The sequence below is a fragment of the Vigna angularis genome, chromosome 1 (assembly GCF_016808095.1).
Source record: "Vigna angularis cultivar LongXiaoDou No.4 chromosome 1, ASM1680809v1, whole genome shotgun sequence".
NCBI lineage: Eukaryota > Viridiplantae > Streptophyta > Magnoliopsida > Fabales > Fabaceae > Vigna > Vigna angularis.
This window is the reverse complement of record NC_068970.1, coordinates 44,395,520-44,459,906: the sequence shown is the minus strand read 5'-3', so window position 1 is coordinate 44,459,906 and position 64,387 is coordinate 44,395,520. Positions and strand designations below refer to the sequence as shown.

Sequence of the window (64,387 nt, the reverse complement as noted above, 5' to 3'; positions counted from 1 at the left end):
TAAAATGGCTAGGTAAGTCTTATGATAATTTTAATCATATTAAAAAAATCTTGTGTAAATTCTTTAGATAGTGAAGATCGTACGTGACTGCCTTAAAAACTTTCAAGAATCTTGATGGCTTAAGTTTTAAAGAACTTGTTGGCATCCTTAAAGTTTACGAGCTAGAGTTACAACAAGACTTGATATTAAGACGAGATGCTGAAGAAAGAGAACATTATTACTCTTAAGGCTTAGAGGTCATTGAGAAGGACTCTTACTAAAGCCTTCACAGCGAAAGAACCATAAGAGGAGTTAAACCAAATGAAGAAGAAGATGAACCACCATTCATCTCAAGAAATATCCATTCAATATGGAACAAGAAGTAAAATACTTCGTTTAGAGGAAGACGTGTTTGGCCAACCTCCAAAAGTGATAAAAAAGACAAGCATAATGAAGGGCCAGTGGTGTGCTATGAATGCAAGAAGTCTGGACACTTTAGGTTGAATGTCCTGACTTAGAAAAGTCTAAATAGAAAATAGTATTTCCCAAAAAGGAGAAAAAGAAGGTACTCGTGATGACTTGGAAGACTTGAATTCTTTAAAGTTTAAAGAAAAGGAAGAAAAAGAAGCTAATATTTACCTTATGGTAGACAATATTGAATGTTCGTTTGATGACTGTATTGAAGAAGTAGATTTTACTGACTTACACTCTATAATTTAAGCTTATAAAATGAGTTATTGTCGAATTCTTCGAAGTTGTCATAAACTTACAAAAATTTAAGAAAACAATATAGAAACTAATTGAAATAATAGAATAGGACATCTAGTTTAGTCTAGAATTTAAGTTGAAAATCTATTTTTGAAAAATGAAAAGCTTAAGCAAAACTCAACCATTGCAAAAGATGCTAAACGCGTTGAATTCCTTCAACTAAAAATGACACTTTACTTAAGATATTGAATAGAACGTTCGAAGGAATTAATCAAAGGTTGTAGACATCCTTCTCAGAAGAGAGGACTAGGATTCAAAGGCAAAAATTTTCATTATATGTTTAAATCTAAATTGTTAAATTTGTTAAATCTAATGAGAAATCCTTTAGTTATGCATCTACTTTTGAAAAGAAAAAGATACAAAAGATTAATAAAATAGAACCCAATGCAAGATGGGTACCTAAGAATAAAATTATTTCTCTTGCAAATATGCTTAATCAAAGAAAAGAAACCCTTGTCATGGTATTCTTGTCATGGTATTTAGACAGTGGGTGCTCACGTCACATGACAAGACAAAGGTATATTCCAAAGCTTGAAGAAGAAGAAAGGAGGAATGAGAACGTTCTAAGGAAATAAAAAGACAAGATCATAGGCATTAGAAGGATAAGTATAAATGCTTCTCCTCTTATTGATAATGTTTTATTAGTAGATGACCTGAAACATAATTTGGTTAGCTTAAGTCAATTATGTGATAATAGATATAATGTTAATGCTATGATATTTATATTTTAATGCTCTGATAGTTATTCATTAATACTCTGATACATATTCACAAATTCTTTGATACATTTTCGAATATAATCTAATGTATCATACTTGATCTGATTAATTGTTTCAATATGCTAGTATGAATATTTCTATTAAAAAGATAGAGAAACGACTACTATGATAGAACTCAAGAAATACCTTAATCAATATATGTATGCTTTGATCAAACATCTATAATATCTCAACAAATTTCAATGATACCTATTTCGTATTAACATATGTATTTGTTAAACATAAAAGAGGGGCAGAATGTTAAGACAAGATCATATAAGCAAACCTTGCTTTGAAGTAAAACAAAAACATCTAACAAAATAACGTTTAATCAAATAAATCACCTAAGATAAGTTCATTAAATGTTGTATGCATAAACGATATCCTAAACGTTAAACGTTACTCAAACAGATTATGTCTAAACATAATGTAGTATACTTAAATGCTTATACACGTACATTTCCTAAACGCTTAAGAAATTTCTAATGCTTGTACAAACTAGTACTCCATTGTCTATGTTTAAGAAACATTTAATGCTTTTAATGTATGTACCAACTGGTACTCCATTGTATATTGTACTGTGATCTCCTTTTCTGTGCAAATCAAATAAGTACAAAACTTTATTCAAAAGTTCTGCATCAAATTAGAAGAATGTTAAGAGATATGAAGATATTCTTGGAATGTTTCGTTTATTTCTTTTGTCTATCTCTTTCGTATAAGCAACACAATTGCCTCTACAAGAAGCAACATAACATTTGACCTCGTACTACAAGGCTACATTCTTACGTGGAAGTCAATGCTCTAAGTAACATATCGTTTTCGAAGAAGTCTATATAAAGAAGACCACATGAAAAGAGAACAAGAATAAAAAGATTTATTATTGCTCTTACATTGTCAACATTCTCTTAAGCTTTCGTTGTTTAGACTTCATCTTTGAAAAAGAAAAGTTTTTTTACAAGTTTTCAGGTATTCTTTGTATTGATTTTATATCCTCTTGAATAGAGTAAACACATGTACTCATATTTCAAAAGTAATTTGTTGTTTTATCAGAATTGAATCAAAACACTTGTAAGTTTAACTTAGAAAAGTTAACCGATCTACTAAATTGAACTAATGTTATACTAGGAGTGGTGAAACTCGTCTAACAAATTAGGTTAGTTTGTTAAACTAGGTCAAACTTGCTTGTAATCTTTTGAAAGATTAGCGGAACCCTTTAAGAGTGAACTAGACGTAACTCAGTTTTGAGTGAAGCAGTATAAAAATAAGTTTGCCTTCTTGCTTTCCATTTAAAAGCTTTCCAAACGCTTCTGAAAATGTCTAATATAATATAATAATATAATAATATTTTGAAATGTCAAACTACAAAGCAAACCAAATTATTCTGTTGTAGAAAAATTTAAATTAAAATACAAAAAGAAAAATCAATTGATTATCCATTTTTAAGATAAATTTTTAATAATTTTATTTTTGAATTAGTTGAATATGAAAATTCCCTACAAAGAGGTAATCTAAAAGGGATTGTTTTCTTCTAAAAAGGAATTTAGGGTTCTTAAATTTCACAACAGGACAAGTGTGCTGGCTCCTCCGGTGCATGCCTATGCAAGACCCCTTATAATCGCTTAAGGCATCTTCTCTAATCCCATGACTATTATCTTCCAAGCAATATTGTTGTTAAAAGTAATATTCATTTCTCTCACACGTAATCCTTCTAATTCTATTCATTTAGTTTAAGCGTGTATTTGTGTGTTTAATTCATGCACATGTCATTGCCAATTGTTCTCTTATTGTTTGATTCCAACAGAGACATACTAGATTTAGATTTGGTTCTTTTTATTCATTTTGTTTTGTCCTTGTGAAGTAACGACTTTTATGCCACCCAATTTGATGATGTGGGTAATGGGAAGGAGAAAATATAGGAACATTTCTTTATTGTTTAACTTGCGGGCTTTGTCAGATATCATATCTTTATAATGCATGTTTTACTACTATCTTTAGTGGTGTATCATTCAACTTTCATAAGAAGGTTTCTTGGTACTTGTGAAGCTTCAAGACATGTTCATCATCTAAAGACTTTTATTAATTGAAACAAAGTTTTAATCAGAAGATAGAAGAATACTAAAGACTCCTCCAATACACCTAACTAGGATAGGAGATAGAAGAATACCAAAGACTCCTCTAACACATCTAACTATTCTAAATACGAAGTGTTTCAAAAATAATGCAAGTACAACAAAACAAGAAAGAGATATCCTCCCCAATGTGTTTCGCTCGTCTTCTCTCAAGTCTTTGATTGCTCATTCAAGTTTTGAGTTTCACTTTGGTTTCCACTCCATAAGATGCTACCTTAAGTTATGGTCTACTTCCAAAGAGAGTCTATGCCAAAGTTATACACAAAAACTGAAAGAAGGCCAAAGGAAGCAAAGAATAAAAGACTTTATTAAAATAGTTACAACTAATATTTTCCAACCAAGAGAGAGGAGTGAATTGGGTTTTGAATAATTTGAATTTTTTTTAATATGTAAAATTGGTCTTAAAATCTTTAATCAATTAACATGTATAAGATAGAATGTTTAGCTTTTGGAACCTTTACAATTATCAAGATACTAAAAGATGACGAAAGAAAGAACAAGAAACAAAGTTTTATACTTATTCTTTAAGAATCTACATTCATATTCTGACAACCTTAGTTAGAATTCTATTAACATATCAAGAGTTAGGATTATAAGATTCGTCAATGTAAAACCTACATTCTAGATATACAAGAACTTAAAGTATACTTAAGATTTTCAACCAAGGTATTGCTACACATAATTACCTTAACTTATCACTTACAAAGTGAAGGAGATATAGAATAACAACAAACAAAAAATATGAAATGAATACACCTCTATCATGTGTAAATTTTACATCTCAATCTTAGAACCAATCCAATCTTCTTTCAATCTAGATGGAAACTTGAAAAATTGCTCTCTCATATATTTCTTTCTCTTATTTTTTATTTCAAAAATCATAGTTAAGAATGAGAAAGAAACTGGTTTCTAAAGACAAACTTGTTTATTGATGATATTAATCGATTATGAAAATAACGTAATCAATTAATGTCTTTCAACTTTGAATCTTGTAAATGTGTTCTGTTTTAATAGATTAGATTAGTAAGTTAATCCATTAGTACAAATAAATGACAGATATATAATTTAAATTGAATCTTTTTCGTACAAAAACTAATCTTAATTGATTATCTTGTGATTAATTTAATTTTAAAAACATTCTAACTTGACTTATAACATTTCTAAACTTAATAAGCAATTAATATATTTAAGCAACTAATATACTCTAACAACTATTCTATCAACCAAACATGACTTAATACTATCATAGAGACTTGTACCTGTATTTGATTTGTACATCATAAAAATAACAACTTTATCTTTTTTGACATATTAACATTTCAAAATAAACAAAAAGCAAAAGTTAAAGAAAAAATTCAAATACAAAACCAAGGGAACGCGGAATAAAACCTAACAAGAAACAAAGCTTAGAAAAATTTTAATAAGACAAATAAGAAATACCTGAAGAAAGACATAAAATGGATTAAAAAAATAAAAAATCATTGTGAACTGCTACTTCAATTGGCAATTCTACATAGACTACTAAGAAAAACTACCATTTTAATAGTTTGACACCATTACAAAATTATGCTTTGTTTTTTGTTACTTGAATAATCTTCCAAATCACCATTTTACCCTGAGCTTTATCACACGTGTATCAAACTATGCAGTGATATTTCTGTAATTTGTGTCTTTCCTGCTTCTTCCCCGCTTTGGGTTAAGGCTGTACTTTCTTGGGTGGATTTCCTATTCATGAAGATTGTGAGACGCGAATTTTTGTTCATGTTCGTTTTCAATAATTTAAAAATGAGAGAAGAAATGGATTTGCGAGATGTACTGTTTTTCCAATCTCGTTTGAGATGAGACGATTTAAGGATAAGATATAAGGTTTTACAATATTACTATGTTGACTATAGGTGCAGGATTGAGCTTTGGAGTGATGGAATCGGTTTTGAATAAGATGGAACCGATTCCTAATTACTTAATCCAATAAAAATAAAATAAAACCGAGTAACCTTTTGAACATGAAAAAGCAAATAATATATAAATGTACTTATAACTAACTGCTAAAAGATTAATAGTTGAAATTGTGATAAAAGTATTGTTTCGGTATAATTGTTGGGATCGAGACGCGAACCTGATTAATGACGTCTTCCCCTTCTCGCAATGCAGTTATCCTTATATCTTCCACTTGCACAGGGCTCTTCGGGGAGAATGGAGTGGGTACCTGCGAAGGCACTCCGACGCTCAAGTCAGAAAAAGGAATGACAGAACCCTTTTTGGTTCAATAATCAAATTAATATTTTCTCTCTCTCTTCTCAAATATCAAAACGTACCTCTTTCCTTTAGGTTTTTCGTATTTAACCTAGAAGTAAGATGAACCGTTTACCTAAAAATCCGGTTAGTTGGACAATCCAGTCACTTGATCGTGATCCTCGTCTTTGATACTTGGTTGGTTAGTTCCGTAACTTGCGCTATCATGGTTAGACATTTGTAACCGCTTCTTCCTTAGTTTATCCGGGTTAATTGACCCAGAATAAAACTGACCGAGCGTCTGTTGACTCTTAGCTTGACTGGGTTAATTTTACCCATGCTGGTCGTTTGGTTTAAGTAACGGACGATCGCTATTAAGGTGATCGATATTAGGGGCGACATTGACGAGCGTATGGTATGACGATTGTCTCACTGGCATTATCTTCTATGATATCGCGATTGTTCTGTCTAGGAGGTTGACGATCGTACGGAAGTGATCGTTTGACTATTCGTTAATATCTGGCCTGTTTACTATTGCTACCCGTCCGGGTAAAAGCGATCGTTCAGTCGGTCGTTCGGTTTATTGTTGACAACCGCTCGACTCAGATATTCTACCATACAAGTTTAAAGAAATTTTACATTATAAAATCAAAAGTTGGTTAGTTTAGAAAACCCGCATTCGCTGTGTTTATAAAAATCAAAGGTGTGTTAGATCTTGTAATGGTCTTCCTATTCTCTCTAATCACTAGCCACCGCTTCAGTCCTTGCACCACCTACACTGCACTGTTTTCCCACTCTTCCGCCACACGGTTTTAGTTACCGCTCCACCGAACACTTGCTCACAGATTATTTCCGGAATTCAGGTACACGCCCTTCTCACACAGTCAACAATTGACAGTGTATTTGTTTCAAACGACTGAAAGTTAAAGTGTGAAAAAGAGTTAAAATTCCTAATTCCAACAAAAGGGGTATAACAGTTTTGGTGATGGAGATGAGTATGTTGGCTCCTTCTTTCGTTCTCATCCTCTTACCCTTCAGTTCCATTTAGTTGAAGCGTGTATTTGTGTGTTTGATTCATGCCCATCTCATTTCCAATTGTTAACGTGTTGTTTGAGCCTTATGGACACATACTCAATTTAGAATTAGCTCCTTTTGTACCTTTTTCCTTGCAAAGTAGCAATTTTTATGCCACCCAATTTGGTGATGTGGGTAGAGCGAAGGAGAAAATATAAGGACGTTTGTTTATTTGTTGCACTTGAAAGCCTTGTCACATATATCATCCCTTTAGGATGCTTATTTTACTTATGGTGTGGCACGGACGACATCTGGTTGTTGACGTTCGTGTTGAATGACCATGGAAAAAATCTGATTCACGGACGGTAAGGGTTCCATAAGGAGCACTTGAGACCGAACCACTAAAAAATGATCATCAAGACCTTTAAGGAACCTGATTATGAAGTCCTGTGTATGACACATTTTTGCAGAACAACCACAAACAGACTTATTCTTGAAGTTTTGCGATTCGGAGTAAAGCGTTTTGGGAAAAACGTTCACGAAGATCGGTCCAAATGTCGATAGTTCTGTCAAGGTAGATCACACTTTGAGCTATGGAAGGTGATAGAGAGTTCAATAACCAGGACATGATGAGTGTGTTGCATCGTTCCTATTGAGGGAATAATGAGTCTGTGGCGGCAAGGGCTGGAATGGAACCATTGAGGAACCCCATTTTGTTTTTGAAGACAAGGGCCATGCGAAATGACCAAGACCAGGAATGATAATTGTTGCCAACGAGGGCTAGATGACGAATGATGGACTTTCACTAGGGTGTATATGATATGGACTAGAAGGATTTTTTGTGGGGTCTGGTGGGGGATTTGAAGAATTTTCATTGGACCCTAGGTTGGACGTAGTAGAAGCTGAGCCTGATATGTCAAAGAATGGCTCTTGATACCATAAAAGGGAAAGACCGAAAGGCAAGAAAGAAAGGATATTGGAATGAATTCTATATATTATTGATGAAAGAAAAGTACAACATACATACTGCTACACACATGTGGATAAGAATGAATAAAGGAGAATAACCACTATACAACTCATCATATTTTAGAAGAATGCTAGTTATTTACAACTATTATTCAACTATTTCTGTAATGTAAAAATATGAGGTAGTAGAGTGTGCATTGTGGTCCATTTCTACTGTTGCACAATGTTGTTTTTGGAAAGGATTAGGCTCTTTATCTGTTAATATATCTAATTATAAAACTTTATAATATTTAATATAATATGTGATTAAATTTTTATGTTATAAACTATACTTCACGTAAATATTTAAACTATGAACAGTTGAAACATTAACATAAAACGTTATTCGATGTAAGAAATTTTGAATTCAATTAGGTTATAAGACGGTTATTTTTAAGTTAAAGACCAAATTATATCATCGAATAAATAACAAATTTCAATTTTTTGTTAAAATAATTAAAAATATATTTAATTATATTATAATATTATTTTTAAATTATTATTGAAACAGTGAAAATTAAATTTAATTTAGTCTTACCATATCAGTTAAATAAGCTGAGATATGTCATCCTTTATATATTGTATTTATAAGAGAATTTCATGAATTATTATGAATAATGTTACATTTATTAAAATAAAAGATAAAGTATACTCTAAAAGATAAAATAAAACATTGCGAAATTGTAACATTTTGACATAAATAAAATATACTCTAAAAACAATAGAAATAAAATAAAACCAAGTAACGTTGTGAAGGTTAAAAGAAAAAAAAAAATTAAAAGAGTAACATGTAATATACCCTAAAAGATAAAATATACTTAAAACTAACTGATAAAAGATTAATAATTGTGATAAAAAAATATACGAAATTTAAAATTATGAAATCAAATTAGTTTAGAACAACCTCGTTCGCTGTGCTCATAAGAATCAAAGGCCGTATTTGGTTTTGGTGATGGAGATGAGTATGTTGGCTCCTTCCTTCCCTGGCTTCGCTAAACCCTCTGCAACTGTAAAACCTTCTCTTCTTACGCTCAGGGCATCTTCTCTGCGCCATGACTACCCTCTTGCGAGCAAAATTGTTGTTAAGAGTAATATTCGTTCTCACCCTCTTACCCTTCAATTTCATTTAGTTGAAGCGTTTATTTGTGTGTTTGATTCATGCCCATCTCATTTCCAATTGTTCTTGTGTTGTTTGAGCCTTATGGATACACACTCAATTTAGAATTAGCTCCTTTTTATACCCTTTTCCTTACAAAGCAGCAATTTTTACGCCACCCAATTTGGTGATGTGGGTAGTTCTAAGGAGAAAATATAAGGACATTTGTTTATTTATTGCACTTGAAAGCCTTGTCATATATGATGCTTATTTTACTTATGGTGTGGCACCGAGATTAGATGTCATTTTAACTGTTATCTACCATTGCCAGCTCTAGGTAGTTTACAAAAAAGTGTAGGCAGGTGAATGTTAGTTCCTTGGTGGGATATGTAAGGTTAAGGGTATGAGAAAAATTAAGTGCTGAGTAAAACACCATTTTGGCCTCTGAAGATTTTGGGTTGGTTGGTTAGTCCAAAGAGATGAAAATTATTCTTTTCATTCGTGGAAAATGATATTTACAAGGCTTTTGATTTGGACTGATAGATTTGTTTTTATATGGTAACATTGAAAAATTATTGAGGCAAATAGATGAAGCAGGTTATGTAATTTTTGATGAATTCTTGTATTTGTTTTCTGTTTGTTATACAGTGTATATAGTATTGCGATTAATCTCTAGTGAATGATGCATTATAATACCAACTAAGTTGGAACAATGAGGAATATCAAATCAAGTTTGAAAGAAAACTTTACAAATGAAGCTCCCGTGCATCATGGTGAGGTTTGGATATGATAATATTAATCTATGACGTCTATGAACAAAGTCTGGAATGGGTCATGTGAATGTTGAGTCTGGCTCGCGTTTGCTTCACTATAATTGTTGTATTCTTGTTATTTTCCTCTTAACTACTCTGATAGACAACAATAATTATACTGTGAGTGCGGAATGAAATGAAAGTAGTTGTAGCAAAGCAGTGCTATAATGAATATCCATATATTGTTCCTAAGTCTGTATTTTTATTGCGGATGCTTTATGAAAATGGGAAAAATGCATTATTGTCTTGTGGGAAGGAGTATTGTGCTTGTTGCAAGACATCTTGGTTCTTCTCATTATTTAATTTTGGGATGGTCAGGGATTTTAATGATTTTCTTGTAATTGTTTTTCAGGATTATGGTGTGGCATATTTTGATGGTGCAAACTGTTTTATGTTTAAGCATAGATTTATGGTTTTCTTCATAGCCTCTTCCTGAGAATTAGTGGTGTCTCTTTGGTTGTTATGCCAAGGGAGTTTATATGTACATATTAGAGGATAGTGATTTTTTCAGGGTGATACTAGGTGTAGCATTTAGTTTAGATGTCATTGTCAACTGCTATCTTCCATTGCCAACTTTATGCAGTTTATGCTACAAAAGGGTGTGGCAGCGTACTGCTAGTTCCTTGGTGGGGATCTAGGGTTATAAGGGTACTAGAAAAATTAAGTGCTGAGTAAAACACCATTTTGGCCTCAAAAGATTTTAGGTTGTGGATTAGTCCATTAGTCCAAAAAGATGAAAATTATCCTTTTCATTCCTGGAAGATGGTTTTTACATGGGTTTTTTGTTGGGCCTGATATGTTTATGATTATTAGATAAATTTGGATCATTCTTGGGGCAAATAGATGAAGCATGCTATTTGAATTGTTTGACGAATGCTTGTACTTGTTTTCTGTTTGTTCTGCAGTGTACATAGTTTTGCAGTCAATCTCTAGTGATTGATGCTTTATAATGTGAACTAAATTGGAATAATGAGGGGTATCAAATCAAGTTTCAAAGATAACTTTGCAAGAAGTTCCCGTGCATCATAGAATTGAAGTTTCAACATGATAGCATGAATCTATGATATCTATTAGAAAGTGAGTTTATGCCTAACTCATCCCCACAAAACCGGCTTGTAAGGTGAGGTTTGCACCTCACTTATATATTATAAATTGGCCTTATCTCTAGTCGATGTGGGACTTCCAACACACCCCCTTCACGCCGAGGTATAGACATCTCGTGCGTGATAGTAGAAATTGGGTGGTCCAATAGCGGCCCGATAGCGGGTGGAATAGAAGAATAGAATGCCCACTTAGAACTCGCTAGGATAGGCTCTAACCATGGCTCTGATACCATATTAGAAAGTGAGTTTATGCCTAACTCATCCCCACAAAACCGGCTTGTAAGGTGAGGTTTGCACCTCACTTATATATTATAAATTGGCCTTATCTCTAGTCGATGTGGGACTTCCAACAATATCTATGAACATTGGATGAATTGGGTCACGTGAATATTGCCTGCTTTTGCTTCACTAAGTTCATTGTTTTTCTTGCATACCAGAATTGAAAGTGTTAGAAAATCAATATTCCCTATTATTTTTCTCTTAACCGCTATGATGGAAAAGAATAATTATACAATGAGTACGTAATGATATGAAAGTAGTCATATCAAAGCACTATTATGATGTTACTAGTACTTCTTCCTTAGTCTCTTACTGTTCATGTGGATGTTTCATCAAAATTGGAAGAATACATTATTGTCTTGCATAAAAGGGGTATAGTGGTGGTTCCAAGACATCTTGGCGCTTCTCCTCAGTAGTTAATTTTGGGATGGTAAGGGAAAGGTTTTTGGTGTAATTTTTTTTCGGGATTATGGTGTGGCATCTTTGATGGTGTGGCATCTTTGATGGTGCAAAATGTTACATGTTTCAACATAAATATATGGTTTTCTCCAAATCCTCTTCTTTTGAACCTATGATGATTTTTAGTTATGTCGTGTGAGTTGTGCCAAGTAAGTTGGTAATGAGACTGGTTGTTTGAGGGTGCTTTGTGCTCTTTTCAGAATAACTCATTTTCCTATTGAAGAGGGGATCTAATCCATGAAAAAAAGTGTCTTACAAAATAATTCTTTTATGTGATTCTCAATGCATTCCCCAATGATATCTCAATGAAGGGAGTTATTTAAAATTTGGATCACTATCCACTTGTCAGTTTAAGATTTATTACATAATAAAATTCAGGCTAAAAGGCCAATTTTGTATCCCCATTTCAAAATAGGGACATTTAGTCACCTAGTTTTTTAAAATTAGTGATTTTAAATATTTCTGTTTTTTAAATAAGAGTATCAGACTTGGGGATTGAAAACATTGGGGAACCAAAATTGTGTTTTAGCCTAAACAACTAAGAAAAGTGGAAGCCTACAGACTAAACATATTTTGCTTGAAAGTTCTTCATTTGATTTGGTTTTAGACTTTCAGTATGAGCATTATGGTGACTGGGGTTCCATGCAAAGTTTGGGACAAATGACAGGGGGTTAGACCAGTGTACTAGAGATTGTTTTCTTCTCGGATTATATTTCTTCCCTCTACTTTTTAGTCTTCCTCTACCCTTGTAGTGGAGGTTTCGTCCTCAAGTACCATTTTGCAGTTGTTATAATTATAGAAATAAGTAGTTGATTTTATATAATCAAGAATATCTAGATTATATGTGTTATTAGGATTTATTTATTTATTTATGTGTCATATCTTTGTTAATAGAAGATACCAAATCCCCTCTATTTATTGTACGATTCTTTTTTCTGATTTAAATAAATAAACCATCCATTGGAGAAAAACTTCCATTAGAGATGTCTTATAATTTAAAAAAGCCTTAAAACCTCAATTACTAATTTTATTCATGTTGGTATGCCATCTTGTATATGCATTTTTTTTACCAAAAATTTACAACATTGAAGATTGAATTTTAGTGAATTTATCTAACTAAAATGGTACAATATCTTCAGGCACTTAACACTTTTCCATAACTAAGTCAAATTCGCACATGGGAAATGAAGTTTAGTTGATATTTATTAAAAACAACAGGCGGGTTTTAAAATCTTGCACACCACACCAGTTCTGACGAGGAAAATGTGCAAATGGCACCTTGACTTCATACAATGTGCTCTCAATTTCAATCCACAACCTTGAACATTGTGTGAATGTGAAAAGAAACAAAAAGTTGTGTTTGAAAGTTGAAAGGGTTGGATTGAGAGACATGGGTGGGAGCAAGAAAAGGAAGAGAAACAAACAGCAACAAGAAAGCAATGACATTGTATATTCAGAAAGCCAACCAGACTTTGCTCATTTGGCAATTCTCTACCCTTCCTTCCAGTCATTCGTCCAACCCTCACCTTCTCATATGCGCCTCACCATTGATTGGACTGACTTCAACGCCACACGTGAACTCACACGAATCTTGCTCCATCATCGTCACACTTTGACTTGGTTTGTGTCTGTCTATGTCTCTCTCACTGCTAAATCATATATTGATATTGTTGCTGATGCTATCTGTTTGGTAGGTGGATTCCCGATGGACAACTCTGTCCCACTGTGCCCAACCGCTCCAATTACATTCACTGGCTTGAACATCTTCTTTTATCTAACATGATTCCTGGGAACATTTCAAGTGATTCCAAGGTCAGGGGATTCGACATAGGAACTGGAGCTAGTTGCATTTACCCTCTTCTTGGTGCTTCCCTCCATGGCTGGAGTTTTGTTGGATCAGGTATATTGTTTTCGACAAAATTATATGAGTTAGATGTAACTCTATATGATTTTGATGTTATTTTTCTATTAAAATTTAAACTTTAGTCTTTCAATGTGCCCAATGAAGGATTGTAAAGATTGCTAGGTAAATTTTTAATTTTCATTAGAAAATATAATCAAAAGCACACTAGGAACACCAATTTTGTTTCACATGGTTAGTAGGTAATAAATCTGTCGGTTAGGCATGGGGCCAGGGATTCAATCTCTAGTCAATTTTTGTGAAAATATATCTATTGGGATAGGTCAATCTCTTGGATGAATTTTAGTACCTCGAAGGATTAATTCTTGACCTTCAACTGTGGATGAACTTTAGTACCTCGAAGGATTAATTCTTGACCTTCAACTGTGGATACCCTGGGTATTGAAAGTCATCCACAAGCATGTAAGGAACACCAACATGGTGTGACAATGCCCCTTAAGAATGTTGTTGGAGGTTTAGGCTAAAAGATGAATTTTAGTATCTCAAGGGATTAGTTCTCACCTCTCATCTTGGGATACCTTGGATTCCCAAAAATAAAATAAGAAAATTTGTCCAAGTTTTATTCATTGTTTTTGGCAGTCTAGTTTGTGTAACTGTTGTCAAAATTGATATTTAAATTTGCTTTCATTGACCGACTGCAGATGTGACTGATGTAGCAATTGAGTGGGCAGAAAAAAATGTTAGTAGTAATCCACATATTTCTCATCTGATTGAAATCAGAAGGGTTCAAGACAATAATGCTCCCTGTGTGGAAGTTGAAGATTTAGTGAACAGTGACCAGATAACTTTGTGCAAAAAAACTGATATGGATGTAGCTCCTTTGCCTCTTGATTTGCATGCCTGTGAGAATAAGAGTTATCGTGGACCTCCCATACTTGTTGGTGTGGTCAGGGATGGTGAGAAGTTTGATTTTTCTATGTGCAATCCACCATTTTTTGAAAGTTTGGAGGAAGCTGGACTCAATCCCAAAACGGCTTGTGGTGGAACTTCTCGTGAAATGGTTTGTCCTGGCGGTGAAAGGGCCTTCATTACTCGTATCATTGAAGATAGTACACAATTGAAACAGCATTTTCGGTAATTACTATTTGTTTATCAAAATAATTCCTGGTTTTTCATATTTGTGCAATTACATCCTCGTGCTTGTAGTAAATATGGACTCGTTCATTTTAATTGTTCACAGGTGGTTCACTTCAATGGTTGGTAAAAAGTCAAATCTTAAGTACCTCGTATCAAAACTTTGGGGGGTTGGCGTTTCGATAGTGAAGACAACTGAATTTGTTCAAGGCAGGACATACCGGTGGGGGCTTGCTTGGTCTTTCTTGCCACCTGTGCAGAAGTCATCAATTTCTTTATCCAATAAAAAGAACACATCCTTCACGCTTGAGGTAGACTGTACTAGTATGTATATTGCATTTTTGCAATTATGGCATTGTTTTATCTAGACTCAAACCCACATGCATATACATGGATTACACAACACTATTTGGCATGGTTAAAAACCAAAGCTTTAGAAATCACCATTTGAAACGTGGACTGCTGTGTTTATTTTTGAACTGCAAATCATAATTTGCAGTGAATAGTAGGATTTAGAAGGCAATGAAAAATTACTTCAAATGTCAATCAGACATGTAGTGTTCATTGTGAATTATTTGAACTAGAAATAGATAAAACAACTTACTAGAAGTCTCACTAAAAAATTATTAGTTATTATGAGTTTTCGAACCCTTTATTTTAGAAGACTGGAAATGAAGTAATTAAATAATGTTAGAAGTTTCACATCGACTAGAGATAAAACGATTTCATAGTATATATAAGTGGGTGCAAACCTCATTTTACAAGCCGGTTTTATAGGATTGAGTTAGGCTTAAAGTTTACTTAACATAGTATCAGAGTCATGGTTTAAAAGTCTATCCTAGGGAAATTTGTTGTTAGGTAATTATTCTTCTACTTGTTAGGCTGCTATCGGACCACCCATTAATGTTCAGTTTCACGCATGAAATGTATATACCTTGGTGTGAGAGGGGTGTGTTGGAAATCCCATCAACTAGAGATAAAGCGATTTCACAGTATATATAAGTAAGTGCAAACCTTATCTTACAAGCTGATTTTGTACGGTTAAGTTTAAAGTCTATTTTTTAACAAATAACTATATAAATAAAGTTGTGCAACCATAAAATAGGATTAGTTCAAAAAGCTAAGCTTTACATGAATTTAAAATTTTTCGTGAGAATTTAACAGAAGTAGAAAATAACATATCATTGAATTGTGCAATCGTATTAATAATATGATGTTGCACAGATCCATTTATCTATTGTAAAATAGAGTCATTTAAGGTTTATTATAGGATATGTATTGGAAGGTGGCAATTGTGTCAATTTGTAAGATTTAATTCAAAAAAGGGTTTTAAGAGCAATATGTCTGCTTACTAGAAGGCTCGGGATTTGTATCATCAACTTGAGAAGGGTGTGCATATTCTGAGATAATATGCATGGTGTCTAACTTGAGGAGACTTCCTGCTAGATGGAAGTACAACTGGTTAAGTTCAAACTTCAGAAGCCTGGACAACTATTAAACACGAAAGCAATTGTTCTTGTGTATTATAGTTAGGTTACGTTATTTGATGCGTACCTCTAGTTGGTTGAGAATTCAGTTCTTGGTAGTGCATACATCCTTTGCATACAAGGTTGTCATGTAGGAACCCCAATATCTATGTTTCCTGTAGGGACAAATGTTTTTTTGATTTCCAGTGTGAACACTACAAAAAAATCATTAAATAACAACCAAATTTAGTGACAAAAACTAATTAGTTATTATATTGATTAGACATCATTTTATAAACTGAAAATTATTGGTACATAAAATAATTTCTAGCATTGGCTACCAATGTTTTTAGCTACTTACTATTATTGATTCTAAATTAGTTTCTAATTTAAAAATAGAGACTAATTTAGAATCAATAATAATAAATAAAAATAACTAAAACTTTAGTAGTTAATGTTAGAGACCAATTTAGACTCTATCAATTATAAATTTTTATTAATAATAAAGACTATTTTAGATATTAATAATTTTTAATTTATAAAATGATATCTAACTTACGCAATATAATGACTAATTATTTTAGTCTCTAAAATTTGGTTGTTATTTAATGATTTTCTTGTAGTGAAAAAAGATCTTCAATTATATGAAGTACGTGTTAAATTGGCTTGACATAGTGATTAATTACACCTATAACATTTTCATGTATCTGGTCACTTTTTTGTTTCCTCGAATGTGTTGAAACAGATTTATTTTTCAGGGTCTTCAACGCCAACATGGTGCCATTAATGTGTTGGAAAGTGTTAAGTCTCACTTCTCTTCATATGGTCTATCCTGCTCATTGAATACCTCCTCTTTCACAGTGGATGTAAGATCAGTCACTCTTAAGACTCAGATTCTGATTTAATGTTCTTACCATAGCTATTAATCACGATCTCATTATGATAGGTTGCAGTAACAAAAGATGAGTGTGATTCAATCTTGAGGAATGAATTAACAATTGTCAATGATTCCACTGATTGCCAACCTACAAGAGAGACATCTAATGAATCGAGTTTGAATTTTTCTCTCGAGAGATTATGCTTTCGAATATCAGTATGCTTGTTATCTTTTCTTACCTGGCTTTCAAAATTGACTTTGGTTGGCAGAATTTACGTTGATCTTAAGTTATGTATCTTATCGTACAGGTTTTTCAGCAAATCCCTGGGACACTGTTGGTGAAAGGGTCATTACAAGACAAGGATAGCCCGTTATCAGGTTTTTCTCTAACCTGTTTTTCCAATTTTAATTTTTCTAAATGTCTTTTCCATTATTTTAGTGTAGCACTTTTGTCTAGAAACTACAAATAGCTTTGGTGGAATAACTTATTTTTCTTAGGGGGGTTTGATGTGCATCATAAAATAAATGCAATCAGTCTGATAATTTGCTGACCACATTACTGAAAATTTCTTGTTTTTTTTACTGTCATTGGCTTCCTACATGTCACATGTTTGTACCTTAGACATTGGTTCCTACATTTGATATGTTGCTAATTGCTATGGTTAAGATCAAGTGGCAGCACCTCTGCTATATAGTAATAACTGTCTAGTTTTGGGTTATTCTCTATGCAGGAGCATTCTCTGTGATTTTCCGAAAATTAGAGGAAGCTTTGCGGAGTAAATTTTGAACTAAATCACTGTAGGTTTTTTATTATTTGATGTAGTTTGGCAAAGTGAATGTATGTGATATGGGATATTGAGATGTTCTTGAATGCTACTTTGCGGACTAATCATTTATACAAAGCAATTAGTGATGGTTTTGTTTTGTTCACCAAACCACAGTTGAAAATTGTAGGTAGTGCGATCCGATTTTTAAAATGCCAAGGTAACTTCCCATATATATTACTTGATAATTAACAGATTTAGATAAACGAAGATCCTCTCTAGGATTTGTTCCGAGGAGATTAACTATCTTATCACAACTTTTAATGTAAATGGAATTGATAATAGTGATAAAGGAATCAAAAGACTTGTGTAATGATCATCATAAGCAATGCTTTTGTAGAATTGACATAAGGATTATCCGATAGCACAGTAATACCAGGTTGTTCTGTGAACATATGTTCTGGGAAATCTCAAGTTTTCCTCTTTAAGGTCGTTTTAAATTCATAAATGGTCCTAAAGTAAAGAAAATGTTTGACAATTCTGATTTCAGTTGTTTTAAAGAAAATGTTTTTAAAAGTAAAAAAAAATCTATTTTTAAAGTAGTTTTTTAAACTTATAAGTTCTCAATGTTTGTTTTATATGCAATTTTTTCTAGGTTGATAGATTCGAAATGTGATTTCTAACTTGACAGTTCAATAAAATTTGAAGGTTTTGTAAGAGAAGAGTAAGATTTATTTCCTTCTCAGGTGAGACAGTGGTTGAAAACAAACTTTAGAATATCGGTGGATCTTTTTCTTGGGAAAAGAAAAGAGTTGAGTATGATTTCAAAGATAGTTATTTTGTGGTAACATTTAGACGGATTAAAAGATGTATCTTGTGTCCTTAATTCTACTTTGAATCTGATGCACGGGGATTCACACTAACGTCTGCTTCAAAATATTTAGATATTTGCTTTTATACCTATTTAGTGCTATATATAAAAGGAAAGACCGAAATGCAATGAATTCTATATATTATTGATGAAAGAAAAATACATCATATATAACAAATCATATATACTGTTATAGCACATGGATAAGAACAAATAAAAGAAAATAACCATTATACAGTTTATCATATTTTAGAAGAATGCTGGCTATTTACAGCTATTATTCATCTATTTTTGTAATGCAAAAATATGAGGTAGTACAGTGTGCATTGTGGCCCATTTCTACTACTGCCCAATGTTGTTTTTGAGATGGATTGGATTCTTTATCTGTTAGCCCCCATTGGAGGTAGGAAGATGTTGATTAACTCCAACTTGGATAAGTTTAAGTTGAACAGCTTTGGAGGAAGAGCTTTTGTGAAGATGTCTGCTAGCTAGTTCGAGGATGACACATGAATTAATCGCATCAAGCTAGCTTGTAGTTTCTCACGAACGAGGTGACAATCAATGTCTAGATATTTTGTCCAGTCATGGAAAACGGGATTTGCTGCAATATGCAATGCGCTTTGATTGTCACTGTACAAGACAACTTGTTTGAAACAAGGGATTTTTAGATCTCTAAGTAGAAAATTCAACCATTGTAACTCACAAGTGGCTGAAACAAGGGCTCGGTATTCAGCTTCGGATGATGAGCGAGATATAGTGTTTTGCTTCTTTGTCTTCCAAGAAATTAAGGAATTTCCAAGAAATAAACAATACCCTGTAACAGACCTTCTTGAATCAACACAGATCGCCCAATCCGCATCACTAAAACCAAGAATATGGATAGGAGAATCACGCCTCAACATCAGACCTTTCCCAGGGCTGCTCTTCAGATAATGAAGGACCCTCATGGCTGCTCGAAGATGCATCTGAGTAGGATTACTCATGAATTGACTTAGTTGTTGTGTGGTGAAAGTGATATCAGGACGTGTGCTTGTAAGATATAATAGACGACCAACAAGTTTTCGGTACGAAAGTGGATCAACAAGAGGTTTAGTGGAATCTTGATGCAAATGAAGTGCACTGTCCATGGGTGTGGAACAGGGTTTAGATCCTGTCATACCAGAATCCTTAAGGAGATCTAAACAGTATTTTCGTTGACACAAGGAGATTCCTGCATCTGAATGAGCAACTTCTATACCTAGAAAATATTTCAAAAGACCAAGATCTTTTATATGAAAATGTGAATGTAATATTTGCTTAATATGGGCAATCTCATGCATAGAAATCCCAGTTAAAACAATGTCATCCATGTATATGATCAGAGCAGTAAAATCAGAGGCATCATATTTAATGAAAAGGTTGTGATCAACATGAGCTTGTTTATATCCACAAGATAAGAGTAAGAGAGACATCTTTTCATACCATTTCATGCTCGCTTGTTTTAGATCATAGAGAGATTTCTTTAATTTACAACACAGTGAACTGCGGTGACCCATGACACTAGGAGGAACAACCATGTAGACATCTTTAGAAAGTTCACCATGTAGGAACGCATTACTAACATCAAGTTGTTGAAGATGCCATCTATTGACAGAAGCCAAAGCAAGAACAAGTCGTATGGTTGCCATCTTTACAACATAAGAGAAAGTTTCAAAATAATCGATACCTTCAATATGTGTGAATCTCTTTGCTACAAGTCGGGCTTTGTAGCGTTCCACAGTCCCATCTAGTCATGGTTTGATTTTGTACACCCACTTGCACCCAATCAGTTGACATTCAGAGGAGTTTCAACAATATCCCAAGTCTTATTTAGCACTAGAGCCTCTATTTCAATTTTCATAGCCTCCTTCCAACAAGGTTGCTTTATGGCTTCCTGATAATTAGTGGGTTCTTGCTCAAAAGACAATGACATGAGGTAGTGACAGTGAGAAGGAGACACAAAAGTGTAGCTAAGAACAAATTCCAATAGATGTAAACACTTTGAGGATAATTGCGTTGGCGTAAAATTACAGATGTAATCAGCAAGGTAAGGTGGAGTGTTATGTGGGCGAGTTGAGCGACGAAGAAGGGGCGTTGTTTGGTTTGGTTCACTGTTTTGTCGCATGGTTGCGTTTAGGGAGGATGAACCAGATGGAAAGGAGAAGGAAAAATGGGGCTCGAACATGGATGGATTGGGGGACTCGGTCATAAGAGGTTTGGCTCGGTCACGAGAGGGGAATTTGGGGCTACAACACTTTCTGTAGAGGAATGTGGGCTGCATAGTGTTGGTTTTGACTCTTGGGTATAATAGGTGAGTAGGAATCAACGTCTGATGAAGACCAAGTTGGGCTAGGATGAGACAAGGATGGATTGGGTTGATTGGGTTGATTGGGTCTGGGACGAGACAAGGATAGATTGAGCTCTTTATCTAGAGCAAAAGGAAAAATCATTTCATGAAAAAACACATTTCTAGAAATAAAAATTTCTTTTGTATCCAAATCCAAAAGAACATAACCTCTTGTGCCATTTTGAAAACCTAAGAACACACCGCGTCTGGAATGTGGGTCAAATTTTGTTACGATGTGTGTGTGTGGACGCATAATATAAACAATCGAAAATTTTAATCATGAAAAAATATGGTTGCTGTTTGTGTAATTACTCATAAGGAGTTTTATTTTGAATTACAGGAGAAGGAACACGATTAATGAGATAGACATCGTGTTTGATGGCATAGGACCAAAAATGAATTGGCACATTTGATTGAAAAATGAGTGCTCTGGCAACATTGAGAATCTGTTGGTGTTTTCTTTGAACTCTGGCATTTTGTTGTGGAGTGGCAACACAACTGGTTTGGTGCAAAATGCCTTTTGATGAAAAGAAATATTTTAAGAAAAATTTTGGACCATTGTTTGATCCAATACATTTAACCTTTGTTTCAAATTGATTTTCAATGAGAGCAACAAAATTTTGAACATTCGAATGGACTTCCACTTTTGATTTTAGTAAAACAACCCAAGTGTATCTATTATAATCATAAAAAATAGTTAGAAAATATTTGTGACCATGAATGGAAGCTTTGGAAAAAGGGTCCCCAAATGTCCATGTGAATTAAATCAAATATTTTGGAAGCTGTACTATTACTAGAAGAATAAGACAACTTTCTTTGTTTAGCCAAATGACAAACATCACAAGTTTCATTGAAATTTTTAGAAATAAAAGGAAATTTTTAATGTAAAATATGAAGACGTTTCCCAGATAAATGTCCTAATCTAAAATGCCAAATGTTGTTCATGGTGATGGGACTAGTGGTGGAGGAGTTGACAAAGGATGGAACAATGTGTAAGGTGGAAGGTTCCTTGCTGATTACCAAATGGTAGAGACCCTATTGTAGTTTAGCCAAAGCAATCATCCTTAAAGATTTCACATCCTGTATTAGGCAAGAATCATGAGAAAAAGTGAGTTTATAACAAAAAATAGAAAGCAATTTGGAATTAGACAAAAGGTTGAAATTAAATTCTGGGACATAAAGAACATTATGGATGACAAAGGAAGGAGAAAAATGTATGGTGCCAGAAAAATTTGCTGTGATTGAGGCACCATTGGGTAAATTTATTTTAGTGGGTTTGATTTTGGTATAGACTTGAAATAAAACAAGAGAAGATGCAATATGGTTTGTAGCCCCTGAATCTACAATCTAGGGGGTGGAATGGAAGAAAAAGATACTACATGTGTGAGAAAAACGTGTGTGGTGGCGCAAAAAATGAAAGGGATACCCAAATTGGAACCAAGTGAATGGATTGGGCTCTTTAGAGAGAGATTGACACTTTTGGGCTGGTTGTTGTTTATTGAGCTCGAACTACCAGAAGGAGGAGTGTGCTGGAGAAGACTAAGTAAATGCTGAAATTGGGCTCTAGTGAGATTAAGCCCATAATCTTGAGTGGAGCTCTCATTGGTCTCCTTCTCCTCAACGGAAGAAGCATCACTAACGGCGTTGTGAGCTGAAGAACCAGTGCAAGGATTAAATTTTGGCCTTCCGGGATAACGAGGATGACCCGGTGGTTAACCATGCGTGCTATAGCAAACATCCATTGTGTGGTAGGGACGATGACAATAGCTACACTTTTTTCGAGGAGTTGGCTTTGTTTGTGGTACTTCGAGCTCTGTCCATGATAGCATTGGCAAACGAGTTAGGCTCATTAGTGGAAAAAAACGACATCTGGTTGTTAATGTTCGTGTTGAATGACCATGGAAAAAATCTGATTCACGGACGGTAGGGGTTCCATAAGGAGCACTTGAGACCGAACCACTAAAAAACGATCATCAAGACCTTTAAGGAACCTGATGATGAAGTCTTGTGTATGACACATTTTTGCAGAACAATCGCAAACAGACTTCTTCTTGAAGTTCTACGATTCGAAGTAAAGCGCTTTGGGAAAAACGTTCACGAAGATCGGTCCAAATGTCGATAGCTTTGTCAAGGTAGATCAAACTTTTAGCTATGGAAAGGTGATAGAGAGTTCAATAACCAGGACATGATGAGTGTGTTGCATCGTTCCCATTGAGGGAATAATGAGTCTGTGGCGGCAAGGGCTGGAATGGAACCATTGAGGAACCCCATTTTGTTTTTGAAGACAAGGGCCATGCGAAATGACCAAGACCAGGAATGATAATTGTTGCCAACGAGGGCTAGATGACGAATGATGGACTTTCACTAGGGTGTATGTGATATGGACTAGAAGGATTTTTGGTGGGGTCAGGTGGGGGATTTGAAGAATTTTCATTGGACCCTAGGTTGGACGTAATAGAAGTTGAGCCTGATATGTCAAAGAATGGCTCTTGATACCATAAAAGGGAAAGACCGAAAGGTAAGAAAGAGAGGATATTGGAATGAATTCTATATATTGTTGAGGAAAGAAAAGTACATCGTACATATTGCTACAACATGTGGATAAGAACAAATAAAGGAGAATAACCACTATACAACTGATCATATTTTAGAAGAATGCTAGTTATTTACAGCTATTATTCAACTATTTCTGTAATGTAAAAATATGAGGTAGTAGAGTGTGCATTGTGGTCCATTTCTACTGCTGCACAATGTTGTTTTTGGGAAGGATTAGGCTCTTTATCTGTTAATATATCTAATTATAAAACTTTATAATATTTAATATAATACGTGATTAAATTTTTTTATGTTATAAATATACTTCACGTAAATATTTAAACTATGAACAATTGAAACATTAACGTAAAACGTTATTCGATGTAAGAAATTTTGAATTCAATTAGGTTATAAGACTTATTTTTAAGTTTAAAGACCAAATTATATCATTGAATAAATAACAAATTTCAATTTTTTGTTAAAATAATTAAAAATATATTTACTTATATTATAATATTATTTTTAAATTATTATTGAAACAGTGAAAATTAAATTTAATTTAGTCTTACCATATCAGTTAAATAAGCTGAGATATGTCATCCTTTATATATTGTATTTATAAGAGAATTTCATGAATTATTATGAATAATGTTACATTTATTAAAATAAAAGATAAAGTATACTCTAAAAGATAAAATAAAACATTGCGAAATTGTAACATTTTGACATAAATAAAATATACTCTAAAAACAATAGAAATAAAATAAAACCAAGTAACGTTGTGAAGGTTAAAAGAAAAAAAAAAATTAAAAGAGTAACATGTAATATACCCTAAAAGATAAAATATACTTAAAACTAACTGATAAAAGATTAATAATTGTGATAAAAAAATATACGAAATTTAAAATTATGAAATCAAATTAGTTTAGAACAACCTCGTTCGCTGTGCTCATAAGAATCAAAGGCCGTATTTGGTTTTGGTGATGGAGATGAGTATGTTGGCTCCTTCCTTCCCTGGCTTCGCTAAACCCTCTGCAACTGTAAAACCTTCTCTTCTTACGCTCAGGGCATCTTCTCTGCGCCATGACTACCCTCTTGCGAGCAAAATTGTTGTTAAGAGTAATATTCGTTCTCACCCTCTTACCCTTCAATTTCATTTAGTTGAAGCGTTTATTTGTGTGTTTGATTCATGCCCATCTCATTTCCAATTGTTCTTGTGTTGTTTGAGCCTTATGGATACACACTCAATTTAGAATTAGCTCCTTTTTATACCCTTTTCCTTACAAAGCAGCAATTTTTACGCCACCCAATTTGGTGATGTGGGTAGTTCTAAGGAGAAAATATAAGGACATTTGTTTATTTATTGCACTTGAAAGCCTTGTCATATATGATGCTTATTTTACTTATGGTGTGGCACCGAGATTAGATGTCATTTTAACTGTTATCTACCATTGCCAGCTCTAGGTAGTTTATGCTACAAAAAAGTGTAGGCAGGTGAATGTTAGTTCCTTGGTGGGATATGTAAGGTTAAGGGTATGAGAAAAATTAAGTGCTGAGTAAAACACCATTCTGGCCTCTGAAGATTTTGGGTTGGTTGGTTAGTCCAAAGAGATGAAAATTATCCTTTCCATTCATGGAAGATGATTTTTACAAGGCTTTTAATATGGCCAATAAAGTTAAATGATAGCTAATGTTGTTGAATAAACTTAAATGAGGGTTAAGGTTATTGAATAAACTTAAATGAGAGTTAATCTCTTAGCAGTTTTAGAATGGATAGGTGGAAAGCCATTCCAATGTGTACATACGTTCACAATTTTATTTTTTGTTTAATGAATGAAAAGTGAATCAGAATATTTACACAAAAGAAAAACTTGTCATCAAATTGACATTGGCATTAGAGCTTGAGAGCTTAAGTGTTTGTTGATGAGTCTGTCTTTTAAAAGATAACAATTGCTAAAATTCAAAAGAAGTGTGGGATATTTTGGAAAAAGTGTACAAGGGAGATGAGCGAGGAAACAAGTCCAATTTCAAACACTTCGGGACGAGTTCGAGAGCTTGAGGTTGAAGGAGACAAAAGAAGTTTTCGAGTTTATCATCGGTTCATGGTGAACCAATTTAGCTGAAATAGCAAGATGTTGTCCACCAGCTGAGCTCTGGAGAAGATCTTGAGGTTGCTGAGAATGTCATATGAGCAATAGAATGGTAGAAGAGCTTGTGAGTTCTCTTGAACCATCGTCGCCCTTAACATTGTCAGAGTTCCAATTTCGACCAGCTACCATACAGTTTTGATTCTCTCGGCAAAGCGACTATCATGTCGTCAACGACGCCTTAATCAAAGCTCTCATGCGTCCTCACACGCCTCTCAAAGTTTTGGATTTGCGCCCTTTATCCACCCCACGTGGTAGCGTGTCCTGTCTCCTCTCCGATAGTGATCCAATGTGTCAAGGTCGCCTCTTTCTTCTCTTTCATGATCTATGATTGGTGCTTTGATTGGAGAACCTTGGATTTTTAGTTGTTCAACAATTTGGTATGACTCGGTGTGATGTAAATCATTTAGTCTTTTATCATCACTCGAGTGGGGGATGTGTCTACTTGATAGTATATGTTGATGACATCATTAGTGACAATCATGGCATCTCTAAGATGAAACAACATCTTTGTGACCATTTTCAAACCAAAGATCTTGACAAACTCAAATATTTCTTAGGTATTGAGGTGACACAATCCAACGATGGTATCCTTATATCTCAAAGGAAGTATGCATTGGATATTTTGGAGGAAACTAGATAGATGAATTCAAAATTTTTTGATGCACCCATGGATCTTAATACTAAACTTCTACCAAATCAGGGAGAGTTTATGTCAGATTCCAAGCAGTATAGAAGACTAGTTGGAAAATAAAATTATCTTACAGTTACTCGTCCTGACATTTCCTTTGCTGTTAGTGTGGTAAGCCAATTTCTTAATTCTCCATGTGAAAATCATTGGAATGGAGTTATCTGTATATTAAATTACATTAAAGGAGCTCTTGGAAAAATGGTTGTTATATGGTTCCAATAACCATGAGTTGTTTGTTATTCATATGCTGGTTGGACAAGATCTCTTTCTAATAGAAGGTAACTTAATCTCTTGGGAAAGCAAGAAACAAAGTGTTGTGGCAAGATCTAGTATAAAAGTAGAATATAGAACTATGACCTGAGCCACTTGTGAGCTTGTTTGGCTTAAGCTTAGAGAGTTACAATTTGGATATGTCACTTAAATGACACTTATATGTGACAATGAGGCTACTCTTCATATTTGTTCTAATCTTGTCTTTCATGAGAGAACCAAACACATTTTAGTTAGCAAATATTTTCACAAGGTCTTTGCGAGGACTGAAAATTGATTATATTTGTAAGAAGCTCGGTATATATGATTATATTTAATAATTTGCATAGTTTTATTTGATTTTTTGACAGTAAATCAAACAGAATTATCAAAGAATACTAGTTATGGTGTGCCACATCTGAGTTATTGTCAATATCTTAGGTATCAGGCTTTTATTAGGCAATGTTCTTTGTCCTACTTGGTTTCAGACATTCAGTATGAGCCTTTTGGGCCTTGTGCTCCATTTTGGCAACTGGGGTTACTGTCTATGTTTGGGATTTATAACAGGGACTAAGTCCAGGGTACTGGAGATCGTTTTCAGCTCTGACTATATTTTCTTTCTACCTTTTTCTACATTTCATGCTTTCTCAGTGTTTCTGTGCTCTATGCTGGAAAATTTATTTTCTTCAAAATTTTATTTGAACATCTTTGGGGTAGACAAATGACAGTACATTGACCCATAAGAGTGATACCAGGGACCTTAGTAGATTGAAAGACTACATCAGATATTAAAGGGGACATATCAGGATGTTGATGTCATTGCCTTATTATATTTCTTTATATTTTATTCCATTATTGTGCAGATAGGCAATGATTGGCTCAGTGTATTGCTCTAAGTTGTAAAGTTTATGAATAAAAAAGGAGGGGATGATGAATTGTTAGCCATAGTTGGTGTAGAGGTAGTACCTTATGAACATACTTTTCTAGACTCTATATATAGTTGTGACGGTTTCTTTGTTTAGGAGGATTGTTGATCTTTCGTCCTTGTTACAGTGACTAGTAAAAATGTTCTTATACAGTAATAACAGAATCACTTTTGCCAATTATCTACCTGATAAATAGAAGTACAAAGGTGTCTGTTACGAAATCATCTGGTTAACAACACTGCTCTTTTGTTAATTTGATATCTAGCAAGTTAATGTATCTGCCGTGCAGACTAGTGTCTAATCTAATTAGACAATATTTGACTTAGCTTTAGCTACTATATTATCATTACTGGTTTTGACTTCTAATCATAAAAGTTCCAGTAACATATGAGAAGCATTTAGCTTCAAAGCACTAAGCATCTATCATATCTATCCGCTTAGTTTCCATCTACGGTGTCTTTTACTGATATAGTTCTGATTATTGTTGTTTGGTGGAGATTTTCTTTACTTTGTGCAGTTCTTAATTTTCATCAGTGATCAATCTGCATGACTGTGTGCCCTTTTTTTATTTTTGACTTATGTTGTCTCCATGCCATGGAGGCAGATTTATATTAATTTCAGATATTGCATCTTACCTACTTTTTTACATCAATTTCTACTTGTTTTTATCTGGAAGCAGATTTACCCTATTCTACTGGTGAGATTACTTTGCAAAAGGAATTTTCTAATTTTGGAAAGATAGCTGAAGGTAAATGCCCAAGTTTTCTCATTGTTCACAATGGTGTGAGTCTTGGGATGGTTTACATCATGACTTTTACTACTCTAACTCACCTCTTGGGTCATGCATTTTATGTGTGCAGTTAAAATGGTTAAAGATATGAAAACGAAAAGATCCAAGGGTATTGCTTTCATTCAATATACATGCCAAGATGATGCCATGCTTGCACTAGAAACCATGGATCAGAAGGTTCAAATTTTCATGCCTCATCCTTCTTCTGCCAGCCATGACATTGGCAATGATTTTTTCACCCAAATAGTACGCTTGGATTTAAAATTTACCCAGATAACATACTGTGTCACAGATAGCATTGAATTTTGAAATGGGTTATGTTTTCAATTTTTTTTTAAAAATATCTTTACCCTTTTCTTTAAATGAAAAAGGAAAAAGAAAATAAAAATTTGTTTCTGAAAACTGAATTCTGATATGAAAAAGAAAAAACCCTGCTATCTGTGTATATATTTGGCACAACATGCTATCTAGGTAATTTTTAGTCCGTATTTGGTATTTGGATGATAAAATCCATTGGCAATTGAGTGTTCCCTTTTGATGTGTTTATTGTCCATTTTCTACAGGATTTTTATGGTCGAACAATCTATGTGGAAATTGCTAGATTGGGTTGGGATTGTTTTGGTGCAACCCCAAGGGCCTCAGGACCCCCAAAGAAGTGGAATTTGCCAGAGCAAGAAGTGGTAGATTGTTGGTACTGATCAAAATTCATAATTGAGGGAAGCTGTAGAACAGAAAATGATGAAGTAACAAATATCAATTTATAAAAATATGGCTATACAAGTTAGGGTTTGATGGAACATGTTTTTGTAATAATATTGATGCAATACTGTACTTGATGTAATCTTTCATGCACTCTTGATTTTGGCACAATAAAATTAACTTGATCTATCTGTAGGGCTCCAACAGTTATAAATTTTATTACAAAGATTTAGGTGATTTTCATTCATGAGTTTGAAGCACCATTATACATTTGATGTTGTATGAAAAATGCAAAACACAATTACATGGTAAAGGGATGATGGTTGATTAAAAAAGCTGAATTAATGATATTTGGTTATGATGAACCCATCCTTCAATAATGTTAAGATGTAACTCTTATTTATCTCTGCAGTTGCATAAAATCAAATCTCTCATAAATCAACAAATTTTTTAATGAAATCTTGTAAGAAAAGTTTATTTAATATTGTCTGTTAATTTTGTTAAGATTAATAACAAATATTAAATGAAAATATAATATAGTCAATAAAAAAAATGTAAAAGTGGTTAGTATGAAAGTGAGAATTGGGACAAGAGAGAGTGAAGGTGGAACAGGCAGCAACTTTCCTTAAACACGTCTGAGCCAAATCCGGTTGAATGACTATGTTTGATTAAGACAAATGCAGAAAATTATTAAAAGAAGTTAAAATAATGGGTTCTTAAGAAGGTGATGAAACCTTACATGTGTTTTATTCCTCACGATTCGATTCATACATTTGCTGTCTTCGTCACTGTCTCACTCCAATGGAATACAAATCTATTCAAAACCCAATTAACATTTCTTTTATTATTCCCTTCCACTGAGTCCGTGACACACACAAGAACAAAAGACACCAACACGTGAAAAGGGTGAAAGCCAGTTCGTTAACCATTCGCATTCATCTAATTAATTTAATAAACAATAAAATATACATTTAATTAATTTTAAACCTTTTCTCACTTATTTTTTATTTTCTGTGACAAAAGTACATGAGAATAAAGAATCATGTGTTTTCTTTCTCATATTTTCATTAAGAGCATTGCAGAAAGAAACAACTATCATTAGAGGTTTAGTTTGTAATTAAAATATTAAAACTTTGATACAATATTTCGTAATTATAGTTTCAAAACTTTATTATCAAAATTGATATAAGAGTTTTTTTATTACAATAGAATGGTTTATTACCAAGAATCCAATTTATTAGAAATAAAATAATTTGTTGCTAACTCATGTTTATAGAAGAATTATAATGACTAAAAATACGTTAATAAAAGTAATTATCAATAAGTTTATCGACAAATAAAAAACTATAATTAATTATTAATAAATTTATTGACAAATAAAAAATTATTATTATTAATAAATTTATTTGACAAATAAAAAGTTATAATTAATTATCAATAATTACAAATTTAATGATAATATCGATAATATAAAAAAGTTAATCATTAGTTAAAAAATAACTATAAATATAAAGAATTATCTATCTAAAATATCTTTTAAGATAAGATGAAGTAATCTTAATTTCAACTGTATACATAAAAATATCTCTCTCCCTTTCCCTCTATATATTATATTTATATTAAAATTTTAGTAATATGCATAAATAATGATTTATAATAACAATTTGATTAAAAAATTAATATTTTGCGTTATTTTTTGTTTTAAAAGAGTCTAAAATGTGATTTATTATTTTTCCTTAATAGTTTAGCCGTTTCACACCGTGTGTATAATTTAATACCAAGCATACCTCCTTGGTTTCGCAATACTCTTATTCTAACAACCAATTATTTAAATGTCTTAGTCGTGCTTATCTCACTAAGTCTGTTTTGTTTTTTGTGTCATCTGTGAATTAATAATTTTACCATCAATATGTAACATTCCAAATGAATGGTATACCATTACTAAAAAGAAACATCACATAATCAACATAATTCACAAATATATAATGCTATTATAGTTGTCCTAAGTATAACTATAATATCAAAATACTTATAAAGGTTTAATACAACTAAGAAAATATTATATTAATAGATAGTACAATAAAAAATTTTTTTAAAAAAATTATACATAACAAAATCATCGTATGAACTACACTGTAACATTACCATCACCTCACTATATCAATTACTACATCATCATCTGCTTACACCATTTACACCATTTACGTGATAATTGCAAACAAGATAAAATATAGGCAAAACAACAAAAAGGAAAATGATAAGCTAATGTGAAAAAAAGAAGTATTTATAAAATAGACATAGAGTTATCATCACATACCATTCATTCAATAAAATAAACATATCACACATGAAGACTCATACAAGATTCATTTATTCGGATACATGTATTGATATTAAACTCTAGTGAGTTATGAACTTGTGGTGGTGAAATAACTTGCCCATCCAAGCTACTACACACAAAGTTAGTCCATCACCTATCTTTGGTTAAGGTAAAGCCCCTAGAGTAGGACCTCATGCACCTCTCATCAATACTCCACTCTTCTCTACTTGAGATTAGATGGTTATTATAGTGACATGATAACTCTCAATACTAAATTTATATACACTAAAGATATCACAACTAATCCTCCTTGGATTAGTGTCAATCATTCTCAAATGAACATCATAATCCAACCATCATTTTAACATTTACAAAGTCACACATTAAATATACCAAAAGAAAACATAAAAAGATAGTGTTAGCCAGTAGTTCATAAAAGTACACTCGCCCAACAATCAGATAGTTTGCCCAACGAGATTATCACTAGAACTCAGACTTAAATTCTCCCAAAGCTAGTCAGCCATACTTGTCTCACCTAACCATTGTCAAGTTAGTGAGCTCTTTAAGTTTGGTTTCACCCAGCAAGATTATTCTCGCCTAATGACCACCAAGTCAGTAGCTCTCTAACTTCGACTTCGACCAGCGAGTATACTCTCACCCAACGACTGTCAAGTCAGTGAGGTTTTTGACTTTGATTTTTCCTAGTGATTATATTCTCGTCAAGTGACCACCAAGTCATTAGCTCTCTAACTTTAACTTCGGTCAATGAGTATATTCTTGTCTAGTGAGTCTACATAATTTTGTAATTTTATGTCATTCCAACCTATAAAAGCAGTCCAACAACAATCACATATGTCAAAACACACACCAATTATCAAATTGTACATACTAAATGACTCAATTCATCTCAATTTCAATACCATTTGAATAAAATTCCCAATTTCAAAATACAATCAATATAAGCCAAATTAAATCCTACTTAACTCCATATATCATATTTCATCAAATAGATTAATCACACAAACCAAATATCATACAAGCATACAATTATCAATTAAAATGTGTCTATCAGTTAATAAGAATGCAATTAGCTTTCCTAACCTAAAAGACAGACCAAAATACCCCTATGAACAACATAAACACAATCAGAACACACCATTAGAACCACTAATCAACAGATACTAGAAAAGAAAATTCAAAATCTACATGCGAGCCACCAAGGGTCACATGCAAATGAAAAACAGAAAACCAAGAAAAGTGATAGAAAACTAACTTACTTTATAGAATAAACTGATTAGACATAAGTGAAAAGTTCACCATAAGGATCATCCTAGTAGTCTTCGATCTTCAAACATATGAACTAATGGTGAGAAAAACCAAAGACAAGGAAGAAATCTCTAAAAAAAAGATTTTTAAAAAAATTGTGTGTTTTCAATATCTTCAAACAAATAAATTGACGGTGAGAAAATCTAGGAAAGAGAGAGCTCCAAAAAAAAGTTTTTTAAAAATAATGTGTTTTTAAATAATGAAACACAATCATTACAAACTTTATTTATACTTTTAACTTTTAATATTAAAATAACCTAGTATCACAAATTTAAACCCATTATCAATTTCAAAAACATGATTTTCCATATTCTTACATAATACAACACATATTAAAAACCTACAATATTCTTACACATAATAGGAGTTTTCAAGAGGAATAAAATAATAATTAAGAATTATATAATTTCTTCAAATTCTTATTTTTAAACTATGCATAAATTAATTTTAAGTTAACGAGAAGTTAATTTTATTTTTATTATATATTTTTAAATTTTTTCTTGAAAATATATGTTCAAATATACTTTATGTGAAGAAATATAAATAAATATAGATATGTATAAGTTTTAAATATTGTTAATTATATATATATATATATATATATATAATTTATATTTGTCATTCTTATTAATTATAATTTCCTTGTTACACACTTTATTTATTTTATAATAAAATTCTATTTTGTTCCTCAAATTTTTATAAAAAAATTAATTAAATCTTTAAGTTTTATTTGATTCAATTAGTCTTTTAATTTTTTTTTAAATAATCTAATTAGATCATATTTTCATTAAATTTTCTTTAAAATTTATATATCAAATATTTTATTTAAAATGTATAAGTATTAAAATTAATTTTAGATGATTTGATGTATAAATTTTAACAAATTTAATTTAATATAGTGAAAATGATCTAATTAAATATTTTTTAAAATTAAAAGACTAAATTGAACTAAATAAAATATTTCATTAGAAAAAAAAATTAACCTTTATTTTATTACAACTTTTTTTCTCTTATTCCTCAAAAACAAGCCCGGACTAATATTTTAGTAAAGACTTCAACTTGTCTATATCTTCTTCTTCTTACGTTTAGTTTTTTATTCCTTTTCTTTGTATATAACATTGGGTTCCATTCGTTAGTCTTATTGTTCCTATCTGTGATGAAGCAGGCACAGAACCAGTAGCTACGAGTATGAGCACGCCACGTGTCTAATCTAGAGCCACAAACTGGCAACTGCCAATGTATCTGTCAGGGCACACAAAAAAGTGTTCACCTTTATGTTGCAGAATCTCTTTGATCACAAACTTTTGTTCTGTTAAGCTCATAATTTTTGTGTTTATATTTGATTTTGGAATCTCCCTTTTCTCTTTATCTCACCCGTGAGACTGCACACGTGACAGATTATGACAAACTTGGAAGCAATGCATGCACGCTCAACTATTTCACTATCTGTCAAAATCTTACCATCTATAAAACCCTCTTCACACTCAACTTTAACTTAGCTAACTCAGTCTTTTTGCATCATCACAATTTGTTTACATGCACCATTGCCTTTGTATGCTTACAGGAAAAACTTCCTCAACCAAGAAAGTTCAGAGCAAACAAACACTTATATTCAGGTGAAGTCACAAAGTCCATTGCTCTTTCACTGTTTGTTAATATGTTTCCTTGAGTGGTCATGTTGATAGATAGAACCATGTATAAAATTGAGTGATCGTATGGTTTCTAAAAGGGTTATGGAATCTTATTGCAGTAAAAATATTACATACTACAAATGAGACTAATGCATAGTTGCAATTTTTAACCTTTAAACCTTGATATTAGGACTGTGTATTACATGCCACTACTTTGTATCATTCTTTTCTTTTTCTTTTTCTTTTTCTTTTTCTCTTTTCTCTTTTTCTTTTTCTTTTCTTTTTCTTTTGGTGACATTTAATCAAACATGAATTGTGTCACCCGTGAATGGGTTAAGTTAAATCGATGGTCACCCACCTAATATATGCTGCCTACAATTTCTTGGCCACAAGGAGCTAAACAACAACAAAGAGTCACGGGATGGATTGCTTTTACATCAATACCATATTCACCCAATTTGATGCTTATTTTAAATTCTTTTCTGTGCCAAAATATTAATGAATTATCCTTCTCTCATAGGCTTCTACGTGTTCTTTTGTGACTGCAAGTTGGTCATGCCATAACAGAACAAGCAAATATTATTTAGTATAACAATGTGAACGAGACTTCCATAGGATAATTAATTCATCGTGACGTGCGTGATGTTTCAATTGCCTTACCATTTCAAAAATTTCCCTGTCATTTCTTAATTGGAAAGTATGTTTTAGATGATTATTGTTTTGTGGTGAAAGATTAAATCATAATGAATTCTCATGTTTGGATATTAAAAGAGATAAGATGGAAAAGAAAGATTTAAAAATAAAATGAATTGATAACATATATGTGAAGGAAACCTTATCTTAGAGTTAAATTTTGTAAGATTTAAAACATTCTTATTATTGTTATCAGTCAAACAGGCGCATTAGTTGAAGATATGAAGCATAATTGAAATTAGACTGGAGGATTTGTGCGACACCATGAAAGTTTTGTTGTATTATTTCTTCATGATGGTTTGTTATTTTGAACTGCTTACAATCTGACAGTGTGTGCTTAATTTACAGATCTGGTTTTATTAACTTTTAGCCAGAACAAACGTGCAATGTCTTATAGGGTTTTCAGAATCAGAAGCTATGCAATGCAAGCACTGATTTGGCCTCTTCTCAGGGAAAACATACAGAAAAACATGTTACATATGACAGGATATGTAGATTGAAGACAACAGTGTTTAGAATGGTTTTTCATATTTTCTTGGAAAATACACACACATGGCTTGTTTATTCTTTTCAACTAAAAAATTCACCGTCTTTCAAAGGTCAAATTAATATACTTGTTGTCTCTTTATTACAAAAGAACTATTTTTCTTTTTGTTCCTATATTATTCTGTTATAGACTAATTATACATGGCATCATATATAAGAATCATCAGTTATATATATATAACACAAATAAACCAAGAAAATATATGTTAAGAATTCAAAATAGATTCTTCTATTGGATATGGCTTAAAGTAAAAGAAAATTTGCTTCACAATAGCCTAGTAACTGAAAATTGTTCAATGTATAAGATTGAGTAATGTAAGTGAAAAGGACGTGGCATGGGGTACCAGAAAAGATGAACTTTTTCATCCACAAAGGAAGAACATAACGGATTGGTAAAAGTAGGAAATGGAAAATCTTTGTGAAATAATATTTAATTATCTTAATATATAAATAAAAGGTATCCTCATTTCTTTCCCTCTCAATCTAGCTCCCAAAACAACTTTTAAGCTTAAAATGAAGGTTAAATATTGAGATAAAATTCAATTTCAATTGAGGAAGAACATGAAAAAGAAGCATGTAAATTGTTTTCCCTAACTTTATCAAACAAATAAACTTTTTGAATTTGAATGTAGTAGAGCTTTAAACAGAATGCTTACCTCTAAAAGTACCTTTTAAAGTTTCTTTGACACTCTGGCCTTTTCAACCAACATGAATTCTACACGTGGCATCCTTATGGTTTGAGCATTCCTTGTGTTCCATATCATACAAGTTTTCCAATATAAATATGAGTGCTCTTTGCTAAGCTTCCTCTGGATATGCATTAAACGTTTTCCATTCTTCTATTTCATTCTCATCCATTTATCTCAAGAACTACAAATTCTGAATTAGAAGTTTTGGTCTATTTACAGAAACAACTTAGCATCATTTTGTGGTCCTTCCCACATTGGCACACACATTCACAGAGTGAAAATATTCACAAACTAGAACCCCTCATGGATCTCACAGTTCGTGTATGTTCTACTCTATGGATCATTGTGACCCTTTTGAACCATAATTTTGGAAATGTGGAGGGAAGATACCACCATCACAGCAAGCAGAGGAGAGTTTCTTCTGTTCCTACTGCTCCTTCTGATTCTTCCACTGAGCCAGAGAACCCAAACCCTTCAGTTCCACCCCCTGCTGATTCTCCCACCGTTCCTTCTGACCCTTATCCAAATGATAACCAAACCTCCTCTTCTGACTGTGTTTTTGATGTGAGATCCTTTGGGGCAGTTGGAGATGGTTGTGCTGATGACACACCTGCATTCAGGGCAGCATGGAAAGCAGCATGTGCTGTGGAGTCTGGAATTCTTCTTGCTCCAGAAGACTACATCTTTAAGATCACTTCCACTATTTTTTCAGGTCCATGCAAGCCAGGATTGGTATTCCAAGTAAGAATGCTTCTTAAATGCTCACTTCACATAGTATTTTTGTTTCATGTGTGAGACATGAGAGAAGTTAATATTAGCCCTTCATTCAACCTTGTACACAAGGTTAAGATCATTTAACTTTAACTGCCTATGTATGATAATGAAAGTATTTCAGTTTGCTAAAAAGTTAGACAAATAACCAGGTGGATGGAACACTGATGGCACCAGATGGACCAAATTCATGGCCAGAAAAAGATAGTAGAAACCAATGGCTTGTATTTTACCGACTTGACCAAATGACTCTAAATGGTACTGGAACAATAGAAGGGAATGGAGACAAATGGTGGGATCTCCCTTGCAAACCTCACAGGGTAAACATTTTGTCTTGTCACAAACACAATCAATGTGTGCATTCTTCCCTCAATTTGTGTTGGTGTGGTTATTTAAAGTTGAACGGAAACATATACTAAATGCTTAAAAAATGGCACTTTCAGGGTCCCAATGGAAAAACTTTGTCAGGACCATGTGGTAGTCCAGCTGTAAGTAAACTCAACCAAGCTCGTCCATTTACTAACTGTTAAGGTATCTATAAATTTGGACTTACCCTTCTTTTGTTTGTAGATGATACGATTCTTCATGAGCTCCAATTTGAAGGTGAATGGGCTTAAAATCCAAAACAGTCCTCAGTTTCACATGAAGTTTGATGGTTGCCAAGGAGTGCTGATTGATAAGCTCTACATTTCTTCACCAAAACTGAGCCCCAACACCGATGGAATCCATGTAGAAAACTCCAAAGATGTGGGGATTTACAACTCCATGATAAGCAATGGTATTGACTATATTGCAATGTTCACTCACCCCGTTTGATATATTGGTTCAACATTTCACTGTTTTTTACTTATGCCATAACATAATCACATGGTTTCAACAGGTGACGATTGCATTTCAGTTGGACCCGGTTCCTCAAACGTGGATATAGCAGGTTTAACTTGTGGTCCTAGCCACGGGATTAGGTACAATGCAGAACCACCACTTGAAAAAAACATTGGAAATGTTATGTTGAATTTGATAAACATCAGCAATTTTGAAACAAAAGTACATGATTAAGACAAGCATAGTTTTGGAAGGAGTATGGCATAACTTTTGTGCGATGGTAATTTGTTTGTGCAGCATTGGAAGTCTTGGAGTGCACAACTCTCAGGCATGTGTGTCAAACCTGACAGTCCGTGACAGCATCATAAGAGAATCAGACAACGGACTAAGAATCAAGACATGGCAAGGGGGAATGGGATCAGTGACAGGTCTGAGATTTGATAGCATCCAAATGGAAAACGTTGGGAACTGCATCATCATCGATCAATACTACTGTTTGTCAAAGGAATGCCTAAACCAGAGTTCAGCTGTGCACGTGAATGATGTGTCGTACAGCAACATAAAGGGCACCTATGATGTGAGAACAGCTCCTATTCACTTTGCTTGCAGTGACAGTGTTGCTTGCACAAACATCACTCTGTCTGAGGTTGAGCTTTTGCCATTCGAAGGAGCATTGCTTGATGACCCCTTTTGCTGGAATGCTTATGGGACACAGGAGACCTTGACTATACCTCCAATCAATTGCTTAAGGGAAGGTGACCCTGAGACAGTGGGCGATCTTTCTGAATATCAATGCAGTTAAACCAGACATGTTACTTATATCAAATATATATATATATAAGGTGGCTTATAGATACAAGATATTAGATGAAATATATATGATATATGATATACTATACATATATGATAGAACATTATTATGTTGATGATGGTTCTCTGTGATAATCTTTTAGGATTCGTCCCTATCTGGGTACATTATTCCCATTTTGTGCGATGAGATGCAGAAATTGGTCTCTTTTGGGGCCTACACTCTGTAATAGCTTCATTCAACATTTATATATTACTACACCTTAATCTTCTTTTTGTGGTTGTAAAAATATTTTCATGCAAAGGTAAACATAATCTTCTTTTTTGTGGTTGTAAAAATATTTTCATAATTTTATTGATCTTTTGTACTGGATATGTTTATCTGATATATGGACAATAGAATTACCTAGTATGAAATATTTATGCACATTTCTTTTCATATTAAAATTTGGAGAAACCAAATTTTGAACAATAATTTAAAAGAAAAATATTGAAACATAAGTTAGAATTCAATTTTAAATTTTGAACTGAATTTATTTATTTTATTTAAAAAATAAAAAGGAGATTTTCAAACAAATAGTTGTAAAAAATAACACAATTCATAATTCAATTTCCGATAACCAAATTCTAACCTAAAAAAGAAACTATACTATTATGTTAATATTTGACACAAGTAGATTTTAGATTCAAATATGCTATTTGGATGAAAAATATCATTATACAGATAAAAAATATTTAAAATTGATTAAAAATTCATTAAATAATTCAATTTACAATATTATAACAGAAGAATAAGATATTAATTAGATTTTAAGAAAAAACAAAGTGGAAGATAATTGAATGCGTGCATTTTTTTAAATATTACTGTAAAATTGAATTTCAGCAGGTTTTTTTCTTAAAGTAAAAAAAAATCATTGATGGATCACATTATATAATAAAGATAAGTTAAAACAAAAAAAGAAAAACGCTTTTTATTTAAAAAATGACAAATTAATCCGTTAAAATATTTTTTTAGTTTGTTAATTTAATGTTTTATTAATATATTGAAAATAAAATAGTGAATTAACGAAACAAAATACGTTTAAGACAAATATTTAAATAAGTGATTGATTACAATTTAAACAATTTCGAAATCGCGTTAATTTGTTTTACAATGTGGAAAAAAATATACTTTTAACAATTTTAATTTTGCAAGACACTTTTATTTAATCTTAAAATTAAAAATTAAGTGGAACATTTTCATAACAAGTAAATTATAGAAACTATTGTTTTATATATTAAATAATATTGTCGAATGAGTATTTATTCTACTTTTAAAGGTACATGTATATAACTATTGATGTTATTCCTAACTATTTCTACATTCAAGAAAGCATTAATAAATAGTAATCTTATTTAAAACTATTTATATTTTCAAGAAAGCATTTATAACTATTTTTCCACTATCGATGGTCTCTAGTATAAGTAATTACTAATGTTATTCTAAACTATTTCTACTTTAAAGAGAGTATTTATTACTTTTTTTTCTCTACCATCAATTATATTGTAAAGTATTATTACTAATAATGTGCCATACTATTTATACTTTCATGACAACATTTATTACTTTTCATCAAGGATACTGTATACTGTTACCAAACTATTTCTAATTAATTTCAAGAAAACATTTACAACATTTTGTAACATGATTTCTCCTTTCTTTTTTATTTATTGTCTTTTCAGATTATTTATCGTTTTGGAGTTTGGACTAGTTGTCGTAGACTATGCAGATTGTGTTGTAGATAGGATAGTTTTTAGGTCGTTAATTGTTCGATTTTCAACATTGTTTAAAATCTATTCAAATATTATGAAGGTATTTCAATATTAAAGTTAGTAGATGATCTTTGGTTAATGCATATTATGTATATATTATGTTAAAGTCATACATGAAACTTTTATATATAATAGTTGTAATAAGTTTTTACCATTTTGTTGGTTTATTTACGATCTAATTATATCTTAATCTACATTAAGACGTTGATTTATCATTACCAATATTAATTTTATCATGTTGTGACCAGTTGGTCATGCTACTTTGTTTGACCATGTTGTGACCGATCAACCATGTTGTGATCGATCATTCATGCTATAACCGGTCGGTCCAAACCGGGAGAGGCTCAACCTTGGAGCTCGCTTAGAGGGGTTTGAGCTTAGTGTTGGAGAGGTTGGCCTTGAAACTCAGTTGGAGAAAGTCGGCCTAGAGAGCTTGACCTATAAGAGGTCGTCTAAAGAGCTCGCCTTGTAGGAGATCGACCTGGAGAGCTCGACCCTAGGAGCTCGATTGGAGGAACTCAACTAAACGGACATACGGTACACAGGGCCCAAGCTCGAGCATTGAATAATTTGCAAAGGGGTTGGGATTTGGGTTGTTCGGTACTTGGCGCTTAAGTATGTCGAACGTTATAATCCGATCAAGAGGGGTTCCTTAGTTTGAACTTCGTGCACTTTGTTGTACATTGATTACTTCGACCAACACCACTTAAGTAGGCAATAGGGAACTTACTTGCCTGCAAATTATCCAAATAGAACTACAAAATAGTGAAGTAGAAGTTTAAAAGTGGAAACCTTTACTTAATAGATGAAGTGCTCGTTAAAACAAGTCAATCAAGGGTCGAGATTGTGAGGCTTGAACGATGCTTAGCTAGAGGTCTGAACGAGGCCTAGAAAGGCTGGGTTGTTTAGGTTTGGTCAGGGTGAGCTATTGAGGCCTGAAAAGGGCGTGCTAAAGTCCTGAAAGAGTAGGAGCTATTGAGGCCTGAACGAAGCCGACAAATGTTGAGGTCTAACCAAGGTCGAGATGTTGAGGCATAACAAGTTCAAGTAGATGACAAGGACGAACAAGGCTGATAGTTATTGATGCCTAAGAAGGTCGAGCTAGAGGCCTAACAAGGCTAGGCTTGAGACCTAAACTACATCGAGAAATCTTGAAGCCAAACAAGGCCAACATGTTGAGGCCTGAACGAGGCTGGTAGATGTTAAGGCCAAATTAGACTAAGATGTTGATGATGTTGATCGATCAAGCTAATGAAGCCAAAATGAGGATGGTATGACGAAGTCGAAAGAGGCCAAGATAGAGGTTGATTGAGTCCGTGCGAGAGAGACTGATTGGTCATTCACGATGAAGCTATATGAGGCTAAGGATTCGAATCACGCTACGCTGAGGCAAAACAGGTAAGACCAAACAATTGGTATTGTTAAACATAAATCAGGCTGAGATGATGGAGCCAAATGAGGCTATACTAATTGAGACCATACAGGAGAGGTTGAGAAGAAGCCAAAAGGCTGATACTAATCGATGTTAAGACAAAATCATCTATAAAACTAAAATGTCTAAACATTCTTATATGTTTTGAAGTTTAACAAAAGAATATTAAACAAAACGAGCATTTGAATAGGTTATCACTAGAATATCAGAATAGCTGAAACATAGGTGATAAGTTAAATACTTTGAAAATCTAGTAACCTAGAAAAGTCTTAGAAAAGCACTTAGGCATAAAACCAGACACAACACTAAACGATTCCCAAAGTTAAAGCGTCAATGCGAGTCTTGCTAAACACATAAGCTATACTATACCAAACGATAATTAGTCAAACTCTCAAATAGATAAGGAAGTAAAAGTGTCAAGACAATGTTTTTGGTAAGCCATTTGAAAGTTTCAATTAATATTCCAAAAACTTGTGGAAGACAACTAGCTAAATGCTCTTGCTGAAGGAAGTAGAATCTTAAAGCGTTTACAATAGACTAGACGATACCATGAGCTAAACCATTCATTTCGTCCAACGATGAAGTCTTCAATCATGTTTGGTGTCTTAGTGAAAAAGGTTAAATGATAAAATGCTACCCAAACAATATAAAATGTAAAAAATACTTTGTTGTTCTGAACAAGCATTGAATGCCATTAAATGCTCATCGTTAAAAAACAACAAAAGTGATAAGAGAAAAGACATATCTACTGCATGCATATCTACTTTACTTTGTGCAAATAACCTACTACATGCATCCACATGGAGATACATATTAGAAGTAAACATTCAAAACAAAGAAGACATTCACAAAATATTCTCTTCATCAGAAGTCGCGCTAGATAAATAGTACAACCTACTTTTGTGAAAGTACTGAAAAAGAAAGCATGCTTTGACAAGTTGACTTTAATCAACGTTTGCTTCACACGACAAGACTAAGAAGACACAAGAATCAAGGCAAAATTTAAGTCTAACGAATATCTTTTGATAAGCCTTTAAATAGAATATGAATCGAAGAAAGAATAAAGAGAATAACATATAAAGAGAATAGCCTACAAAGAGTAAAGTGTAAAACCTTAGAAAAATGTAGTAATTAGGGAATAAAGTGGTTTTGAGACTTGAGTAATATTTTTTGGTAATTGGTGTTTAATGTTTAGATGTTTATTAGAATTATAATAGTTATGTTAATTATTTGATGTTATTATTGATAAAGTGCAACACATGATTTATATGTTACTAATTTGATGATTTTTGTGTGTAAGACATTACCAATGTGATGTGTTGGTAGGATATTGGGTTTGTTTGGGTATAATCTGCATAATGATGAGTTTTGGATGATTCAAGTGTCCAAAATATGTTTCGATTCGACAATAATTGATTATCATTAGTCATCATCGATTATCTATGTGTTTGTTTTGAGTGTGGTTTCATAAATAATCGATTATTTGGGATGATAATCAATTATCCCTTCCTGCATGATGTTTCTGGGTAAATTTCACTAAGATAATCGATTATCTTAAGTGTTAATTGATTATCACAGTGCATTTTGGTGAAAAATAGCGAAGTTGATGAAGAATAGACGTAAACCAAGCCTAAGGAGTTGTGGAACATGATGATAATTAGAGATTGAGGTTAATGGTTATGTTTAGGGTCAGTTTGACCCTTGATTGAGAGTGGAACATATGAGTGATTATTGGGATGTACCTGAGTATGTGATTGATGAGCATGAGAGTGGAGGATAAGTCTACTTGTTCCTCATAAATCCTGGTTTTGTATGCAGATATGTACTTCCTTTTGCTTTGTGTGCATTAGAAGAAGATGATTTGTAGGGGAGGCTATAGATGTCATGTAGGGGAGGCTACAAGTGGGCTGTAGGAGTGGTTATAGTCGGTGAGGAAGGGTACAAGAGTGAGATGCACTTTTTCCACTATGGTATTATGGTACGGTGATGCTCATTGTGTTGTTCATGATTGAGATAGTCATGATGGTGGTGTATCTATGATGATGATCCTAGTACTTGAGATGCTCAACGTTATGTTATGTCAGTAGTGGGGTTACTATAATGGTTTATAGTAAGTAGTTAGCATGAGTGCTAATGAGTGGATAGACCAAGGGTCTATGTGTGAGATGTTAGTGATGAATTCAATGGTTAGAGATCAAGGATCAATGATCGAAGTTCAAAGATTATGGATCGAGGATCGAGTAATTCAATATGATTGAATTGTTTATGTTAGAGGATTAAGAATCCTATTGTTATTACTACTATGTATGAGGTGTTTGATTATGATTGATATAATCAGAAGGTATGTATATTATTGTGTGTTTGATTATCGTTGGTATAATAAGAAGGTATGTATCTTGTTGTGTGTTTGATTATGATTGATATAATCAATATGTATGTATCTTGTTGTTATGATTGTTTTATCAGTATCTTACCCCATACATTTTTGTGTTTGTGTGTTTGTGAATGAAATTATCGGCGATGATCGTATAATGTGTTATACGTGAGCAAATAATGTTACAAATGTTCCAAAGACATGATTGACACGAGAGAGGATGGGAAATAACCTTGGGATTCATTTAAAGTTATGTTGTTTTACAAATTAAGACAATATAATTGAAGTATTTACTTCTGTTTCGGTAGGGATTTGTGTAGGGATGAGAGACGTACCTTTTTTACGTGACTTTCTTACTTTCCAATGCTTGAGTCACCTGCACCGCTCGGTTGCACTCTTGACGCCGCTCAGTTGCGCTCTTGACGCCGCTTGGTTGCGCTCTTGACGCCGCTCGGTTGCACTCTTGATGGGGGGAGGTACCTGCAAAAGGCACTCCGACGCTCAAGTTAGGCGTCTATTGAAAGAGCTTTTGCTCACAATTGAATGTTCAATGAATTGTTTATCACTGTTGAGTATTTGGATTTAATAGAGTGTGAGTCGAACGTACCTGGCTTTTGTCCCTGTCATTATATATATAAGTGTTTCATAGATCAAATAAAAAAAATCTTACCGTTCGGTCTATACTACATACCATACATATGCCCCCAAAGTCCGAGTTAACCATAGTTAACTATAGGACTTAGGATAAGGTATTTGGGGAGGCTGTTGTCAATGTGTTTTAAGGCGCTATTCATCTATGGACCGAACGACAGACTCTAGGAGATGGAAATTTTGTCGAGAAATTTTGCCCATGTTGAGCAATAAACGCTAAGATCCTGACCGAACCTAACAAGGCTGAATCGGGCAGTGAGTCGAACCTGGCAAGGTTGAACCAAGCAGTGAGTGGTAGGGGTTCTCTTGGAAATTTTTCCTATGTTGAGCACAGGTACTAGAAGTTCCTTTTGGAACTTTTTCTAGCCCGAGCGATGGCTGATGGGAGTTCTTTTTAGAACTTTTTCCCATGTTAATCAGCGATTTATAGTATCCTGTTTACCTGTTCTGAAAAATAACGATTGAATTTGAATTGTAAAGAAAGAATCTAGACAATTGGACTAACCCATATTATATGACTGGACGACATTGTTCGGTTGAAGATACTCGATTGAGAGTGTTTGTACCACTCGGGTCTTACCACCCAAGAGTTACTGGGGATTTCCGAGAATGAATGTATCGTTCGACTTTTACCACCTAGGAGTTCTAGGTGACAAGAACGACCGTCCTGCACAACTTTTAATGCCTAGGAGTTCTAGGCGATGAGAACGACCGTCTCGCACGATTATTAACCCCTAGGAGTTATAGGCGTCGAGAACGACCGTCTCGCACGGTTTTTAACGCCTAGGTGTTCTAGGCGACGGGAACGACCGTCCCACACGGTTTTTAACACCTAAGTGTTCTAGGCGACGGGAACGACCGTCCCGGACGGTTTTTAACGCCTACGAATCGTAGGCGAGGAGAACGACTGTCTCGCACGGTCTACTCGAGCTATACCCTATAAGCAATAATTTTCTGTGATGCCGAATGGTCGAACGATTTGAACACTAGATGTCAAATTTGCTTAGTACCTGAGGCCATGGAAGGTCGAGCGATTGAGGCCGTGTGGCCAAAATACCTGTGAGGCGAAATGGCCGAATACCTGTGAGGCCGAATGGCCTAATGCTTGAACACTTGAGGCCATGGAAGGCCGAGCAATTGAGGCCAACTGGCCGAATACCTATGAGGCCTAGTGGTCGGATACTTGTGAGACCGAGTGGCCGAATACTTTTGAGGCCGAATGGCTGAATATCTATAAGGCCTAGTGGGCGAATACTTATGAGGCCGAACGGCCGAATGTTTGAACACTTGAAGCCATGGAAGGACGAGCGGTTGAATACCTGTGAGGCCGAGTGGCCGAATACCTTTTGAGGCCGAATGACCGAATACCTGTGAGGCCTAGTGGTCGAATACTTGTGAGGCCGAATGACCGAATGCTTGTGAGGCCGAATGGACGAATGCTTGAACACTTGAGGGCATTGAAGGCCGAGCAGTTAAGGCCGAGTGACCGAATACTTGTGAGGCGGAATGGGTCATTACCTTTGAGGCCGAATGGTCGAATACCTGTGAGGCCGAATGATCGAATGTTTGAACACTTGAGGACATGGAAGGTAGAGCAGTTGAGGCTGAGTGGCCGAACACTTGTGAGGCCGAATGACTGAATACGTGTGAGGTCTAGTGGACGGATACCTATGAGGCCGAATGGCAGAATATTTGAACATTTGAGGCCATGGAAGTCCGAGCAGTTGAGAAGGTTCCTCATCGAGCGGTAAGCTCTCTTTTGATCAGGTGGATTGTACGCCGGGTCCTATCACACTGCTTGAGAGGCACTAAACAAGGGTTCAGGAGTTCGGTTGAGGCTCGAACAAGAGCCAAGCCATTGGAATCTAGTTAGGTTGAACATGAGCTCGAGCTAACCAAACGGGAAAGACCAAGGTCAACCATGAGCAGTCTGAAATAATAGATTCAGCTAAAAAATGCGTTGAAGATAGTGTAGTGTTATATGGTTATGGTTAATTTGAAGTGTAAAAATTGGCCGGTTGAAGGAGCTCCACACACTGAAAGGGCGGCGGATGATGCGAAGGCTGAATCAAATGGCGCGACGGATGACACGGGGGTTGGACCAGACGGTGGGGCGGATGTCGCGGAGGCTGAACCGAACGGCGCGGCTGTGACGCAGATGTCGCAAGGGCTGGTCCGAACGACGTGAGGGATTACTACACTTGAAAATTCATTAGTAGGTAGAAGCAGCTGTAAAAGTTGCAATGTCATTATTGAACAAGAAAGGTAATATAGAAATTACCAAGTTACTGCTTTAAGAAAGCAAAAAGATCTGCCAATTAAATGGATTTGATAGAAATTTGAATCTTAAGAAACAGATGAAAATAAGGGTTGAAGTGAGTCAGCGTAAGAGATCTATGTATTTGAATACTTATCTTGTTAATGAAATTTCAAGTTGAGATGATGATCTATGTAGTGTAGCTTTAGCATTGCTGAAAGTTCCTGGTGTTGATCCGAAGTAGCTTCGTCGAGACCGAGCGCTCGCCTGGTTCCTTGTGATTTCAGCGGCATGCTACTCGGCTTGTTGTGGTTAGACAAATGTTGATTGTAGCTGTTCAGATTGGTGTGGTTGGATGGCTATTATTTGCGGTCGTTCGGAATGGGCTCGTTTCGCCCTTAGTGCCGCAATCTCTTCTTCATTTTCCCGTGCATATCTCTGATCGGTTCCCTCGTGCTTTGTTGCTCCTCCATATTTCTTGTTGTCACCATTGGGTTTCTTCAGCTTCTCTTGGCCCCACGGTGGGCACCAAAATGTTTCGGTAGGGATTTGTGTAGGACTGAGAGACATACCTTTTTTATGTGACTTTCTTACTTTCCAATGCTTGAGTCGTCTGCGTCGATCGATTGCACTCTTGACGTTGCTCTGTTGCGCTCTTGATGTCGCTTGGTTGCACTCTTGACGTCACACGGTTGCACTCTTGACCGGGGGGAGGTACCTGCAAAAGGCACTCTGACGCTCAAGTTAGGCGTCTGTTGAAAGAGCTTCTGCTCAAAATTGAATGTTCAATGAATTGTTTATCATTGTTGAGTATTTGGATCTAATAGAGTGTGAGTTGAACATACCTGGCTTTTGGCCCTGTCATTGTATTTATAAGTGTTTCATAGATCAAATAAAAATAATCTTACCTTGAGATTCAGTTACTTATTCATAAACAACTTATCAATATCTCTAATAAGATATCCTTGGTTATTTTATCGTGCGTTGGACTTTTGGCCCAATAATGATAATAATAACTTAAATGACGTTGGCCTAATTATAGCCCAACATTGATGTAGCGGATGGACCGAATGGCCCAACATTGTTGATGTAGTGGATGGACCGAACGGTCTTGAGTGTTTACCGTTCGATCTATACTGTATACCATACACCTTCGTTATCTTATTACTCGAAATAATGTAATTGGATAAGGTTTTCTTTAAGTACTTTTCCCCGCTATGATAAATTTTGAATTTTATCGATTTTTAATAACCTATGGCATCTCAGAAATTTGGGTGTTACACATTGACCTTTTCATAGTAACACATCGTTTAGTAATGTGTTTTCTAACAGTAGGATCGTTTGCTCTTAACGTGTTTACTAAAACTTTTCTTTGTTTATTCAGATGTCTTAATGTTTTTTCATACGATGTCTTTAATTCAACGATGTTGATTTCACAAAATTTCATTTGTCGTTGTTTGTTAAACTTCAAAATATGAAGGTGTTAAATGGTTCTACCTCATAGACGATATTGTCTTATCAATTTTCCCTTCCTCTTGTAATATTGATTAATTGTGAGTCAACAGTGTTTTGTATTATATCTTTTCTTAAGAGCGGAGTGTCGTCCGCATATGTTCATTAGACGATGTTGTGAAGCCTATTTCATTTGATAGATTTTTGCGCCTGTTACTTTGTAAGGTTTACTTAGACACTTTTATACCCATAATTTCTTGGGTGTATGTATGACTTTAGGCATAGTGTCTTGACAAGTGCATGTAGACTTTTCTTATTGATTAGACGCTTTTTCTCAAGGATACATCATGTCATTTTAGCTTATCTCTTCCAGTATTTAATATTTAAACGCCTGGTGTAGCCTTATATAACTCCTTTCATTTTGTTCTTTCCATTTGATTTCTCAAGATGATTTCTTCTAATATCGGTTGTTAAACTTCAAAACCAAATATGCTCTAATTGATTCAGTCTATACAAGAGGTTCCTATTTTATGCATTTCTCTCTCCCTTTAATTAAACAGGATACGATGAGTCAGTTTATCTAGTCATTTGCTCTTTGGGGGAGGATTGGACTAGCCGTCCTAAAATAAGAGGCTGTAAATTAATAACATCCGTTACTTAATAACATAACTTTTTTTATAATAAATATTTAAATAATAATATATAAATTAAATTAATAATAATTATTTTAATAAATAAAATAAAATTAGATTATATATAATTATATAATAAATTTTAGAAAAATTAAATAATATTTATATATTAATTTAAAATATAATAAATTTTAAAAATTAAATAATATTTATATATTAATTTAAAATATAATAAATTAATAATAAAAAAAAACTTAAGAAAAGAGATGGAGGTGTAGAATATTTTAAATATAAAAGATAGTTTTGAAATTTAAAAAAAACGTGGTGATGCAAGAGTAATGTGGGGTGATGTAGGAAATAACCCTCTCCGTTTTAATTTCTCTATTTCGGTAAAACAAAAATGTAATAGAAGATAACAATAAATATTTTCTAAATCTTAGTTAATTAATTAATGTTTCTAATATAATAGATTGAAATAATTATTATTTTTAGATGTTAAATTACCTAACTATAAATAATAATTAAAAATTAGAATTTAATTTGTAAGTATTAGTTAGTTAATTAATGTTTCTAATAGAATATATTTAAATACTTATTCTTTTTAGATGATGTTAAATTACTTAATTATAAGTAATAATTAAAATTAAAATTTAAAAATTTAAGTTATAATATTATTATATATTTAAAAATTTTAAATTACACAATAAAATAAAATTTTGTTTTAATTTCTTTTATAAAAAATGATTGACAAGTCAATTATCCATTAGCTTACCAAGACGAATTAAAAACTTTTAATCCCCCATTTCAAATTTTGTTAGGATGCTATTTCCGCCCGCAGGCTGAGCCTGTTTTATTTTCTTTATTTTGGTAAAAAAAATATGTAAATTATTTAGAAATTAGAAGACAAAAAAAATAAAAATATATTCTTAAAATTTTAAACAAAATTGGGACAGATAGAAAACAATAAAAATAATAATTACTTAAAATTATGTATACCAAGAAACCATTTATAATTTTCTTAAATGTTTATTTTTTGAAGAAACGTTGATAATTTAAATGATAATAGATATACTAGTTTGATTTTACTATTTTTATGTCAATTATTCACAATATTATTAATTTAAAATTTCTAAAAATGAAATTGTATTTCATATGTATTTTTTTAATTGTTAATGTTTTATATAAATTTTTTCTATTTATTTTTCATTTATAAATTTCGAAAGTACGTTGAAACATATTTCAGGTGATTAGGTGATTATTTTGTGTACCAAACCAATAAAATAAATTCTCATAAAAATATAGAATCTCATCAAAACAGAATGAGTAAGACACTTCATGAGATAAGTTGATTACATGTTTTGGTAACATACTTCACGAAATAAGTTGATTACATGTTTTGGTAACACACTTTCGCGATTTGATAATGTTTTCTTTATTACTTAATTCTTTAGCTTTTTTTCTGCTTTTATTCCTTGAATATTGATCTATGTTGTTTTAAATATAAACTAACACTTCTATCAATTCAAGTTCATAAATGAAACATGAAGATGAAGCATATATATAATGTTTGCTAGTTGAGTTTCAACCTTTAGGTTGATTTATTTAGCTTCGTTCTTAGGATGCTTCATACATTCTAGTCCCATAAATAAATGGTTTCTTCATGTACAAAATGGAATTAAAATTGTGAGATTATGAATGTGTTTAGAGAGTTTAATAGTATTAGCATAGGGATATAATGGTTTGTTTGATTAATTTAATTTTTTCATTGCCTTGAATGAGTAGTGGCAAGAAATTTATGCTTATATATGAACAGTAGAAGTCATTAAAGGGGCAAAGTAGTTAAAATTAAAACAAAGTAGGAGACATTAAAGGAGCAAAGTACTTAAAATTAAAACAAATACGGTAGAGGTATGAGATAGCTGTAGTGAACAAAACAAAAGATACGACAAACAGAGGATGCATGAAGCAAACAAAACATATATAAGATAAGGTTGTTGTCTTGGCCTCCTGGTAATCAAACTTTGGTGAAACGCATATATTCCTTCTTTGATGGGAGATCAACCGTCTTGAAACCTTGAGAGAACATGTCTTTGGCTTGGTCATTGGTTACAGTAGGAGAAATGACAACAGGATCCCCTGACTTCCAGTTTGCTGGGGTTGCAACTTTGAACTTAGAAGCCTTCTGCAAGGACTCTATCACCCTCAGCACCTCATCCATGTTCCTCCCAGTAGTTGCAGGGTACAGAAAACTCAGCTTGATCTGCATTATCCCACCAATGTCACCAACATAAAAAATATATGAACTCATTAGTTTAACAGGTAGAAAATAGAGTGACACCTTCAGATCTGGGCCCACGATATGAAGAGCCCTGGAGGGTAGGTTTCCAGTGGAGTCTTTCTCATCAGGGTCAACCATGTTCAGTTTCTTGATGATTTCTCTCTCGGGATCAGAGATTATTGGATAATTCACTTTGCAACCTGGCTGCATGCAAACACAACCACAGTAACAGTATATTCATATTAGGATGAACTAGATCTGTGTGTTAAAAGTGTGAAATAAACTCACAGTATAGGCTTCGATGTCTTTGATCCACTCCTTGTGAGATTCCACATCATCACAGGATAAACCCAATAATTTCACTCCTCTCTGAGAAAACTCACTGGAATACTCAGCCATTTTGCCAAGCTCGGTGGTACAAACTGGGGTAAAATCACCTACAATGTACATTTATAAAATCAGCAAAACCATAAAAAAAATAAAAAAACTGATATAAAAAGAAGAATGTTTAGAAGAAAACACTTAGAACCTGGGTGAGAAAAGAGGATGGTCCATGCATCAGCACAGAAGGGATGGAGTTTGATTCTGCCTTGAGTTGTTTGAACATCAAGGTCAGGAATGGTGTCTCCGATGGTAAGGCCTGGCATTGCTTATGAGTTTTGTTTGTGTGGTGGATGAGGATGAGTGCGATTCAGATTATAAAGAGATGAGAGTTGCTTGCATGCAGAGTACGTGTCACCTTCGATACTAACGAGGTGATTGTCTTTTTGCTTACTTGTCATTTAACTGGGAAACTATTTCCACGTACACCTTAGCATTATCCTTTTCCCGCCCTCTTCTTATTATTTAGTAAATTTTAATTTCTTTTTCTTTTATTACATCCCTTGTGGTCATACTATGAAAAAGAATAACCCTTTTTCTTGTGACACTAAAAATTTTATACAAAACTGTGCAAAGAAAATATATATAATAACTAAAAATATATTGTTTTACAAGAAACTTAACTCAACTTAATTAATATTGAACTGTTGAAAATACCTTCCTAATATAATTAAAGTGGGAGAAATGGTCTACATTGTTTAGAAAAATGTAAATCGTCATCAACCATATAGTCTGTATTAGAGTTGACTATCCCAGAATAAACAGCATGTTTTGATTAATATAAATTTAGAAACATTTGTTGATATAACTTATGTCTAAAAAATTTCTTATATTCCATATTATATTTGATCCATTAAAAAAGATTAATTTTTAATTACTGAATATATTATTTAATTCTTTTTATAGGATTGATACTTTTATATGCTGTTATGTGCTGTAAGGATTAGTTCACTTCATCTATAATAAACATGTCATAAATACCATTTAAAATAGGTTATATGTTTTAATTTAAATATTAAAGACAAAATTTATAAATAATTAAATTTGGTTGTGTAACTATTTGTATATGACATATTAATGTGTCAGTGTTATTTATTAGAGTTTACAAAATTTATAAATAATTTAATTTAAACATTTTATTCAAAACCATATTAATGTGTCGTGTTATTTATTAGAGTTATTAATATTAATATTTTATTTTCTAAAATTAAATAATAATATTTTATAACTTTTAGTATGAGAATATATTTAAATTATTATATTTTTAATAAAATATATTTTTTCACACAATAATAAAATTAATAAAAATAAATAAACTAAGTTTAAACTAATTTTAATAATTATTAAAAATTCATCTATATTATATTGAAAAATAATATTTTACTATTAATTTTTTGTTACATATTTTGTTATAAACTATTCTGTAAAGCATAATAATTAGAGATCTGCACATTTTCAATCTCGTCTGGCACCTCTTTGTTAAAAATTTTAACTTTGTCCTTCTGTCACTTCTGAAATAAGAATATTTGACTAAATTTTTTTTTATGCATTTTATTTAAAAGTTTCAGAATTCTTTCTACCTACCTTTTCAATTTATTTAAAAATTGAAATTATGGAAAATTTAATTTTTTTAATTATTATTTTTGATAAATTTTATACAAATTATTGAATAATGGGATAAATATGTTTTTAGTCCCAACGTTTTTGGGTTTAGTCCCTATTTTAAAGTTGGCTTCATTTTTATCATTATGCTTAATGAAACATGTAATTTTTAGTTCTTCATAACCAACAACAACAAAGTTAATTGTCAGGTGCAAAATCAATTCTAATTTTGTTTCTAACTATAATTAAAATTAAAACAAAAAACTTAAATTGTAGGGTCAAAAAGAAGGGCATTACCGACGGCCCTACTCCGTCAGAAAGAGCCAAAATACCGTCGGTAATGCCTTTATTATCGACGGATTAGCGATGGTCAGTTTTATATTGGTAAATCGTTCGTCGCTAACAATTACCGACTTTACAGAAGGGTAAAGGACTTCGGTAATTACTGAAGGGCAAAAGTCTTCGGTAAATCCTTCGATATGAACCAGACAAAATTAAGTGATATTTGTATTTGTTATCTAACCACACAAACCTGCATAACATGTTCACAACACAGACAGACTTGCATAACATTTTCAAACCACAGATAGACCTCCATATTATACATCCCAAAATCATCCAATCATTAATTGAGTAAACAACAATATAATAACATCATTTGTATTGTTGAAATTTAAGAACTTGTATTTGTAAATGAAGTATGAAACATGAAACATAAAACAATATGTTCATCTAGCAAATGTAATGAAACAAAATCATAATGTAACATCCAAATGTTCGAACAACTATGTTCAATAACAAAATAAAACTAATAATCTACATAGTCATCATCAGAATGATCTTCATCATCCTACTGCTTTATAGATGGCTGGACTGGTGTGGGCTGGACTGATGTCGGTTAGATTGATGTGGGCTGCTGAGGGACGACGGGTGAAGGGGAGGGTCATGGCTGGGTCGGAGGGACGATGGAATAAATGTTTGAAGCTTCAGACAGCGCTCTCATGACCAAGGACTTAAAGTTTGTAAACTCGTTTCTCAATTCAGTGTATTCTTGTCTCAAATCACGATTTTCCTGGTCACGTTGTTGTAGTAGCTGTGTCAAGCGCTCGACGACCTCATTAGTAGTTGTGGTTGAAGAAGAAGGTTGGTGCTTTAGAGTACCTCCTCTTGCTGTTGTGTAGTTTGCAGCCAATTGTCCTGCATTGTACACTCGTCCCTTTTTCTTCCCAACCAACATTGACCCAACATTGTGTCCTACGGATGTCGTTGTCTTCATTACTCACATCATCCAGTGTAGGAGCTGACCCATGTTCGGATCTAACCTGTGAAAGTCTTGTAGAAAATTCTTCTTGTTCAAACATTAAAAGTTAGGGAATGATACAGTAACATAAATAAAAATTACTAGCTAGTAGTAGCAATGTTATTTGCTTACATGAGTCTTTTGAGACCTTTCATCAACGAATTCAGTAGTTCCCTTCCGAACATGAGTCAGTGCAAAGATCTCATCAACATGGACCGCCCGTCCTAAAGCTTGTGCCTGTAACATAATTTAGAGTTAGAAGTGTACATGAAATAGAAAATACATACGTTAATATGAAAGAAACATAAAAGTAATGAAGGTTTACCATACGAATGACATGCTCATGAATCGTGATTGACCACCGGTATGCAGGGTGCCACCCTTTTCAGAAGCTCTGTTCTTTTGGGCTCTAGCACACGTATTGCGAAATTCTGCTGAACTCCAATGAGCGAGTAAAGAGTTCCAAATGTGCTCGTCCACCTAGTAAGGCCGCTCCCCTACCAAGCGGCCATTCCTAAACATCTCTAACAGCCGATGATATGCTTTATTGTGAAAATTTCTTTGCATAGCAGTTTCATGTTCATGTTTTCATTGCACCTTCATCTGTTACAATAAACAAAAGAAACATTGATCAACGAACATACTAAAATAACAATGACAATTAGTTTAATGGGTTGTTCACCTTAAAACGCTACCAGAATGGCTCTTTGTCGTCTACAGGTATTGCTCCCCAAGTAGGCCATGAACTCAAATATTGTTGCTTAATTGATCGTGTGATGGCCTGGGAAGGACCCTGGATGAAAAAAAACCTGCATATAAAAATATAAAAAGTCAATCACATTAAGGCAAACTTAAAACATCAAAATAATTAAAAAAGGGATTAAAGTCTTACCCTCGACCAAAAGGCTCAATCCATGGTCGATCATGGAGAGGCGGGTCAACAACATCACCAGCTGAATCTAGATCAGCAGATGTTGTGGCGGTCTCAGAAGCCGGTATAGAAGATGAAGAAGGTCGAGAAGTAGGGTCAGGGGGAGGAGTGGAAGTAATAACCACAGGGGGAGGAAGAGTGTCTGCTATAGGGGGAGGACAAGGGTCTGTTGTAGAGGAGTAGGAGGGTGTACTGGAGGGGTATGATGAATGTCGTCTACAGCTAAAAGAAGGGGGGGGGGGGGGTCTGCTGCATGTGATGGTCCCACAGACGATGGACTGGGGGCAGTAGTGGTAGGCAGTGTAGCAGGCCCCCTAAGTACATAGTCTGGTGCCTACCGTTGCCTCTTTTTAGGCTTTGCTACCCCCTTTCCTTTATCAGGACGTGAAGAACCTTTTCCTATCATTACTGCATTGAAATGGTTACAAATAAAGTAAAACAATAGAAATGACTAAGGAAGGATCAATACAAATTAAAGTGAATGTAAAATAATTGCATACAACTTTTAAGGTGGTATTTTGCATAACTCAATTGGAATGTTTTTGAAATGCTAGTTAAATTTGCTACAATAGATGTCCAAGATTCAATCATCGTCATCATCATCTTCATCTTCTTCTTCTTCTTCTTATTCTTCTTCTTCTTCTTCTTTTTCTTCTTGTCGTCCTTATATTGGTGCTTCTAATTCATCTCCATCACCATTAGGGTCGTGCAATGCTGTTATACGTTCAACTTCAATAATTTCTTGTGCTTGTGACATTTGGTCAAGTTGGTAGGCGACATCTTCCTCAACCTCATTTGAGTCAATGTGACCTCTAGGCTTGGTTTGTATTACAACAGCCTAACCACGTTTGTCAATATTGCGGAATGGTGGATATGACACATAATAAACCTGTTTGACATTAGTTGGTAGAATGAAAGGATCAAACGGTCGATATCTTAATCTCATTTGTAGTTCAACAATGTTAAACCTAGGATCCATTCTAGTACTAGCTTTAGAAGGATCAAACCATTCACAATAAAATAGTACTACTTTGTTTGGAGAAGTAGTGTTGTTGTATGATAACAGTTGAAAAACTGTTATTTTCATGCTTAAAATTGATACTAAAAGCAACCTTTAACCCTTAGAAACTAGCTTGAAATCATGCTTTTGTTCATATTTTCATAAATAAGAGAGCTGGACAGGTTTATGCTTGATTTCAATGTTTTTGTGCAGGTTTTAAGGTGAATTTGGTGAAAGAAGTGAAGAAGGAGAGAGATGGAATCAGAAAAGAAATCAAAAAGTGCAAAAGGAGGAGCCGCAACTGCTGCTCAACGGCAGTTTACCGCTGAGCGGCACTCAGGAGCTCACGGGGGATCCGCTGAGGGGCAAAATGGCCGCTGAGGGAAAGAAACCAACTCACGCACTTACCGCTGAGCGGCACTTTTATGGGCTTGGGCCTAATTTTTCTGTAATTTACGAATAGTATATAAGCTTTAGGGTTTCCTAGGGTTTGTATCTTTGGTTGGGATGAAGCAAACACTCTCTTTTCCACCCCTTTGAAGGAGGATTTTGGATGCTCAGGCTACCTCTTCACCTTTCTAGGGTTTTATCTTTCATTCTTTCATTATTATTCATCTAGTTTCACCATGAATATGGTGAACTAAACCTTGTATTGTTGTTGGGGAATAAATGTAGTCTTGTGAAACTCTCATATATGGAATTTGTTTTTACATCTTATATTTAAGACCTATGCTTTCTTTCATCATTAGTTAGGGTTTTTCCTCTTTGCTCAATGCTTGCTTTGTTTAACTCATTCACTGCATGATTATTGATTTTGTCGATACGGGAACGTACGGGGAAGTCTAGATCTGGGGAATTTCTTCCAATAGTATATTGGTTGCCGTTAAGCTCCTACACTAAAAGAACTAATTATTAGGAATGCTAGGAATCGTATGAACTCGTAATTAGGGATAGGCCTTCTAGACAAGGTAATTTAGAGAGTGGCATTAACAATGATGAAAAGAATGTCGAATTCCTAGAGTATATGAGAGTGGATAAGATGAAATTAATAACCCCAACAACATACTCATCCATATATTCCATTGAAGTGCTTGTACTTTGTTTCAGCCATTGATCAAATTCATGCATACATGTTTATTTTCTGTTTTGCATATTAAACTCCATTTATTTCGTTCTTAAGTCTTAAATAATCAACGAATCACATAACTAAACTAGGCCGTGAGTCCTTTAGGAGAACGATACTTGGTCTTACCGAGTTTATTACTTGAAACGATTCGGTCACACTTGTCGATTGTTAAACAAGTTTGTGGCGCCGTATTTCGGTGTTCATAAATTTGTCATCAAGTTTTTGGCGCCGCTGCCGGGGACTTGGGTTTAACTGGTTAATTTGTGTGATTATTGATTATCTTTGACTTTAATTTTGAATTTCTGTTTTTATTTTTTTGTTTTTATTTTTTCTGTTTTTATTTTATTTTATTTTATTTCTGTTTTTATTTTTTCTGTTTTTATTTTATCTTCTCCTATATCTTTTTGTGCTAACAAAAAATTCTAGGGTTTTGTGTTCTTGTGTATGTAGGAGGCAATTCGAACTAGGAGCAAGATAATTGCAGAACCTCTTCTTGAAGGTTTGGACGAGAGTAGAAGGAGCAGAAGAATCAGAACATCTAGAGAACTCTTTCCTTCTCCGGAAACTCTGTTGCAACCATCACCACAGGGTTCTGACCATAGCACAGAAAATATGGAGAACAATAATAACAGAAGAACTCTTGCTGATTACACCAATACAGCTAGACCTCAACACTTTAATAGTATAGCAAGACCTAGAGTCAACGCAGCTAACATGGAGGTTAAACCAGCATTGATCCAACTGGTGAAGAGCAATCAATTCAATGGGTTATCTCATGAAAGCCCATATGAGCACCTCACTACATTTAATGAGATTTGCAACACAGTCAAAATCAATGGGGTGCCAGATGAAGCGATCAAACTTAGCTTGTTTCCTTTCTCATTAGGAGGCAATGCTAAGCTTTGGTTAAATTCTTTTCCAGAGGGAAGTTTCATAGAGTGGGAAGCAGTGGTAACCAAGTTTCTAAATAAATACTTTCCACAATCAAAGGTGAACAAAGGCAAGCAAGAGATTTCTTCATTCAGGCAGGGCATGGAAGAATCACTGGGTCATGCATGGGATAGATACAAAAGTTTGCTACGAAAAACACCCACGCATGGATTCGATGAAGTGGAAGTAGTCCTTACCTTCCTTGGAGGTATTGGTTCACAAACCAAGATGATGCTTGATGCCTCAGCAGGAGGAAAGATTAAATGGAAAACTCCAGAGGAAGCAACAAAAATTATTGAAAATATGGCTACAAGTGATAATGAGCTCAACAGTGAAAGAGGAGCTCCTCTGCAACAAAAAGGAGTTCTTCAATTACAAACACATGATGCCTTGCTAGCACAAAATAAAATTCTAACTCAACAACTGGAAGCTCTTACAAAAACACTTGCACAATTGCCTAAAGAGTTGAAGACTGCTGCACAGGTACAATCTCAGTTGTGCGAATTATGTGGAGGTGACCACATAAATGGTCAGTATGCCTTTCCAGCAGAAGCTTTGGAAGATGTGAACTTTATGGCCAACCAGTTTCCATACCGTCAAGGGAACTTCAATCAAGGGTGGAAACCACACCCAAGCATTGGTCAAGGGCAGAATGGGCAGACTGGACAAAATGGTCAATTCAACAAGCAACAACAACAACCAACTCTATGGCAACAGTTTGCTGCATTTAACGAAAGGTTTACAAAGATGGAAGAGAGAAGAGAGAGAAGAGAGGAGTAGAGAGAGAGTGGGCAGTCAGAAATGCCGCTCGGACGCCGAAGAATGGCCTATTTACGCTCCTTGTGAGAATTCTACCAATTTTTATTGCGTTCTAAGCACTGGACTGACATATTTGCTCCCTAAGTTTCATGGTTTTGCAGGAGAATGCCCACATAGACATTTTCTTGAGCGCATTTCCGCATTCATTACAAGGAGTAGCTAAGGATTGGAAAGACTCTCTTCCTCTAAGAGCATTTACAGATTTAGGATATCTTGAGCATCAGTTTCTAAGCAAATTTTACCCTGTGCAAGATGGATACAGCAACGGTCCTGGATGGAATGACCCTACCTTGGAATGGTACAGTGCTCCACAGCAATATCAGAAAGCACCATCTTAGGATACTTTTATGCCTCCGCCAGTCCAGCAATACGAGAGTCAGTAGTATGATGCTCCTATTCAAATAGCTCCTCAGCTTTCTTCTTCTGAACCTACAATGAAGGAGTTACTGGAGCAGATAACCATGAAGAGCATTTAGTTCGAGCAAATCCAACAGGAAACTCAAGCTGCCATGAAGAATCTGACTGATCAGATCGGGCAGATGGCTACTCAACTCACTGAGGAACAGTCTCAAGATTCAGAGAGGCCATTTCAAAATGTTAAGATTCCAGATGATGATGACAGTGCCATCGACATAGGAGATGAGGATCAGAGTCATGAGTTTACCACTGTACCACCTACTTTCCCATCGTCCTACGTCCCTACTCTTGCACTTGAGGAGACTGACGAATATCTTGAGGATGAGGCAAGAATAAGCAGTACTTTTGAGCTAGGTAGACCACCTTCATCTTTCCACACTTTAGCAATCTTCAAGGAAGTGGAGGTAAGCATACCGCAAATTGATTATTCTGTTGATTGTGTTAATAATGATTATGCTGTTGATTGGTATGCTGATGATTATATAGTTGTTGATTCTGATTTTAATTTTTCCTCTGTGCATGATGAGAATCGCTTTTTACTATCACACTCGAATGATTATTCTCCATGCATTGAACATGAATCTGAATCTGCGGTTAATATAGTTTCTAATTTTGAAATTGATTCATGTTCTGAGGATGTATCTGAGGTTCAGCCTGTTACACTGGATTTGGGTGTTATACCTCTGCATGACCTTTCTTTGGAGGCATATTGCACTAACCCTATTGCAGGAGGTACACATGAATTTGATCAACAAACTCCGACAGTGGACAACAAAGGTGCTGACACTGACCAAAGTTCGAAGATCAACATGCACCTACTGAATCCGCTCAGTAACAATATTTGCTGCTTAGATCCGGCGGTGGAGGATATTTCCCTGCTTGATCAGATTTGGAGGATGAAGCAGTTTTTCCTATTAACTTTCGTGCTGGATCCTAAAGAGGAAGACATCTCCCTACAAGTCCAAAATTGGCAATTGCCACCATAACCAGGGGAGTTTTCCTGTTCCTTCTTCCCTTAATTTTCTTAGTTTGCGAATTAGGGGAGAATTCTGATTTTCTTAGTTTACGAATTGTTATCTTTTAAAAAAAAATAAATAAATAAATTTTAAAAAAATGTGTGTTCTGTTTCAGGTCTGTTATTTTGTTAATGTATGTTTTGTAAATATGTGTTTTGTCTGCTTTGATATTTTGTGTTCGGTATTAGGTATTTTGTTTTGTTAATGTGTGTTCTATTTTTTTTTATTTAGTTTTTGTTTAAAAAAAAAATTTCGAAAATTCAAAAAAATTGTTTTGCGTAGTCCATGTTTTGTGTAGTCCATTGAAAATTTTGTTTATCATTTTCACTTCAGATCTCATTTTTTTCAATTTTCCTTATTTCCTTCACTGTAAATATAATTTCTTAGTTGTTTCATATAGATAATTGATTGAAAATTTTGTTTAGACTAAGAAAAGATTTCATTCATAAGAGCAAAATTACAGTAATGGAGAAAAGGAGATTTACCAGATCTGAAAATAAAATTGCAGTAGAAATTTGTAAAAAAGAAAGTTGTTCGGGGGTCGATCATTTCTGATCATTAATATTACAGACCATAAAAAAAACACAAAAATAAAATAAAACACAATTTAAAAAAACATAAGGGCAATTCCAGTCTCCTTGGGGAGACTACTCGTCGGCCGAGGGCAGTCGCAGAGAGAGTTCGACAGAAGGAGGCTTCTCCTGGAACCGAAAGACGGGAGGGACCTCAACTTTGACTAGAACAGGTGGGATCGGAAAGAGATCGAGTGTCACTCGATCTGGCACTGTTGGCGTTGTCCTTGAAAGATCTAATATAAAAAAAAATTGAAATGGTTCAAAAAAAAAAAACTAAAAAAAGATATATATATATATATATATATATATATATATATATATATATATATATATATAATTACCATTTTTCTTACTATCCATGAAAGGCGGCAGGAGGGGTATTGGGGAGTAGGACGTAGAGGCGATGCTTCGTTTGAGGCATCTCTGTTTCTCGCGGTATCCATAGTTCTGGAACCAGCAGTAGACGCTGTATTCCCCGATCTCCCCGTATACCTTAAGCCTAGTCGTGATTTCGTGAACCTGTTCTCTGTTCGGGTTTCTTATCCCGAACGCGAATAATGCCTCCGGTAAGGCCACTTGTTCTCTTGTTGGTGCCCATCTTTAATACGCTATCTTGTCTTGAACTTGCATGTTTGTTAAATTTTGTTCCATTTTTTTCTAAAAAAAAAATATATATATATTATTAGTTTTCTTTTATCTTAGGTTTGTCTAGTTTTAGGTCCAGGTCCTTGCAAAGGGTTCTAACGGATCTATGTCCAAACTCGTTTTTGTCCATATTTCGTTTTTAGGGAAGGGATTAACGACGGTTTTCCCGTTTATCTTTTCCATTTTCGGTTTAAAAAAAATAAATTTGAAAGGGCAGGAAAGCATAAAGAGGGGGCACGGGGAGAGGACAGGTAAAGCGTAAAAAATAAAGGAAAGCAGGAGAAGAGAGGGAGTAGGTAAGGAAAGATGGAACGGAAAAGGGAGAGGGAGAGAAAAGCTGAGAAAGCGCAGAAAGAAGAAAAATGAAAGAAAAAAATAATAAAAGGAAAGGGAGATCCAAGTGCAGTGGACTTACCTGGAGAAGTAGGGCTGGCAGAGAAGCTCCTCGCGATTCTCAGACTCTTCAGGAGGCACGGTGGCAGAGGCTCCGCGCAGACTCCAGACGCTCAGAGGAGAGAGAGAAGAGAGGAGTAGAGAGAGAGTGGGCAGTCAGAAATGCCGCTCGGACGCCGAAGAATGGCCTATTTATAGCCAAATTTTTTTCACTGTAGCAACAGTTCCGGTCGTTGCCACCGAAACTGTTTTCACAGTACCGGTCATCCTTTTAAAAAAAAAATTATTAGCATCTACTGATGGGTGCTAGGTGATTTAGACATCTGCTGATGGATGTCATTGACAACATCTACTGATGGATGTTACTGAAAATTTCTTCCCTTTTTCCTACCTTTTATTGCACTTGTTTATAATATGTTTCCTGTTTTGATTGCTGATGTATGCTTAGAACACATTGAGGACAATGTGTAGTTTAAGTGTGGTCTATTGGGAGAGATTCTGATTGTTCTTTGTTTAGTGTGTTAAATTTTTGTTTTTGAGTGTTAAATTTTTTCTGTTTTAAATTGTTTTTAGTGTGTTTTGTGTGCAATTTTACATTTTTCTCTTCATCTCTGGACTCTGTTAAAGTTGTAGACTCGTCTTTCATTTCACTTGATTGATACTCATGGCATGAAATCTTTGCTTTTCTCTGCTTGGAAAATGATTATGATGTTTAAGAGGTTGATTTGATCGTGACAAACACCCTGTGTGAGAATTTGAGCCACTTTATTTCTTTCTTGCGTGCGACATGTCTCTTGATTGCTTGCACATGTGCCTTGTCTTGACTCTTGTTGATGATTCTTGATGGATATGCATGTTTAGAAATGATAAAGGCATTTTAATTCTTGAGCCTCATTAGCCAAATAAGCCTACCCTGTTATTATTATTTGATAACCCCTTTGAGCCTATATTGTATCCATTTCTTTGTTTTAAAGCTCATACACTCGACCTAAGTGAAAAACCATGATTACCTTAACCTTAGGAAATTTTGGAGCTTTGGAAGTGTTTTGGGAATAAGTGTGGTCTCCGTGGGGATTCTTATAAATTGGCTAGTTGGTTCCTCATCTTGTTTTATTTTTGAAATTATGATCCTGTTGAGTGATAAAGAAAGAAAAGAAAAGAGACAGGATAAAAAAAAAACAGTTTTGTGAATAATGGAGTCAAGAAGAGGATCGAATTAGAGGTTTGGGTGTGATTTGATTGTGTTTACACTTGTTCCCCATTACTCCTCTATTTTCTGTGGTTTGTAGCTACTTATCCATATTTATCCTCCCCTGTCCTTGGCCCCATTACATCCGTAAAAGACCTTTTGATTTAAACGTGCATATACTTCTGAGTGTTGATTTTAGAGGCTTGCCAAGTCTGTTTGTGTTTGTTTTCTTGAGTACATTGAGTTGACACTATTTACCTTAGACACTCGAGAGAAACACTGTTAGTGCATCTGTGAGGTTTCGTTACTTTTGATTCACCTCTTGAGCTGATTGATTATTTTGCCATACTTTGAATTGCTTGAATAATTTCATGAGTATCTGTTTTCTGTAATTATGTGTCGGATATTGTCTACCTCTTTTCGTTGTCCGGATTTCTTGAGAACTGTAAAATTCTTTTCTTTTATTTTTCGTATGAGTCTTTGTTTTCTATGTTCTGAGTTTGTGTCGTACACCTAATGTCCTTTGAACTATTCCCTGATTTGCGTCTTGATTTTGCC

General features: G+C 34.0%; 5 protein-coding genes across 8 annotated transcripts; 3 read left to right on the top strand and 2 right to left on the bottom strand.

Annotated features, from left to right (window-relative positions):
• The first annotated feature begins 8,767 nt into the window (after positions 1–8,767).
• On the top strand, positions 8,768–17,910 carry LOC108319107 (uncharacterized). Of its 2 annotated transcripts, none has more exons than XM_052868752.1 (9): positions 8,768–8,976; positions 12,856–13,257; positions 13,332–13,537; positions 14,200–14,632; positions 14,739–14,943; positions 16,857–16,964; positions 17,045–17,191; positions 17,284–17,353; positions 17,707–17,910. In XM_052868752.1, the coding sequence occupies exons 2-9, from the start codon at positions 13,028–13,030 to the stop codon at positions 17,760–17,762; spliced, it is 1,455 nt and encodes a 484-aa protein (XP_052724712.1). In that variant the 5' UTR covers positions 8,768–8,976; positions 12,856–13,027; the 3' UTR covers positions 17,763–17,910. The 2 variants fall into 2 exon arrangements, with proteins under 2 accessions (XP_052724712.1, XP_052724710.1); XM_052868750.1 differs by having other exon boundaries at positions 12,777–13,257.
• A 1,188-nt stretch (positions 17,911–19,098) lies between these two features.
• LOC128195048 (uncharacterized mitochondrial protein AtMg00810-like) lies at positions 19,099–20,277 on the bottom strand. The gene has a single exon (XM_052872049.1). It carries the CDS (start codon positions 20,275–20,277, stop codon positions 19,099–19,101), a length of 1,179 nt encoding a protein of 392 aa, XP_052728009.1.
• A 4,158-nt stretch (positions 20,278–24,435) lies between these two features.
• LOC108319094 (glycine-rich RNA-binding protein 4, mitochondrial) lies at positions 24,436–29,201 on the top strand. The gene is made up of 4 exons (XM_017550118.2): positions 24,436–24,629; positions 28,203–28,271; positions 28,384–28,490; positions 28,877–29,201. The coding sequence occupies exons 1-4, from the start codon at positions 24,494–24,496 to the stop codon at positions 29,009–29,011; spliced, it is 447 nt and encodes a 148-aa protein (XP_017405607.1). The 5' UTR covers positions 24,436–24,493; the 3' UTR covers positions 29,012–29,201.
• Positions 29,202–34,087: 4,886 nt separating this feature from the next.
• Positions 34,088–38,889, top strand: LOC108319085 (polygalacturonase At1g48100). Of its 3 annotated transcripts, XM_052871363.1 has the most exons (8): positions 34,088–34,274; positions 35,331–35,581; positions 36,437–36,958; positions 37,141–37,308; positions 37,432–37,476; positions 37,559–37,766; positions 37,869–37,950; positions 38,108–38,889. In XM_052871363.1, the coding sequence occupies exons 3-8, from the start codon at positions 36,521–36,523 to the stop codon at positions 38,610–38,612; spliced, it is 1,446 nt and encodes a 481-aa protein (XP_052727323.1). In that variant the 5' UTR covers positions 34,088–34,274; positions 35,331–35,581; positions 36,437–36,520; the 3' UTR covers positions 38,613–38,889. The 3 variants fall into 3 exon arrangements, with proteins under 3 accessions (XP_052727323.1, XP_052727324.1, XP_017405594.1); XM_052871364.1 differs by lacking the exon at positions 35,331–35,581; XM_017550105.2 differs by lacking the exons at positions 34,088–34,274; positions 35,331–35,581 and having other exon boundaries at positions 35,705–36,958.
• Positions 38,890–51,049: 12,160 nt separating this feature from the next.
• LOC108319109 (1-Cys peroxiredoxin) lies at positions 51,050–52,192 on the bottom strand. The gene is made up of 4 exons (XM_017550131.2): positions 52,035–52,192; positions 51,794–51,942; positions 51,566–51,709; positions 51,050–51,487 (listed from the first exon to the last, which is right to left on the bottom strand). Exons 1-4 carry the CDS (start codon positions 52,150–52,152, stop codon positions 51,242–51,244), a joined length of 657 nt encoding a protein of 218 aa, XP_017405620.1. The 5' UTR covers positions 52,153–52,192; the 3' UTR covers positions 51,050–51,241.
• Positions 52,193–64,387: the final 12,195 nt, after the last annotated feature.

Excerpts from the sequence above, each read along its gene's own strand:
- LOC108319109 (XM_017550131.2), bottom strand. The coding sequence starts at position 52,152 with ATGCCAGGCCTTACCATCGGAGACACCATTCCTGACCTTGATGTTCAA. Across the intron at positions 51,943-52,034 it reads CATCCTCTTTTCTCACCCAG|GTGATTTTACCCCAGTTTGT; the intron begins GTTCTAAGTGTT and ends TGTACATTGTAG. Across the intron at positions 51,488-51,565 it reads TCGTGGGCCCAGATCTGAAG|ATCAAGCTGAGTTTTCTGTA; the intron begins GTGTCACTCTAT and ends GGGATAATGCAG.
- LOC108319094 (XM_017550118.2), top strand. The coding sequence starts at position 24,494 with ATGGAGATGAGTATGTTGGCTCCTTCCTTCCCTGGCTTCGCTAAACCC. Across the intron at positions 24,630-28,202 it reads GAGCAAAATTGTTGTTAAGA|ATTTACCCTATTCTACTGGT; the intron begins GTAATATTCGTT and ends ATCTGGAAGCAG. Across the intron at positions 28,491-28,876 it reads TAGAAACCATGGATCAGAAG|GATTTTTATGGTCGAACAAT; the intron begins GTTCAAATTTTC and ends CATTTTCTACAG.
- LOC108319107 (XM_052868752.1), top strand. The coding sequence starts at position 13,028 with ATGGGTGGGAGCAAGAAAAGGAAGAGAAACAAACAGCAACAAGAAAGC. Across the intron at positions 13,538-14,199 it reads CTGGAGTTTTGTTGGATCAG|ATGTGACTGATGTAGCAATT; the intron begins GTATATTGTTTT and ends GACCGACTGCAG. Across the intron at positions 17,192-17,283 it reads GATTATGCTTTCGAATATCA|GTTTTTCAGCAAATCCCTGG; the intron begins GTATGCTTGTTA and ends CTTATCGTACAG.
- LOC128195048 (XM_052872049.1), bottom strand. The coding sequence starts at position 20,277 with ATGGCAACCATACGACTTGTTCTTGCTTTGGCTTCTGTCAATAGATGG.
- LOC108319085 (XM_052871364.1), top strand. The coding sequence starts at position 36,521 with ATGGATCTCACAGTTCGTGTATGTTCTACTCTATGGATCATTGTGACC. Across the intron at positions 36,959-37,140 it reads AGCCAGGATTGGTATTCCAA|GTGGATGGAACACTGATGGC; the intron begins GTAAGAATGCTT and ends ACAAATAACCAG. Across the intron at positions 37,767-37,868 it reads CAACTCCATGATAAGCAATG|GTGACGATTGCATTTCAGTT; the intron begins GTATTGACTATA and ends TGGTTTCAACAG.